The sequence below is a fragment of the Schistocerca gregaria genome, unplaced genomic scaffold, assembly GCF_023897955.1.
Source record: "Schistocerca gregaria isolate iqSchGreg1 unplaced genomic scaffold, iqSchGreg1.2 ptg000387l, whole genome shotgun sequence".
NCBI lineage: Eukaryota > Metazoa > Arthropoda > Insecta > Orthoptera > Acrididae > Schistocerca > Schistocerca gregaria.
The window spans coordinates 1,082,353-1,154,441 of record NW_026061829.1 but is presented as its reverse complement, the minus strand read 5'-3'; positions in this window follow the sequence as shown (position 1 = coordinate 1,154,441).

The following is a 72,089-nucleotide window of genomic DNA, read 5'->3' as shown; positions in this document are numbered from 1 at the left end:
CATTTGTTATCGAACCGACTTAAAGCAAGATCGTCACATTGGCCGCTCTTCTCTCTGAAACGGTTGTACTTATCCTCTGCAAAGCTATGTCGCGTGCTGCGGTATGCGGAGACACTAAAATCACCATAGTAGAACACAGATGAAGCTTCTAAGTTGATGTAATAGCCAGTAAGATGTAGTACAATTCACGTTTTAGGTATCGATTATTGACTTTTTAGCTGGCTTTGGTGCCTTGGACATGAGCTAGGACCTTTAGATTCTGCATGAAAGGAGGCCTAGCAGCCGAGTTGCACGGGAGAATGTGAAAAGTGTTCTATGTAGTAAAAACCTTAGAAATCCGTCCGTTTTCGTCATTTGTTATCGAATCGACTTAAAGCCAGATTGTCACATTTGCCGCTCTTCTCTCTGAAACGCTTGTACCTATCGTCTGCAAAGCTATGTCGCGTGCTGCGGTATGCGGAGACACTAAAATTACCATAGTAGAACACAGATGAAGCATCTAAGTTGATGTTATAGCCAGTAAGAAGTAATCCAATTCAAGTTTTAGGTATCGATTATTGACTTTTTAGCTGGCTTTGGTGCCTTGGACATGAGCTAGGACCTTAAGATTCTGCATGACAGGAGGACTAGCAGCTGATTTGCAAGGGAGAATGTGAAAAGTGTTCATATGTAGTAAAAACCTGAGAAATCCGTCCGTTTTCGTCATTTGTTATTGAATCTACTTAAAGCCAGATCGTCACAGTGGCCGCTCTTTTCTCTGAAACGCTTGTACTTATCGTCTGCAAAGCTATGTCGAATGCAGCGGTATGCGGAGACACTAAAAGCACCATAGTAGAACACAGATGAAGCTTCTAAGTTGATGTAATAGCCAGTAAGAAGTAGTACAATTCAAGTTTTAGGTATTGAATATTGACTTTTTAACTGGCTTGGTGCCTTGGACATGAGCTATCACCTTAAGATTCAGCATAAAAGGAGGACTAGCAGCCGAGTTGCACGGGAGAATGTGAAAAGTGTTCATATGTAGTAAAAACCTGAGAAATCGGTCCGTTTTCGTCATTTGTTATCGAACCGACTTAAAGCAAGATCGTCACATTGGCCGCTCTTCTCTCTGAAACGGTTGTACTTATCGTCTGCAAAGCTATGTCGCGTGCTGCGGTATGCGGAGACACTAAAATCACCATAGTAGAACACAGATGAAGCTTCTAAGTTGATGTAATAGCCAGTAAGAAGTAGTACAATTCAAGTTTTAGGTATCGATTATTGACTTTTTAGCTGGCTTTGGTGCCTTGGACATGAGCTAGGACCTTAAGATTCTGCATGAAAGGAGGACTAGCAGCCGAGTTGCACGGGAGAATGTGAAAAGTGTTCATATGTAGTAAAAACCTGAGAAATCCGTCCGTTTTGGTCATTTGTTATCGAATCGACTTCAAGCCAGATCGTCTCATTAAACACTCTTCTCTCTGCAAAAGTTGTACTTATCGTCTGCAAAGCTATGTCGCGTGCTGCGGTATGCGGACACACTAAAAGCACCATAGTAGAACACAGATGAAGCTTCTAAGTTGATGTAATAGCCAGCAAGAAGTACTACAATTAAAGTTTTAGGTATCGGTTATTGACTTTTTACCCTTCTTTGGTGCCTTGGACATGAGCTAGGAAATTAAGATTTTGCATGAAGGAGGACTAGCAGCCGAGTTGCACGGGAGAATGTGAAAAGTGTTCATATGTAGTAAAAACCTGAGAAATCCGTCCGTTTTCGTCATTTGTTATCGAATCGACTTAAAGCCAGATCGTCACATTGGCCGCTCTTCTCTCTGAAACGGTTGTACTTATCGTCTGCAAAGCTATGTCGCGTGCTGCGGTATGCTGAGACACTAAAAGCACCATAGTAGAACACAGATGAAGCTTCTAAGTTGATGTAATAGCCAGTAAGAAGTAGTACAATTCAAGTTTTAAGTATCGATTATTGACTTTTTAGCTGGCTTTGGTGCCTTGGACTTGAGCTAGGACCTTAAGATTCTGCATGAAAGGAGGACTAGCAGCCGAGTTGCACGGGAGAATGTGAAAAGTGTTCATATGTATTAAAAACCTGAGAAATCGGTCCGTTTTCGTTATTTGGTATCGAACCGACTTAAAGCCAGATCGTCACATTGGCCGCTCTTCTCTCTGAAACGGTTGTACTTATCGTCTGCAAAGCTATGTCGCGTGCTGCGGTATGCGGAGACACTAAAATCACCATAGTAGAACACAGATGAGGCTTCTAAGTTGATGTAATAGCCAGTAAGAAGTAATCCAATTAAGTTTTAGGTATCGATTATTGACTTTTTAGCTGGCTTTGGTGCCTTGGACATGAGCTAGGACCTTAAGATTCTGCATGAAAGGAGGACTAGCAGCCGATTTGCACGGGAGAATGTGAAAAGTGTTCATATGTAGTAAAAACCTGAGAAATCCGTCCGTTTTCGTGATTTGTTTTCGAATCGACTTAAAGCCAGATCGTCACAGTGGCCGCTCTTTTCTCTGAAACGCTTGTACTTATCGTCTGCAAAGCTATGTCGAATGCTGCGGTATGCGGAGACACTAAAAGCACCATAGTAGAACACATATGAAGCTTCTAAGTTGATGTAATAGCCAGTAAGAAGTAGTACAATTCAAGTTTTAGGTATTGAATATTGACTTTTTAGCTGGCTTTGGTGCCTTGGACATGAGCTATCACCTTAAGATTCTGCATAAAAGGAGGACTAGCAGCCGAGTTGCACGGGAGAATGTGAAAAGTGTTCATATGTAGTAAAAACCTGAGAAATCGGTCCGTTTTCGTCATTTGTTATCGAACCGACTTAAAGCAAGATCGTCACATTGGCCGCTCTTCTCTCTGAAACGGTTGTACTTATCGACTGCAAAGCTATGTCGCGTGCTGCGGTATGCGGAGACACTAAAATCACCATAGTAGAACACAGATGAAGCTTCTAAGTTGATGTAATAGCCAGTAAGAAGTAGTACAATTCAAGTTTTAGGTATCGATTATTGACTTTTTAGCTGGCTTTGGTGCCTTGGACATGAGCTAGGACCTTAAGATTCTGCATGAAAGGAGGACTAGCCGCCGAGTTGCACGGGAGAATGTGAAAAGTGTTCATATGTAGTAAAAACCTGAGAAATCCGTCCGTTTTGGTCATTTGTTATCGAATCGACTTCAAGCCAGATCGTCTCATTGGCCACTCTTCTCTCTGCAAAAGTTGTACTTATCGTCTGCAAAGCTATGTCGCGTGCTGCGGTATGCGGACACACTAAAAGCACCATAGTAGAACACAGATGAAGCTTCTAAGTTGATGTAATAGCCAGTAAGAAGTAGTACAATTCAAGTTTTAGGTATTGAATATTGACTTTTTAGCTGGCTTTGGTGCCTTGGACATGAGCTATCACCTTAAGATTCTGCATAAAAGGAGGACTAGCAGCCGAGTTGCACGGGAGAATGTGAAAAGTGTTCATATGTAGTAAAAACCTGAGAAATCGGTCCGTTTTCGTCATTTGTTATCGAACCGACTTAAAGCAAGATCGTCACATTGGCCGCTCTTCTCTCTGAAACGGTTGTACTTATCCTCTGCAAAGCTATGTCGCGTGCTGCGGTATGCGGAGACACTAAAATCACCATAGTAGAACACAGATGAAGCTTCTAAGTTGATGTAATAGCCAGTAAGATGTAGTACAATTCACGTTTTAGGTATCGATTATTGACTTTTTAGCTGGCTTTGGTGCCTTGGACATGAGCTAGGACCTTTAGATTCTGCATGAAAGGAGGCCTAGCAGCCGAGTTGCACGGGAGAATGTGAAAAGTGTTCTATGTAGTAAAAACCTTAGAAATCCGTCCGTTTTCGTCATTTGTTATCGAATCGACTTAAAGCCAGATTGTCACATTTGCCGCTCTTCTCTCTGAAACGCTTGTACCTATCGTCTGCAAAGCTATGTCGCGTGCTGCGGTATGCGGAGACACTAAAATTACCATAGTAGAACACAGATGAAGCATCTAAGTTGATGTTATAGCCAGTAAGAAGTAATCCAATTCAAGTTTTAGGTATCGATTATTGACTTTTTAGCTGGCTTTGGTGCCTTGGACATGAGCTAGGACCTTAAGATTCTGCATGACAGGAGGACTAGCAGCTGATTTGCAAGGGAGAATGTGAAAAGTGTTCATATGTAGTAAAAACCTGAGAAATCCGTCCGTTTTCGTCATTTGTTATTGAATCTACTTAAAGCCAGATCGTCACAGTGGCCGCTCTTTTCTCTGAAACGCTTGTACTTATCGTCTGCAAAGCTATGTCGAATGCAGCGGTATGCGGAGACACTAAAAGCACCATAGTAGAACACAGATGAAGCTTCTAAGTTGATGTAATAGCCAGTAAGAAGTAGTACAATTCAAGTTTTAGGTATCGATTATTGACTTTTTAGCTGGCTTTGGTGCCTTGGACATGAGCTAGGACCTTAAGATTCTGAATGAAAGGAGGACTAGCAGCCGAGTTGCACGGGAGAATGTGAAAAGTGTTCATATGTAGTAAAAACCTGAGAAATCCGTCCGTTTTGGTCATTTGTTATCGAATCGACTTCAAGCCAGATCGTCTCATTGGCCACTCTTCTCTCTGCAAAAGTTGTACTTATCGTCTGCAAAGCTATGTCGCGTGCTGCGGTATGCGGACACACTAAAAGCACCATAGTAGAACACAGATGAAGCTTCTAAGTTGATGTAATAGCCAGTAAGAAGTAGTACAATTCAAGTTTTAGGTATTGAATATTGACTTTTTAGCTGGCTTTGGTGCCTTGGACATGAGCTATCACCTTAAGATTCTGCATAAAAGGAGGACTAGCAGCCGAGTTGCACGGGAGAATGTGAAAAGTGTTCATATGTAGTAAAAACCTGAGAAATCGGTCCGTTTTCGTCATTTGTTATCGAACCGACTTAAAGCAAGATCGTCACATTGGCCGCTCTTCTCTCTGAAACGGTTGTACTTATCCTCTGCAAAGCTATGTCGCGTGCTGCGGTATGCGGAGACACTAAAATCACCATAGTAGAACACAGATGAAGCTTCTAAGTTGATGTAATAGCCAGTAAGATGTAGTACAATTCACGTTTTAGGTATCGATTATTGACTTTTTAGCTGGCTTTGGTGCCTTGGACATGAGCTAGGACCTTTAGATTCTGCATGAAAGGAGGCCTAGCAGCCGAGTTGCACGGGAGAATGTGAAAAGTGTTCTATGTAGTAAAAACCTTAGAAATCCGTCCGTTTTCGTCATTTGTTATCGAATCGACTTAAAGCCAGATTGTCACATTTGCCGCTCTTCTCTCTGAAACGCTTGTACCTATCGTCTGCAAAGCTATGTCGCGTGCTGCGGTATGCGGAGACACTAAAATTACCATAGTAGAACACAGATGAAGCATCTAAGTTGATGTTATAGCCAGTAAGAAGTAATCCAATTCAAGTTTTAGGTATCGATTATTGACTTTTTAGCTGGCTTTGGTGCCTTGGACATGAGCTAGGACCTTAAGATTCTGCATGACAGGAGGACTAGCAGCTGATTTGCAAGGGAGAATGTGAAAAGTGTTCATATGTAGTAAAAACCTGAGAAATCCGTCCGTTTTCGTCATTTGTTATTGAATCTACTTAAAGCCAGATCGTCACAGTGGCCGCTCTTTTCTCTGAAACGCTTGTACTTATCGTCTGCAAAGCTATGTCGAATGCAGCGGTATGCGGAGACACTAAAAGCACCATAGTAGAACACAGATGAAGCTTCTAAGTTGATGTAATAGCCAGTAAGAAGTAGTACAATTCAAGTTTTAGGTATTGAATATTGACTTTTTAACTGGCTTGGTGCCTTGGACATGAGCTATCACCTTAAGATTCAGCATAAAAGGAGGACTAGCAGCCGAGTTGCACGGGAGAATGTGAAAAGTGTTCATATGTAGTAAAAACCTGAGAAATCGGTCCGTTTTCGTCATTTGTTATCGAACCGACTTAAAGCAAGATCGTCACATTGGCCGCTCTTCTCTCTGAAACGGTTGTACTTATCGTCTGCAAAGCTATGTCGCGTGCTGCGGTATGCGGAGACACTAAAATCACCATAGTAGAACACAGATGAAGCTTCTAAGTTGATGTAATAGCCAGTAAGAAGTAGTACAATTCAAGTTTTAGGTATCGATTATTGACTTTTTAGCTGGCTTTGGTGCCTTGGACATGAGCTAGGACCTTAAGATTCTGCATGAAAGGAGGACTAGCAGCCGAGTTGCACGGGAGAATGTGAAAAGTGTTCATATGTAGTAAAAACCTGAGAAATCCGTCCGTTTTGGTCATTTGTTATCGAATCGACTTCAAGCCAGATCGTCTCATTAAACACTCTTCTCTCTGCAAAAGTTGTACTTATCGTCTGCAAAGCTATGTCGCGTGCTGCGGTATGCGGACACACTAAAAGCACCATAGTAGAACACAGATGAAGCTTCTAAGTTGATGTAATAGCCAGCAAGAAGTACTACAATTAAAGTTTTAGGTATCGGTTATTGACTTTTTACCCTTCTTTGGTGCCTTGGACATGAGCTAGGAAATTAAGATTTTGCATGAAGGAGGACTAGCAGCCGAGTTGCACGGGAGAATGTGAAAAGTGTTCATATGTAGTAAAAACCTGAGAAATCCGTCCGTTTTCGTCATTTGTTATCGAATCGACTTAAAGCCAGATCGTCACATTGGCCGCTCTTCTCTCTGAAACGGTTGTACTTATCGTCTGCAAAGCTATGTCGCGTGCTGCGGTATGCTGAGACACTAAAAGCACCATAGTAGAACACAGATGAAGCTTCTAAGTTGATGTAATAGCCAGTAAGAAGTAGTACAATTCAAGTTTTAAGTATCGATTATTGACTTTTTAGCTGGCTTTGGTGCCTTGGACTTGAGCTAGGACCTTAAGATTCTGCATGAAAGGAGGACTAGCAGCCGAGTTGCACGGGAGAATGTGAAAAGTGTTCATATGTATTAAAAACCTGAGAAATCGGTCCGTTTTCGTTATTTGGTATCGAACCGACTTAAAGCCAGATCGTCACATTGGCCGCTCTTCTCTCTGAAACGGTTGTACTTATCGTCTGCAAAGCTATGTCGCGTGCTGCGGTATGCGGAGACACTAAAATCACCATAGTAGAACACAGATGAGGCTTCTAAGTTGATGTAATAGCCAGTAAGAAGTAATCCAATTAAGTTTTAGGTATCGATTATTGACTTTTTAGCTGGCTTTGGTGCCTTGGACATGAGCTAGGACCTTAAGATTCTGCATGAAAGGAGGACTAGCAGCCGATTTGCACGGGAGAATGTGAAAAGTGTTCATATGTAGTAAAAACCTGAGAAATCCGTCCGTTTTCGTGATTTGTTTTCGAATCGACTTAAAGCCAGATCGTCACAGTGGCCGCTCTTTTCTCTGAAACGCTTGTACTTATCGTCTGCAAAGCTATGTCGAATGCTGCGGTATGCGGAGACACTAAAAGCACCATAGTAGAACACATATGAAGCTTCTAAGTTGATGTAATAGCCAGTAAGAAGTAGTACAATTCAAGTTTTAGGTATTGAATATTGACTTTTTAGCTGGCTTTGGTGCCTTGGACATGAGCTATCACCTTAAGATTCTGCATAAAAGGAGGACTAGCAGCCGAGTTGCACGGGAGTATGTGAAAAGTGTTCATATGTAGTAAAAACCTGAGAAATCGGTCCGTTTTCGTCATTTGTTATCGAACCGACTTAAAGCAAGATCGTCACATTGGCCGCTCTTCTCTCTGAAACGGTTGTACTTATCGACTGCAAAGCTATGTCGCGTGCTGCGGTATGCGGAGACACTAAAATCACCATAGTAGAACACAGATGAAGCTTCTAAGTTGATGTAATAGCCAGTAAGAAGTAGTACAATTCAAGTTTTAGGTATCGATTATTGACTTTTTAGCTGGCTTTGGTGCCTTGGACATGAGCTAGGACCTTAAGATTCTGCATGAAAGGAGGACTAGCAGCCGAGTTGCACGGGAGAATGTGAAAAGTGTTCATATGTAGTAAAAACCTGAGAAATCCGTCCGTTTTGGTCATTTGTTATCGAATCGACTTCAAGCCAGATCGTCTCATTGGCCACTCTTCTCTCTGCAAAAGTTGTACTTATCGTCTGCAAAGCTATGTCGCGTGCTGCGGTATGCGGACACACTAAAAGCACCATAGTAGAACACAGATGAAGCTTCTAAGTTGATGTAATAGCCAGTAAGAAGTAGTACAATTAAAGTTTTAGGTATCGGTTATTGACTTTTTACCCTTCTTTGGTGCCTTGGACATGAGCTAGGAAATTGAGATTTTGCATGATGTAGGACTAGCAGCCGAGTTGCACGGGAGAATGTGAAAAGTGTTCATATGTAGTAAAAACCTGAGAAATCCGTCCGGTTTCGTCATTTGTTATCGAATCGACTTAAAGCCAGATCGTCACATTGGCCGCTCTTCTCTCTGAAACGGTTGTACTTATCGTCTGCAAAGCTATGTCGCGTGCTGCGGTATGCTGAGACACTAAAAGCACCATAGTAGAACACAGATGAAGCTTCTAAGTTGATGTAATAGCCAGTAAGAACTATTACAATTCAAGTTTTAAGTATTTAATATTGACTTTTTAGCTGGCTTTGGTACATTGGACATGAGCTAGGACCTTAAGATTCTCCATGAAAGGAAGACTAGCAGCCGAGTTGCACGGGAGAATGTGAATAGTGTTCATATGTTGTAAAAAAATGAGACATCCGTCCGTTTTCGTCATTTGTTGTCGAATCGACTTAAAGCAAGATCGTCACATTGGCCGCTCTTCTCTCTGAAACGGTTGTACTTATCGTCTGCAAAGCTATGTGGCGTGCTGCGGTATTCGGAGACAGTAAAAGCACCATAGTAGAACACAGATGGAGCTTCTAAGTTGATGTAATAGCCAGGAAGATATAGTACAATTCATGTTTTAGGTATCGATTATTTACTTTTGAGCTGGCTTTCGTGCCTTGGACATGAGCTAGGACCCTAAATTCTGCATGAAAGGAGGATTAGCAGCGGAGTTACACGGGAGAATATGAAAAGTGTTCATATGTAGTGAAAACCTGAGACATCCGTCCGTTTTCGTCATTTGTTATCGAATCGACGTAAAACCAAATCGTCACATTGGCCGCTCTTCTCTCTGAAACGGTTGTACTTATCGTCTGCAAAGCTATGTCGCGTGCTGCGGTATGCGGAGACAGTAAAAGCACCACAGTAGGACACAGATGAAGCTTCTAAGTTGATGTAATAGCCAGTAAGAAGTAGTACAATTCAAGTTTTAGAATTGATTATTGACTTTTTATCTGGCTTTGGTGCTTTGAACATGAGCTAGGACCTTATGATTCTGCATGAAAGGAGGACTAGCAGCCGAGTTGCACGGGAAAATGTGAAAAGTGTTCAAATGTAGTAAAAACCTAAGAAATCCGTCCGTTTTCGTCATTTGTTATCGAATCGACTTAAAGCCAGATCGTCACATTGGCCGCTCTTCTCTCTGAAACGGTTGTACTTCTCGTCTGCAAAGCTATGTCGCGCTCTGCGATATGCGGAGACCGTAAAAGCACCATTGTAGAACACAGATGAAGCTTCTAAGTTGATGTAATAGCCAGTAAGATATAGTACAATTCAAGTTTTAGGTATCGATTATAGACTTTTTAGATGGCTTTGGTGCGTTGGACATGAGCTAGGACCTTAAGATTGTGCATGAAAGATGGATTAGCAGCGGAGTTGCACGGGAGAATATGAAAAGAGTTCATATGTAGTAAAAACCTAGAAATCCGTCCGTTTTCGTCAATTGTGATCGAACCGACTTAAAGCCAGATCGTCACATTGGCCGCTCTCCTCTCTGAAACGGTTGTACTTATCGTCTGCAAAGCTATGTCGCGTGCTGCGGTATGCGGATACACTAAAATCACCATAGTAGAAAACAGATGAGGCTTCTAAGTTGATGTAATAGCCAGTAAGAAGTAATCCAATTCAAGTTTTAGGTATCGATTATTGACTTTTTAACTGTCTTTGGTACCTTGGACATGAGCTAGGACCTTAAGATTCTGCATGAAAGGAGGACTAGCAGCCGAGTTGCACGGGAGAATGTGAATAGTGTTCATATGTGGTAAAAACCTGAGACATCCGTCCGTTTTTGTCATTTGTTATCAAATCGACGTAAAGCCAGATCGTCACATTGGCCGCTCTTCTCTCTGAAACGGTTGTACTTATCGTCTGCAAAGCTATGTCGCGTGCTGCGGTATGCGGAGACAGTAAACGCACCACAGTAGAACACAGATGAAGCTTCTAAGTTGATGTAATAGCCAGGAAGAAGTAGTACAATTCAAGTTTTAGGTATCGATTATTGACTTTTTAGCTGGCTTTGGTGCCTTGGACATAAGCTAGGACCTTAAGATTCTGCATGAAAGGAGGACTAGCAGCCGAGTAGCACGGGAGATTGTGAAAAGTGTTCATATGTAGTAAAAACCTGAGAAATAGGTCCGTTTTCGTCATTTGTTATCGAACCGACTTAAAGCCAGATCGTCACATTGGCCGCTATCCTCTCTGAAAAGCTTGTACTTATCGTCTGCAAAGCTATGTCGCGTGCTGCGGTATGCGGAGACACTAAAATCACCATAGTAGAACACAGATGAGGCTTCTAAGTTAATGTAATAGACAGTAAGAAGTAATACAATTCAAGTTTATCTATCGATTATTGACTTTTAGCTGGCTTTGGTACCTTGGACATGAGATAGCACCTTAAGATTCTGCATGTAAGGAGGACTAGCAGCCGAGTTGCACGGGAGAATGTGAATAGTGTTCATATGTAGTAAAAACCTGAGACATCCGTCCGTTTTCGTCATTTGTTATCGAATCGACATAAAGCCAGGTCGTCACATTGGCCGCTCTTCTCTCTGAAACGGTTGTACTTATCGATTGCAAAGCTATGTCGCGTGCTGCGGTATGCTGAGACACTAAAAGCACCATAGTAGAACACAGACGAAGCTTCTAAGTTGATGTAATAGCCAGGAAGAAGTAGTACAATTCAAGTTTTAGGTATCGATTATTGACTTTTTAGCTGGCTTTGGTGCCTTGGACATGAGCTAGGACCTTATGATTCTGCATGAAAGGAGGACTAGCAGCCGATTTGCACGGGAGAATGTGAAAAGTGTTCATATGTAGTATTAACCTGAGAAATCCGTCCGTTTTCGTCATTTCTTATCGAATCGACTTAAAGCCAGATCGTCACATTGGCCGCTCTTCTCTCTGAAGCGGTTGTACTTATCGTCTGCAAAGCTATGTCGCGTGCTGCGGTATGCGGAGACACTAAAATCACCATAGTAGAACACAGATGAAGCTTCTAAGTTGATGTAATAGCCAGTAAGAAGTAGTACAATTCAAGTTTTAGGTATTGATTATTGACTTTTTAGCTTTCTTTGGTGCCTTGGACATGAGCTAGGACCTTAAGATTCTTCATGAAAGGAGGACTAGCAGCCGATTTGCACGGGAGAATGTGAAAAGTGTTCGTATGTAGTAAAAACCTGAGAAATCCGTCCGTTTTCGTCATTTGTTATCGAATCGACGTAATGCCAGATCGTCACATTGGCCGCTCTTCTCTCTGAAACGCTTGTACTTATCGTCTGCAAAGCTATGTCGCGTGCTGCGGTAGGCAAAGACAGTAAAAGCACCATAGTAGAACACAGATGTAGCTTCTAAGTTGATGTAATAGCCAGTAAGAAGTAGTAAAATTCAAGTTTTAGGTATCGATTATTGACTTTTTAGCTGGCTTTGGTGCCTTGGACATGAGCTAGGAACTTAAGATTCTGCATGAAAGGAAATTAGCAGCGGAGTTGCACGGGAGAATATGAAAAGTGCTCATATGTAGTAAAAACCTAGAAATCCGTTCGTTTTCGTCATTTGTTATCGAATCGACTTAAAGCCAGATCGTCACATTGGCCGCTCATCTCTCTGAAACGGTTGTACTTATCGTCTGCAAAGCTATGTCGCGTGCTGCGGTATTCTGAGACACTAAAAGCACCATAGTAGAACACAGATGAAGCTTCTAAGTTGATGTAATAGCCAGGAAGAAGTAGTACAATTCAAGTTTTAGGAATCGATTATTGACTTTTTAGCTGGCTTTGGTGCCTTGGACATGAGCTAGGACCTTAAGATTCTGCATGAAAGGAGGATTAGCAGCGGAGTTGCACGGGAGAATATGAAAAGTGTTCATATGTAGTAAAAACCTAGAAATCCGTCCGTTTTCGTGATTTGTTTTCGAATCGACTTAAAGCCAGATCGTCACATTGGCCGCTCTTCTCTCTGAAACGGTTGTACTTATCGTCTGCAAAGCTATGTCGCGTGCTGCGGTATGCTGAGACACTAAAAGCACCATAGTAGAACACAGATGAAGCTTCTAAGTTGATGTAATAGCCAGGAAGAAGTAGTACAATTCACGTTTTAGGTATCGATTATTGACTTTTTAGCTGGCTTTGGTGCCTTCGACATGAGCTAGGACCTTAAGATTCTGCATGAAAGGAGGACTAGCAGCCGATTTGCACGGGAGAATGCGAAAAGTGTTCATATGCAGTAAAATCCTGAGAAATCCGTCCGTTTTCGTCATTTGTTATCGAATCTACTTAAAGCCAGATCGTCACATTGGCCGCTCTTCTCTCTGAAACGGTTGTACTTATCGTCTGCAAAGCTATGTCACGTGCTGCGGTATGCGGAGACACTAAAATCACCATAGTAGAACACAGATGAAGCATCTAAGTTGATGTAATGGCCAGTAAGAAGGAATCCAATTCAAGTTTTAGGTATCGATTATTGACTTTTTAGCTGGCTTTGGTGCCTTGGACATGAGCTAGGACCTTAACATTCTGCATGAAAGGAGGACTAGCAGCCGAGTTGCACGAGAGAATGTGAAAAGTGTTCATATGTAGTAAAAACCTGAGAAATACGTCCGTTTTCGTCATTTGTTATCGAATCTACTTAAAGCCAGATCGTCACAGTGGCCGCTCTTTTCTCTGAAACGCTTGAACTTATCGTCTGCAAAGCTATGTCGAATGCTGCGGTATGCGGAGACACTAAAAGCACTATAGTAGAACACATATGAAACTTCTAAGTTGATGTAATAGCCAGTAAGAAGTAGTACAATTCAAGTTTTAGGTTTTGAATATTGACTTTTTAGCTGGCTTTGGTGCCTTGGACATGAGCATAAAGGGAGGACTAGCAGCCGAGTTGCACGGGAGAATGTGAAAAGTGTTCATATGTAGTAAAAACCTGAGAAATCGGTCCGTTTTCGTCATTTGTTATCGAACCGACTTAAAGCAAGATCGTCACATTGGCCGCTCTTCTCTCTGAAACGGTTGTACTTATCGACTGCAAAGCTATGTCGCGTGCTGCGGTATGCGGAGACACTAAAATCACCATAGTAGAACACAGATGAAGCTTCTAAGTTGATGTAATAGCCAGTAAGAAGTAGTACAATTCAAGTTTTAGGTATCGATTATTGACTTTTTAGCTGGCTTTGGTGCCTTGGACATGAGCTAGGACCTTAAGATTCTGCATGAAAGGAGGACTAGCAGCCGAGTTGCACGGGAGAATGTGAAAAGTGTTCATATGTAGTAAAAACCTGAGAAATCCGTCCGTTTTGATCATTTGTTATCGAATCGACTTCAAGCCAGATCGTCTCATTGGCCACTCTTCTCTCTCCAAAAGTTGTACTTATCGTCTGCAAAGCTATGTCGCGTGCTGCGGTATGCGGACACACTAAAAGCACCATAGTAGAACACAGATGAAGCTTCTAAGTTGATGTAATAGCCAGCAAGAAGTAGTACAATTAAAGTTTTAGGTATCGGTTATTGACTATATACCCTTCTTTGGTGCCTTGGACATGAGCTAGGAAATTAAGATTTTGCATGAAGGAGGACTAGCAGCCGAGTTGCACCTGAGAAATCCGTCCGTTTTGGTCATTTGTTATCGAATCGACTTCAAGCCAGATCGTCTCATTGGCCACTCTTCTCTCTGCAAAAGTTGTACTTATCGTCTGCAAAGCTATGTCGCGTGCTGCGGTATGCGGACTCACTAAAAGCACCATAGTAGAACACAGATGAAGCTTCTAAGTTGATGTAATAGCCAGTAAGAAGTAGTACAATTAAAGTTTTAGGTATCGGTTATTGACTTTTTACCCTTCTTTGGTGCCTTGGACATGAGCTAGGAAATTGAGATTTTGCATGATGTAGGACTAGCAGCCGAGTTGCACGGGAGAATGTGAATAGTGTTCATATGTAGTAAAAACCTGAGACATCCGTCCGTTTTCGTCATTTGTTATCGAATCGACGTAAAACCAAATCGTCACATTGGCCGCTCTTCTCTCTGAAACGGTTGTACTTATCGACTGCAAAGCTATGTCGCGTGCTGCGGTATGCGGAGACAGCAAAAGCACCACAGTAGAACACAGATGAAGCTTCTAAGTTGATGTAATAGCCAGTAAGAAGTAGTACAATTCAAGTTTTAGGTATTGATTATTGACTTTTTATCTGGTTTTGGTGCTTTGAACATGAGCTAGGACCTTATGATTCTGCATGAAAGGAGGACTAGCAGCCGAGTTGCACGGGAAAATGTGAAAAGTGTTCAAATGTAGTAAAAACCTAAGAAATCCGTCCGTTTTCGTCATTTGTTATCGAATCGACTTAAAGCCAGATCGTCACATTGGCCGCTCTCCTCTCTGAAACGGTTGTACTTATCGTCTGCAAAGATATGTCGCGTGCTGCGGTATGCGCAGACACTAAAATCACCATAGTAGAAAACAGATGAGGCTTCTAAGTTGATGTAATAGCCAGTAAGAAGTAATCCAATTCAAGTTTTAGGTATCGATTATTGACTTTTTAACTGTCTTTGGTACCTTGGACATGAGCTAGGACCTTAAGATTCTGCATGAAAGGAGGACTAGCAGAAGAGTTGCACGGGAGAATGTGAATAGTGTTCATATGTAGTAAAAACCTGAGACATCCGTCCGTTTTTGTCATTTGTTATCAAATCGACGTAAAGCCAGATCGTCACATTGGCCGCTCTTCTCTCTGAAACGGTTGTACTTATCGTCTGCAAAGCTATGTCGCGTGCTGCGGTATGCGGAGACAGTAAACGCACCACAGTAGAACACAGATGAAGCTTCTAAGTTGATGTAATAGCCAGGAAGAAGTAGTACAATTCAAGTTTTAGGTATCGATTATTGACTTTTTATCTGGCTTTGGTGCCTTGGACATAAGCTAGGACCTTAAGATTCTGCATGAAAGGAGGACTAGCAGCCGAGTTGCACGGGAGAATGTGAAAAGTGTTCATATGTAGTAAAAACCTGAGAAATAGGTCCGTTTTCGTCATTTGTTATCGAACCGACTTAAAGCCAGATCGTCACATTGGCCGCTATCCTCTCTGAAACGCTTGTACTTATCGTCTGCAAAGCTATGTCGCGTGCTGCGGTATGCGCAGACACTAAAATCACCATAGTAGAAAACAGATGAGGCTTCTAAGTTGATGTAATAGCCAGTAAGAAGTAATCCAATTCAAGTTTTAGGTATCGATTATTGACTTTTTAACTGTCTTTGGTACCTTGGACATGAGCTAGGACCTTAAGATTCTGCATGAAAGGAGGACTAGCAGAAGAGTTGCACGGGAGAATGTGAATAGTGTTCATATGTAGTAAAAACCTGAGACATCCGTCCGTTTTTGTCATTTGTTATCAAATCGACGTAAAGCCAGATCGTCACATTGGCCGCTCTTCTCTCTGAAACGGTTGTACTTATCGTCTGCAAAGCTATGTCGCGTGCTGCGGTATGCGGAGACAGTAAACGCACCACAGTAGAACACAGATGAAGCTTCTAAGTTGATGTAATAGCCAGGAAGAAGTAGTACAATTCAAGTTTTAGGTATCGATTATTGACTTTTTATCTGGCTTTGGTGCCTTGGACATAAGCTAGGACCTTAAGATTCTGCATGAAAGGAGGACTAGCAGCCGAGTTGCACGGGAGAATGTGAAAAGTGTTCATATGTAGTAAAAACCTGAGAAATAGGTCCGTTTTCGTCATTTGTTATCGAACCGACTTAAAGCCAGATCGTCACATTGGCCGCTATCCTCTCTGAAACGCTTGTACTTATCGTCTGCAAAGCTATGTCGCGTGCTGCGGTATGCGGAGACACTAAAATCACCATAGTAGAACACAGATGAGGCTTCTAAGTTGATGTAATAGCCAGTAAGAAGTAATACAATTCAAGTTTTAGGTATCGATTATTGACTTTTAGCTGGCTTTGGTACCTTGGACATGAGATAGCACCTTAAGATTCTGCATGAAAGGAGGACTAGCAGCCGAGTTCCACGGGAGAATGTGAATAGTGTTCATATGTAGTAAAAACCTGAGACATCCGTCCGTTTTCGTCATTTGTTATCGAATCGACTTAAAGCCAGGTCGTGACATTGGCCGCTCTTCTCTCTGAAACGGTTGTACTTATCGATTGCAAAGCTATGTCGCGTGCTGCGGTATGCTGAGACACTAAAAGCACCATAGTAGAACACAGACGAAGCTTCTAAGTTGATGTAATAGCCAGGAAGAAGTAGTACAATTCAAGTTTTAGGTATCGATTATTGACTTTTTAGCTGGCTTTGGTGCCTTGGACATGAGCTAGGACCTTATGATTCTGCATGAAAGGAGGACTAGCAGCCGATTTGCACGGGAGAATGTGAAAAGTGTTCATATGTAGTATTAACCTGAGAAATCCGTCCGTTTTCGTCATTTCTTATCGAATCGACTTAAAGCCAGATCGTCACATTGGCCGCTCTTCTCTCTGAAACGGTTGTACTTATCGTCTGCAAAGCTATGTCGCGTGCTGCGGTATGCGGAGACACTAAAATCGCCATAGTAGAACACAGATGAAGCTTCTAAGTTGATGTAATAGCCAGTAAGAAGTAGTACAATTCAAGTTTTAGGTATTGATTATAGACTTTTTAGCTTTCTTTGGTGCCTTGGACATGAGCTAGGACCTTAAGATTCTGCATGAAAGGAGGATTAGCAGCGGAGTTGCACGGGAGAATATGAAAAGTGTTCATATGTAGTAAAAACCTAGAAATCCGTCCGTTTTCGTGATTTGTTTTCGAATCGACTTAAAGCCAGATCGTCACATTGGCCGCTCTTCTCTCTGAAACGGTTGTACTTATCGTCTGCAAAGCTATGTCGCGTGCTGCGGTATGCTGAGACACTAAAAGCACCATAGTAGAACACAGATGAAGCTTCTAAGTTGATGTAATAGCCAGGAAGAAGTAGTACAATTTAAGTTTTAGGTATCGATTATTGACTTTTTAGCTGGCTTTGGTGCCTTGGACATGAGCTAGGACCTTAAGATTCTGCATGAAAGGAGGACTAGCAGCCGATTTGCACGGGAGAATGCGAAAAGTGTTCATATGCAGTAAAATCCTGAGAAATCCGTCCGTTTTCGTCGTTTGTTATCGAATCTACTTAAAGCCAGATCGTCACATTGGCCGCTCTTCTCTCTGAAACGGTTGTACTTATCGTCTGCAAAGCTATGTCACGTGCTGCGGTATGCGGAGACACTAAATGCACTATAGTAGAACACAGATGAAGCTTCTAAGTTAATGTAATAGCCAGTAAGAAGTAGTACAATTCAAGTTTTAGGTATCGATTATTGACGTTTTAGCTGGCTTTGGTGAATTGGACATGAGCTAGGACCTTTAGATTCAGCATGAAAGGAGGACTAGCAGCCGAATTGCATGGGAGAATGTGAAAAGTGTTCATATGTAGTAAAAACCTGAGAAATCCGTCCGATTTCGTCATTTGTTATCGAATCAACTTGAAGCCAGATCGTCACATTCCCCGCTCTTCTCTCTTAATCGGTTGTACTTATCGTCTGCAAAGCTATGTCGCGTGATGAGGTATGCGCAGACACTAAAAGCACCATAGTAGAACACAGATGAAGCTTCTAAGTTGATGGAATAGCCAGTAAGGAGTAGTACAATTCAAGTTTTAGGTATCGATTATTGACTTTTTAGCTGGCTTTGGTGCCTTCGACATGAGCTAGGACCTTAAAATTCTGCATGAAAGGAGGATTAGCAGCGGAGTTGCACGGGAGAATATGAAAAGTGTTCATATGTAGTAAAAACCTAGAAATCCGTCCGTTTTCGTCATTTGTTATCGAATCGACTTAAAGCCAGATCGTCACATTGGCCGCTCTTCTCTCTGAAACGGTTGTACTTACCGTCTGCAAAGCTATGTCGCGTGCTGCGGTATATTGAGACACTGAAAGCACCATAGTAGAACACAGATGAAGCTTCTAAGTTGATGTAGTAGCCAGGAAGAAGTAGTACAATTCAAGATTTAGGTATCGATTAATGACTTTTTAGCTGGCTTTGGTGCCTTGGACATGAGCTAGGACCTTATGATTCTGCATGAAAGGAGGACTAGCAGCCGATTTGCACGGGAGAATGTGAAAAGTGTTCATATGTAGTAAAAACCTGAGAAATCCGTCCGTTTTCGTCATTTGTTATCGAATCGACTTAAAGCTAGATCGTCAAATTGGCCGCTCTTCTCTCTGAAACGGTTGTACTTATCGATTGCAAAGCTATGTCGCGTGCTGCGGTATGCGGAGACACTAAAAGCACCATAGTAGAACACAGATGAAGCTTCTAAGTTGATGTAATAGCCAGTAAGAAGTAGTACAATTAAAGTTTTAGGTATCGATTATTGACTTTTTAGCTGGCTTTGGTATCTTGGACATGAGCTAGGACCTTAAGATTCTGCATGAAAGGAGGACTAGCAGCCGAGTTGCACGGGAGAATGTGAAAAATGTTAGTATGTAGTAAAAACCTGAGACATCCGTCCGTTTACGTCATTTGTTATCGAATCTACTTAAAGCCAGATCGTCACATTGGCCGCTCTTCTCTCTGAAACGGTTGTACTTATCGTCTGCAAAGCTATGTCGCGTGCTGCGGTATGCGGAGACAGTAAAAACACCATAGTAGAACACAGATGAAGCTTCTAAGTTGATCTAATATCCAGTAAGAAGTAGTACAATTCAAGTTTTAGGTATCGATTATTGACTTTTAGCTGGCTTTGGTGCCTTGGACATGAGATAGGACCTTAAGATTCTGCATGAAAGGAGGATTAGCAGCGGAGTTGCACGGGAGAATATGAAAAGTGTTCATATGTAGTAAAAACCTAGAAATCCGTCCGTTTTCGTCATTTGTTAAAGAATCGACTTAAAGCCAGATCGTCACATTGTCCGCTCTTCTCTCTGAAACGGTAGTACTTATCGATTGCAAAGCTATGTCGCGTGCTGCCGTATGCGGAGACACTAAAAGCAACATAGTAGAACACAGATGAAGCTTCTAAGTTGATGTAATAGCCAGTAAGAAATAGTACAATTCAAGTTTTAGGTATCGATTATTGACTTTTTAGCTGGCTTTGGTGCCTTGGACATGAGCTAGGACCTTATGATTCTGCATGAAAGGAGGGCTAGCAGCTGATTTGCACGACAGAATGTGAAAAGTGTTCATATGTAGTAAAAAACTGAGAAATCGGTCCGTTTTCGTCATTTGTTATCGAATCGACTTCAAGCCAGATCGTCACATTGGCCGCTCTTCTCTCTGAAACGGTTGTACTAATTGTCTGCAAAGCTATGTCGCGTGCTGCGGTATGCGGAGACACTAAAAGCACCATAGTAGAACACAGACGAAGCTTCTAAGTTAATGTAATAGCCAGTAAGAAGTAGTACAATTCAAGTTTTAGGTATCGATTATTGACTTTTTAGCTGGCTTTGTTGCCTTGGACATGAGCTAGGACCTTAAGATTCTGCATGAAAGGAGGACTAGCAGCCGAGGTGCACGGGAAAATGTGAAAAGTGTTCATATGTAGTAAAAACCTGAGAAATCCGTCCGTTTTGGTCATTTGTTATCGAATCGACTTAAAGCCAGATCGTAACATTGGCCGCTCTTCTCTCTGAAACACTTGTACTTATCGTCTGCTAAGCTATGTCGCGTGCTGCGGTATGCTGAGACACTAAAAGCACCATAGTAGAACACAGATGAAGCTTCTAAGTTGATGTAATAGCCCGTAAGAAGTAGTACAAATCAAGTTTTAGGTATCGATTATTGACTTTTCAGCTGGCTTTGGTACCTTGGACATGAGCTAGGACCTTAAGATTCTGCATGAAAGGAGGACTAGCAGCCGAGTTTCACGGGAGAATGTGAAAAATGTTCATATGTAGTAAAAGCCTGAGACATCCGTCCGTTTACGTCATTTGTTATCGAATCTACTTAAACCAGATTGTCACATTGGCCGCTCTTCACTCTGAAACGGTTGTACTTATCGTCTGCAAATCTATGTCGCGTGCTGCGGTATGCGGAGACAGTAAAAACACCATAGTAGAACACAGATAAAGCTTTTAAGTTGATGTAATAGCCAGTAAGAAGTAGTACAATTCAAGTTTTAGGTATCGATTATTGACTTTTTAGCTGGCTTTGGTGCCTTGGACATGAGCTAGGACCTTAAGCTTCTGCATGAAAGGAGGATTAGCAGCGGAGTTGCACGGGAGAATATGAAAAGTGTTCATATGTAGTAAAAACCTAGAAATCCGTCCGTTTTCGTCATTTGTTATCGAATCTTCTTCAAGCCAGATCGTCACATTGGCCGCTCTTCTCTCTGAAACGGTTGTACTTATCGTCTGCAAAGCTATGTCGCGTGCTGCGGTATGCGGAGACACTAAAAGCACCATAGTAGAACACAGATAAAGCTTTTAAGTTGATGTAATAGCCAGTAAGAAGTAGTACAATTCAAGTTTTAGGTATCGATTATTGACTTTTTAGCTGGCTTTGGTGCCTTGGACATGAGCTAGGAACTTAAGATTCTGCATGTAAGGAGGAGTAGCAGCCGAGTTGCACGGGAGAATGTGAAAAGTGTTTATATGTAGTAAAAACCTGAGAAATCTGTCCGTTTTCGTCATTTGTTATCGAATCGACTTAAAGCCAGATCGTCTCATTGGCCGCTCTTCTCTCTGAAACGGTTGTACTTATCGTCTGCGAAGCTATGTCGCGTGCTGCGGTATGCGGAGACACTAAAATCACCATTGTACAACACAGATGGAGCTTCTAAGTTGATGTAATAGCCAGTAAGATGTAGTACAATTCAAGTTTTAGGTATCGATTATTGACTTTTCAGCTGGCTTTGGTACCTTGGACATGAGCTAGGACCTTAAGATTCTGCATGAAAGGAGGACTAGCAGCCGCGTTGCACGGGAGAATGTGAAAAATGTTCATATGTAGTAAAAACCTGAGACATCCGTTCGTGTACGTCATTTGTTATCGAATGTACTTAAAGCTAGATCGTCACATTGGCCGCTCTTCTTCTCTGAAACGGTTGTACTTATCGTGTGCAAACCTATGTCGCGTATTGCGGTATGCGGAGACAGTAAAAGCACCATAGTAGAACACAGATGAAGCTTCTAAGTTGATGTAATAGCCAGTAAGAAGTAGTACAATTCAAGTTTTAGGTATCGATTATTGACTTTTTAGCTGGCTTTGGTGCCTTGGACATGAGCTAGGACCTTAAGCTTCTGCATGAAAGGAGGATTAGCAGCGGAGTTGCACGGGAGAATATGAAAAGTGTTCATATGTAGTAAAAACCTAGAAATCCGTCCGTTTTCGTCATTTGATATCGAATCTTCTTCAAGCCAGATCGTCACATTGGCCGCTCTTCTCTCTGAAACGGTTGTACTTATCGTCTGCAAAGCTATGTCGCGTGCTGCGGTATTCTGAGACACTAAAAGCACCATAGTAGAACACAGATAAAGCTTCTACGTTGATGTAATAGCCAGTAAGAAGTAGTACAGTTCAAGTTTTAGGTATCGATTATTGACTCTTTAGCTGGCTTTGGTGCCTTGGACATGAGCTAGGACCTTAACATTCTGCATGAAAGGAGGACTAGCAGCCGAGTTGCACGGGAGAATGTGAAAAGTGTTCATTTGTAGTAAAAACCTGAGAAATCCGTACGTTTTCGTCATTTGTTATCGAATCGACTTAAAGCCAGATCGTCACATTGGCCGCTCTTCTCTCTGAAACACTTGTACTTATCGTCTGCAAAGCTATGTCGCGTGCTGCGGTATGCTGAGACACTAAAAGCACCATAGTAGAACACAGATGAAGCTTCTAAGTAGATGTAATAGCCAGTAAGAAGTAGTACAATTAAAGTTTTAGGTATTGAATATTGACTTTTTAGCTGGCTTTGGTGCCTTGGACATGAGCTAGGACCTTAAGATTCTGCATGAAAGGAGGACGAGGAGCCAAGTTGCACGGGAGAATGTGAGAAGTGTTCATATGTAGTAAAAACCTGAGAAATCGGTCCGTTTTCGTCATTTGTTATCGAACCGACTTAAAGCCAGATCGTCACATTGGCCGCTCTTCTCTCTGAAACTTTTGTACTTATCGATTGCAAAGCTATGTCGCGTGCTGCAGTATGCGGAGACACTAAAAGCACCATAGTAGAACACAGATGAAGCTTCTAAGTTGATGTAATAGCCAGTAAGAAGTAGTACAATTTAAGTTTTAAGTATCGATAATTGACTTTTTAGCTGGCTTTGATGCCTTGGACTCGAGCTAGGACCTTAACATTCTGCATGAAAGGAGGATTAGCAGCGGAGTTGCACGGGAGAATATGAAAAGTGTTCATATGTAGTAAAAACCTAGAAATCCGTCCGTTTTCGTCATTTGTTAAAGAATCGACTTAAAGCCAGATCGTCACACTGTCCGCTCTTCTCTCTGAAACGGTAGTACTTATCGATTGCAAAGCTATGTCGCGTGCTGCCGTATGCGGAGACACTAAAAGCAACATAGTAGAACACAGATGAAGCTTCTAAGTTGATGTAATAGCCAGTAAGAAATAGTACAATTCAAGTTTTAGGTATCGATTATTGACTTTTTAGCTGGCTTTGGTGCCTTGGACATGAGCTAGGACCTTATGATTCTGCATGAAAGGAGGGCTAGCAGCTGATTTGCACGACAGAATGTGAAAAGTGTTCATATGTAGTAAAAAACTGAGAAATCGGTCCGTTTTCGTCATTTGTTATCGAATCGACTTCAAGCCAGATCGTCACATTGGCCGCTCTTCTCTCTGAAACGGTTGTACTAATTGTCTGCAAAGCTATGTCGCGTGCTGCGGTATGCGGAGACACTAAAAGCACCATAGTAGAACACAGATGAAGCTTCTAAGTTAATGTAATAGCCAGTAAGAAGTAGTACAATTCAAGTTTTAGGTATCGATTATTGACTTTTTAGCTGGCTTTGTTGCCTTGGACATGAGCTAGGACCTTAAGATTCTGCATGAAAGGAGGACTAGCAGCCGAGGTGCACGGGAAAATGTGAAAAGTGTTCATATGTAGTAAAAACCTGAGAAATCCGTCCGTTTTGGTCATTTGTTATCGAATCGACTTAAAGCCAGATCGTAACATTGGCCGCTCTTCTCTCTGAAACACTTGTACTTATCGTCTGCTAAGCTATGTCGCGTGCTGCGGTATGCTGAGACACTAAAAGCACCATAGTAGAACACAGATGAAGCTTCTAAGTTGATGTAATAGCCCGTAAGAAGTAGTACAAATCAAGTTTTAGGTATCGATTATTGACTTTTCAGCTGGCTTTGGTACCTTGGACATGAGCTAGGACCTTAAGATTCTGCATGAAAGGAGGACTAGCAGCCGAGTTTCACGGGAGAATGTGAAAAATGTTCATATGTAGTAAAAGCCTGAGACATCCGTCCGTTTACGTCATTTGTTATCGAATCTACTTAAACCAGATTGTCACATTGGCCGCTCTTCACTCTGAAACGGTTGTACTTATCGTGTGCAAACCTATGTCGCGTATTGCGGTATGCGGAGACAGTAAAAGCACCATAGTAGAACACAGATGAAGCTTCTAAGTTGATGTAATAGCCAGTAAGAAGTAGTACAATTCAAGTTTTAGGTATCGATTATTGACTTTTTAGCTGGCTTTGGTGCCTTGGACATGAGCTAGGACCTTAAGCTTCTGCATGAAAGGAGGATTAGCAGCGGAGTTGCACGGGAGAATATGAAAAGTGTTCATATGTAGTAAAAACCTAGAAATCCGTCCGTTTTCGTCATTTGATATCGAATCTTCTTCAAGCCAGATCGTCACATTGGCCGCTCTTCTCTCTGAAACGGTTGTACTTATCGTCTGCAAAGCTATGTCGCGTGCTGCGGTATTCTGAGACACTAAAAGCACCATAGTAGAACACAGATAAAGCTTCTACGTTGATGTAATAGCCAGTAAGAAGTAGTACAGTTCAAGTTTTAGGTATCGATTATTGACTTTTTAGCTGGCTTTGGTGCCTTGGACATGAGCTAGGACCTTAACATTCTGCATGAAAGGAGGACTAGCAGCCGAGTTGCACGGGAGAATGTGAAAAGTGTTCATTTGTAGTAAAAACCTGAGAAATCCGTACGTTTTCGTCATTTGTTATCGAATCGACTTAAAGCCAGATCGTCACATTGGCCGCTCTTCTCTCTGAAACACTTGTACTTATCGTCTGCAAAGCTATGTCGCGTGCTGCGGTATGCTGAGACACTAAAAGCACCATAGTAGAACACAGATGAAGCTTCTAAGTAGATGTAATAGCCAGTAAGAAGTAGTACAATTAAAGTTTTAGGTATTGAATATTGACTTTTTAGCTGGCTTTGGTGCCTTGGACATGAGCTAGGACCTTAAGATTCTGCATGAAAGGAGGACGAGGAGCCAAGTTGCACGGGAGAATGTGAGAAGTGTTCATATGTAGTAAAAACCTGAGAAATCGGTCCGTTTTCGTCATTTGTTATCGAACCGACTTAAAGCCAGATCGTCACATTGGCCGCTCTTCTCTCTGAAACTTTTGTACTTATCGATTGCAAAGCTATGTCGCGTGCTGCAGTATGCGGAGACACTAAAAGCACCATAGTAGAACACAGATGAAGCTTCTAAGTTGATGTAATAGCCAGTAAGAAGTAGTACAATTTAAGTTTTAAGTATCGATAATTGACTTTTTAGCTGGCTTTGATGCCTTGGACTCGAGCTAGGACCTTAACATTCTGCATGAAAGGAGGATTAGCAGCGGAGTTGCACGGGAGAATATGAAAAGTGTTCATATGTAGTAAAAACCTAGAAATCCGTCCGTTTTCGTCATTTGTTAAAGAATCGACTTAAAGCCAGATCGTCACATTGTCCGCTCTTCTCTCTGAAACGGTAGTACTTATCGATTGCAAAGCTATGTCGCGTGCTGCCGTATGCGGAGACACTAAAAGCAACATAGTAGAACACAGATGAAGCTTCTAAGTTGATGTAATAGCCAGTAAGAAATAGTACAATTCAAGTTTTAGGTATCGATTATTGACTTTTTAGCTGGCTTTGGTGCCTTGGACATGAGCTAGGACCTTATGATTCTGCATGAAAGGAGGGCTAGCAGCTGATTTGCACGACAGAATGTGAAAAGTGTTCATATGTAGTAAAAAACTGAGAAATCGGTCCGTTTTCGTCATTTGTTATCGAATCGACTTCAAGCCAGATCGTCACGTTGGCCGCTCTTCTCTCTGAAACGGTTGTACTAATTGTCTGCAAAGCTATGTCGCGTGCTGCGGTATGCGGAGACACTAAAAGCACCATAGTACAACACAGATGAAGCTTCTAAGTTAATGTAATAGCCAGTAAGAAGTAGTACAATTCAAGTTTTAGGTATCGATTATTGACTTTTTAGCTGGCTTTGTTGCCTTGGACATGAGCTAGGACCTTAAGATTCTGCATGAAAGGAGGACTAGCAGCCGAGGTGCACGGGAAAATGTGAAAAGTGTTCATATGTAGTAAAAACCTGAGAAATCCGTCCGTTTTGGTCATTTGTTATCGAATCGACTTAAAGCCAGATCGTAACATTGGCCGCTCTTCTCTCTGAAACACTTGTACTTATCGTCTGCTAAGCTATGTCGCGTGCTGCGGTATGCTGAGACACTAAAAGCACCATAGTAGAACACAGATGAAGCTTCTAAGTTGATGTAATAGCCCGTAAGAAGTAGTACAAATCAAGTTTTAGGTATCGATTATTGACTTTTCAGCTGGCTTTGGTACCTTGGACATGAGCTAGGACCTTAAGATTCTGCATGAAAGGAGGACTAGCAGCCGAGTTTCACGGGAGAATGTGAAAAATGTTCATATGTAGTAAAAGCCTGAGACATCCGTCCGTTTACGTCATTTGTTATCGAATCTACTTAAACCAGATTGTCACATTGGCCGCTCTTCACTCTGAAACGGTTGTACTTATCGTCTGCAAATCTATGTCGCGTGCTGCGGTATGCGGAGACAGTAAAAACACCATAGTAGAACACAGATAAAGCTTTTAAGTTGATGTAATAGCCAGTAAGAAGTAGTACAATTCAAGTTTTAGGTATCGATTATTGACTTTTTAGCTGGCTTTGGTGCCTTGGACATGAGCTAGGACCTTAAGCTTCTGCATGAAAGGAGGATTAGCAGCGGAGTTGCACGGGAGAATATGAAAAGTGTTCATATGTAGTAAAAACCTAGAAATCCGTCCGTTTTCGTCATTTGTTATCGAATCTTCTTCAAGCCAGATCGTCACATTGGCCGCTCTTCTCTCTGAAACGGTTGTACTTATCGTCTGCAAAGCTATGTCGCGTGCTGCGGTATGCGGAGACACTAAAAGCACCATAGTAGAACACAGATAAAGCTTTTAAGTTGATGTAATAGCCAGTAAGAAGTAGTACAATTCAAGTTTTAGGTATCGATTATTGACTTTTTAGCTGGCTTTGGTGCCTTGGACATGAGCTAGGAACTTAAGATTCTGCATGTAAGGAGGAGTAGCAGCCGAGTTGCACGGGAGAATGTGAAAAGTGTTCATATGTAGTAAAAACCTGAGAAATCTGTCCGTTTTCGTCATTTGTTATCGAATCGACTTAAAGCCAGATCGTCTCATTGGCCGCTCTTCTCTCTGAAACGGTTGTACTTATCGTCTGCGAAGCTATGTCGCGTGCTGCGGTATGCGGAGACACTAAAATCACCATTGTACAACACAGATGGAGCTTCTAAGTTGATGTAATAGCCAGTAAGATGTAGTACAATTCAAGTTTTAGGTATCGATTATTGACTTTTCAGCTGGCTTTGGTACCTTGGACATGAGCTAGGACCTTAAGATTCTGCATGAAAGGAGGACTAGCAGCCGCGTTGCACGGGAGAATGTGAAAAATGTTCATATGTAGTAAAAACCTGAGACATCCGTTCGTTTACGTCATTTGTTATCGAATGTACTTAAAGCTAGATCGTCACATTGGCCGCTCTTCTTCTCTGAAACGGTTGTACTTATCGTGTGCAAACCTATGTCGCGTATTGCGGTATGCGGAGACAGTAAAAGCACCATAGTAGAACACAGATGAAGCTTCTAAGTTGATGTAATAGCCAGTAAGAAGTAGTACAATTCAAGTTTTAGGTATCGATTATTGACTTTTTAGCTGGCTTTGGTGCCTTGGACATGAGCTAGGACCTTAAGCTTCTGCATGAAAGGAGGATTAGCAGCGGAGTTGCACGGGAGAATATGAAAAGTGTTCATATGTAGTAAAAACCTAGAAATCCGTCCGTTTTCGTCATTTGATATCGAATCTTCTTCAAGCCAGATCGTCACATTGGCCGCTCTTCTCTCTGAAACGGTTGTACTTATCGTCTGCAAAGCTATGTCGCGTGCTGCGGTATTCTGAGACACTAAAAGCACCATAGTAGAACACAGATAAAGCTTCTACGTTGATGTAATAGCCAGTAAGAAGTAGTACAGTTCAAGTTTTAGGTATCGATTATTGACTTTTTAGCTGGCTTTGGTGCCTTGGACATGAGCTAGGACCTTAACATTCTGCATGAAAGGAGGACTAGCAGCCGAGTTGCACGGGAGAATGTGAAAAGTGTTCATTTGTAGTAAAAACCTGAGAAATCCGTACGTTTTCGTCATTTGTTATCGAATCGACTTAAAGCCAGATCGTCACATTGGCCGCTCTTCTCTCTGAAACACTTGTACTTATCGTCTGCAAAGCTATGTCGCGTGCTGCGGTATGCTGAGACACTAAAAGCACCATAGTAGAACACAGATGAAGCTTCTAAGTAGATGTAATAGCCAGTAAGAAGTAGTACAATTAAAGTTTTAGGTATTGAATATTGACTTTTTAGCTGGCTTTGGTGCCTTGGACATGAGCTAGGACCTTAAGATTCTGCATGAAAGGAGGACGAGGAGCCAAGTTGCACGGGAGAATGTGAGAAGTGTTCATATGTAGTAAAAACCTGAGAAATCGGTCCGTTTTCGTCATTTGTTATCGAACCGACTTAAAGCCAGATCGTCACATTGGCCGCTCTTCTCTCTGAAACTTTTGTACTTATCGATTGCAAAGCTATGTCGCGTGCTGCAGTATGCGGAGACACTAAAAGCACCATAGTAGAACACAGATGAAGCTTCTAAGTTGATGTAATAGCCAGTAAGAAGTAGTACAATTTAAGTTTTAAGTATCGATAATTGACTTTTTAGCTGGCTTTGATGCCTTGGACTCGAGCTAGGACCTTAACATTCTGCATGAAAGGAGGACTAGCAGCCGAGTTGCACGGGAGAATGTGAAAAGTGTTCATATGTAGTAAAAACCTGAGAAATCCGTCCATTTTCCTCATTTGTTATCGAATCGACTTAAAGCCAGATCGCCACATTGGTCGCTCTTCTCTCTGAAACGGTTGTACTTATCGTCTGCAAAGCTATGTCGCGTGCTGCGGTATGCTGAGACACTAAAGGCACCATAGTAGAACACAGATGAAGCTTCTAAGTTGATGTAATAGCCAGTAAGAAGTAGTACAATTCCAGTTTTAGGTATTGAATATTGACTTTTTAGCTGGCTTTGGTGCCTTGGACATGAGCTAGGACCTTAAGATTCTGCATGAAAGGAGGACGAGGAGCCAAGTTGCACGGGAGAATGTGAGAAGTGTTCATATGTAGTAAAAACCCGAGAAATCGGTCCGTTTTCGTCATTTGTTATCGAATCGACTTAAAGCCAGATCGTCTCATTGGTCGCTCTTCTCTCTGAAACGGTTGTACTTATCGTCTGCAAAGCTATGTCGCGTGCTGCCGTATGCGGAGACACTAAAATCACCATAGTAGAACACAGATGAAGCTTCTAAGTTGATGTAATAGCCAGTAAGTAGTAGTACAATTCAAGTTTTAGGTATCGATTATTGACTTTTTAGCTGGCTTTGGTGCCTTGGACATGAGGTAGGACCTCAACATTCTGCATGAAAGGAGGACTAGCAGCCGAGTTGCACAGGAGAATGTGAAAAATGTTCATATGTAGTAAAAATCTGAGACATCCGTCCGTTTACGTCATTTGTTATCGAATCTACTTAAAGCCAGATCGTCACATTGGCCGCTCTTCTCTCTGAAACGGTTGTACATACCGTCTGCAAAGCTATGTCGCGTGCTTCGGTATGCGGAGACACTAAAAGCACCATAGTAGAACACAGATGAAGCTTCTAAGTTGATGTAATAGCCAGTAAGAAGTAGTACAATTCAAGTTTTAGGTATCGGTTATTGACTTTTTACCCCTCTTTGGTGGCTTGGACATCAGCTAGGAAATTAAGATTTTGCATGAAGTAGGACTAGCAGCCTAGTTGCACGGGAGAATGTGAATAGTGTTCATATGTAGTAAAAACCTGAGACATCCGTCCGTTTTCGTCATTTGTTATCGAATCGACTTAAATCCAGATCGTCACATTGGCCGCTCTTCTCTCTGAAACGGTTGTACTTATCGTCTACAAAGCTATGTGGCGTTCTGCGGTATGCGGAGACAGTAAAAGCACCATAGTAGAACACAGATGATGCTTCTAAGTTGATGTAATAGCCAGTAAGAAGTAGTACAATTCAAGTTTTAGGTATCGATTATTGACTTTTTAGCTGGCTTTGGTGCCTTGGACATGAGCTAGGACCTTAAGATTCTGCATGTAAGGAGGACTAGCAGCCGAGTTGCACGGGAGAATGTGAAAAGTGTTCATACGTAGTAAAAACCTGAGAAATCCGTCCGTTTTCGTCATTTGTTATCGAATCGACTTAAAGCCAGATCGTCAAATTAGCTGCTCTTCTCTCTGAAACGGTTGTACTTATCGATTGCAAAGCTATGTCGCGTGCTGCGGTATGCGGAGACACTAAAAGCACCACAGTAGAACACAGATGAAGCTTCTACGTTGATGTAATAGCCAGTAAGAAGTAGTACAGTTCAAGTTTTAGGTACCGATTATTGACTTTTTAGCTGGCTTTTGTGCCTTGGACATGAGCTAGAACCTTAACATTCTGCATGAAAGGAGGACTAGCAGCCGAGTTGCACGGGAGAATGTGAAAAGTGTTCATATGTAGTAAAAACCTGAGAAATCCGTACGTTTTCGTCATTTGTTATCGAATCGACTTAAAGCCAGATCGTCACATTGGCCGCTCTTCTCTCTGAAACACTTGTATTTATCGTCTGCAAAGCTATGTCGCATGCTGCGGTATGCTGAGACACTAAAAGCACCATAGTAGAACACAGATGAAGCTTCTAAGTTGATGTAATAACCAGTAAGAAGTAGTACAATTCAAGTTTTAGGTATTGAATATTGACTTTTTAGCTGGCTTTGGTGCCTTGGACATGAGCTAGGACCTTAAGATTCTGCATGAAAGGAGGACGAGGAGCCAAGTTGCACGGGAGAATGTGAAAAGTGTTCATATGTAGTAAAAACCTGAGAAATCGGTCCGTTTTCGTCACTTGTTATCGAATCGACTTAAAGCCAGATCGTCTCATTGTCCGCTCTTCTCTCTAAAACGGTTGTACTTATCGTCTGCAAAGCTATGTCGCGTGCTGCGGTATGCGGAGACACTAAAATCACCATAGTAGAACACAGATGAAGCTTACAAGTTAATGTAATAGCCAGTAAGAAGTAGCACAATTCAAGTTTTAGGTATCGATTATTGACATTTCAGCTGGCTTTGGTACCTTGGACATGAGCTAGAACCTTAAGATTCTGCATGAAAGGAGGACTAGCAGCCGAGTTTCACGGGAGAATGTGAAAAGTCTTCACATGTAGTAAAAACCCGAGAAATCCGTCCGTATTCGTCATCTGTTATCGAATCGACTTAAAGCCAGATCGTCACATTGGCCGCTCTTCTCTCTAAAACGGTTGTACTTATCGATTGCAAAAGTATGTCGCGTGCTGCGGTATGCGGAGACAGTAAAAGCACCATAGTAGAACACAGATGAAGCTTCTAAGTTGATGTAATAGCCAGTAAGAAGTAGTACAATTCAAGTTTTAGGTATCGGTTATTGACTTTTTAACCCTTCTTTGGTGCCTTGGACATCAGCTAGGAAATTAAGATTTTGCATGAAGGAGGACTAGCAGCCGAGTTGCACGGGAGAATGTGAATAGTGTTCATATGTAGTAAAAACCTGAGACATCCGTCCGTTTTCGTCATTTGTTATCGAATCGACTTAAAGCCAGATCGTCACATTGGCCGCTCTTCTCTCTGAAACGGTTGTACTTATCGTCTGCAAAGCTATGTGGCGTTCTGCGGTATGCGGAGACAGTAGAAGCACCAAAGTAGAACACAGATGATGCTTCTAAGTTGATGTAATAGCCAGTAAGATATAGTACAATTCAAGTTTTAGGTATCGATTATTGACATTTCAGCTGGCTTTGGTACCTTGGACATGAGCTAGAACCTTAAGATTCTGCATGAAAGGAGGACTAGCAGCCGAGTTTCACGGGAGAATGTGAAAAGTCTTCACATGTAGTAAAAACCTGAGAAATCCGTCCGTTTTCGTCATTAGTTATCGAACTGACTTCAAGCCAGATCGTCACATTGGCCGCTCTTCTCTCTGAAAAAGTTGTACTTATCGTCTGCAAAGCTATGTCGCGTGCTGCGGTATGCGGACACACTAAAAGCACCATAGTAGAACACAGATGAAGCTTCTAAGTTGATGTAATAGCCAGTAAGAAGTAGTACAATTCAAGTTTTAGGTATCGGTTATTGACTTTTAACCCTTCTTTGGTGCCTTGGACATCAGCTAGGAAATTAAGATTTTGCATGAAGGAGGACTAGCAGCCGAGTTGCACGGGAGAATGTGAATAGTGTTCATATGTAGTAAAAACCTGAGACATCCGTCCGTTTTCGTCATTTGTTATCGAATCGACTTAAAGCCAGATCGTCACATTGGCCGCTCTTCTCTCTGAAACGGTTGTACTTATCGTCTGCAAAGCTATGTGGCATTCTGCGGTATGCGGAGACAGGAAAAGCACCATAGTAGAACACAGATGATGCTTCTAAGTTGATGTAATAGCCAGTAAGATATAGTTCAATTCAAGTTTTAGGTATCGATTATTGACTCTTTAGCTGGCTTTGGTGCCTTGGACATGAGCTAGGACCTTAAGATTCTGCATGAAAGGAGGACTGGCAGCCGATTTGCACGGGAGAATGTGAAAAGTGTTCATATGTAGTAAAAACCTGAGAAATCCGTCCGTTTTCGTCATTTGTTAGCGAATCGACTTAAAGCCAGATCGTCACATTGGCCGCTCTTCTCTCTGAAACGGTTGTACTTATCGATTGCAAAGCTATGTCGCGTGCTGCGGTATGTGGACACACTAAAAGCACCATAGTAGAACACAGATGAAGCTTCTAAGTTGATGTAATAGCCAGTAAGAAGTAGTACAATTCAAGTTTTAGGTATCGATTATTGACTTTTTAGCTGGCTTTGGTGCCTTGGACATGGGCTAGGACCTGACGATTCTGCATGAAAGGAGGACTCGCAGCCAATTTGCACGGGAGAATGTGAAAAGTGTTCATATGTAGTAAAAACCTGAGAAATCCGTCCGTTTTCGTCATTTGTTATCGAATCGACTTAAAGCCATATCGTCACATTGGCCACTCTTCTCTCTGAAAAAGTTGTACTTATCGTCTGCAAAGCTATGTCGCGTGCTGCGGTATGCGGACACACTAAAAGCACCATAGTAGAACACAGATGAAGCTTCTAAGTTGATGTAATAGCCAGTAAGAAGTAGTACAGTTCAAGTTTTAGGTATCGGTTATTGACTTTTTACCCTTCTTTGGTGCCTTGGACATGAGTTAGGAAATTAAGATTTTGCATGAAGGAGGACTAGCAGCCGAGTTGCACGGGAGAATGTGAATAGTGTTCATATGTAGTAAAAACCTGAGACATCCGTCCGTTTTCATCATTTGTTATCGAATCGACTTAAAGCCAGATCGTCACATTGGCCGCTCTTCTCTCTGAAACGGTTGTACTTATCGTCTGCAAAGCTATGTGGCGTTCTGCGGTATGCGGAGACAGTAAAAGCACCATAGTAGAACAAAGATGATGCTTCTAAGTTGATGTAATAGCCAGTAAGAAGTAGTACAATTAAAGTTTTAGGTATTGAATATTGACTTTTTAGCTGGCTTTGGTGCCTTGGACATGAGCTAGGACCTTAAGATTCTGCATGAAAGGAGGACGAGGAGCCAAGTTGCACGGGAGAATGTGAGAAGTGTTCATATGTAGTAAAAACCTGAGAAATCGGTCCGTTTTCGTCATTTGTTATCGAACCGACTTAAAGCCAGATCGTCACATTGGCCGCTCTTCTCTCTGAAACTTTTGTACTTATCGATTGCAAAGCTATGTCGCGTGCTGCAGTATGCGGAGACACTAAAAGCACCATGGTAGAACACAGATGAAGCTTCTAAGTTGATGTAATAGCCAGTAAGAAGTAGTACAATTTAAGTTTTAAGTATCGATAATTGACTTTTTAGCTGGCTTTGATGCCTTGGACTCGAGCTAGGACCTTAACATTCTGCATGAAAGGAGGATTAGCAGCGGAGTTGCACGGGAGAATATGAAAAGTGTTCATATGTAGTAAAAACCTAGAAATCCGTCCGTTTTCGTCATTTGTTAAAGAATCGACTTAAAGCCAGATCGTCACATTGTCCGCTCTTCTCTCTGAAACGGTAGTACTTATCGATTGCAAAGCTATGTCGCGTGCTGCCGTATGCGGAGACACTAAAAGCAACATAGTAGAACACAGATGAAGCTTCTAAGTTGATGTAATAGCCAGTAAGAAATAGTACAATTCAAGTTTTAGGTATCGATTATTGACTTTTTAGCTGGCTTTGGTGCCTTGGACATGAGCTAGGACCTTATGATTCTGCATGAAAGGAGGGCTAGCAGCTGATTTGCACGACAGAATGTGAAAAGTGTTCATATGTAGTAAAAAACTGAGAAATCGGTCCGTTTTCGTCATTTGTTATCGAATCGACTTCAAGCCAGATCGTCACGTTGGCCGCTCTTCTCTCTGAAACGGTTGTACTAATTGTCTGCAAAGCTATGTCGCGTGCTGCGGTATGCGGAGACACTAAAAGCACCATAGTAGAACACAGATGAAGCTTCTAAGTTAATGTAATAGCCAGTAAGAAGTAGTACAATTCAAGTTTTAGGTATCGATTATTGACTTTTTAGCTGGCTTTGTTGCCTTGGACATGAGCTAGGACCTTAAGATTCTGCATGAAAGGAGGACTAGCAGCCGAGGTGCACGGGAAAATGTGAAAAGTGTTCATATGTAGTAAAAACCTGAGAAATCCGTCCGTTTTGGTCATTTGTTATCGAATCGACTTAAAGCCAGATCGTAACATTGGCCGCTCTTCTCTCTGAAACACTTGTACTTATCGTCTGCTAAGCTATGTCGCGTGCTGCGGTATGCTGAGACACTAAAAGCACCATAGTAGAACACAGATGAAGCTTCTAAGTTGATGTAATAGCCCGTAAGAAGTAGTACAAATCAAGTTTTAGGTATCGATTATTGACTTTTCAGCTGGCTTTGGTACCTTGGACATGAGCTAGGACCTTAAGATTCTGCATGAAAGGAGGACTAGCAGCCGAGTTTCACGGGAGAATGTGAAAAATGTTCATATGTAGTAAAAGCCTGAGACATCCGTCCGTTTACGTCATTTGTTATCGAATCTACTTAAACCAGATTGTCACATTGGCCGCTCTTCACTCTGAAACGGTTGTACTTATCGTCTGCAAATCTATGTCGCGTGCTGCGGTATGCGGAGACAGTAAAAACACCATAGTAGAACACAGATAAAGCTTTTAAGTTGATGTAATAGCCAGTAAGAAGTAGTACAATTCAAGTTTTAGGTATCGATTATTGACTTTTTAGCTGGCTTTGGTGCCTTGGACATGAGCTAGGACCTTAAGCTTCTGCATGAAAGGAGGATTAGCAGCGGAGTTGCACGGGAGAATATGAAAAGTGTTCATATGTAGTAAAAACCTAGAAATCCGTCCGTTTTCGTCATTTGTTATCGAATCTTCTTCAAGCCAGATCGTCACATTGGCCGCTCTTCTCTCTGAAACGGTTGTACTTATCGTCTGCAAAGCTATGTCGCGTGCTGCGGTATGCGGAGACACTAAAAGCACCATAGTAGAACACAGATAAAGCTTTTAAGTTGATGTAATAGCCAGTAAGAAGTAGTACAATTCAAGTTTTAGGTATCGATTATTGACTTTTTAGCTGGCTTTGGTGCCTTGGACATGAGCTAGGAACTTAAGATTCTGCATGTAAGGAGGAGTAGCAGCCGAGTTGCACGGGAGAATGTGAAAAGTGTTCATATGTAGTAAAAACCTGAGAAATCTGTCCGTTTTCGTCATTTGTTATCGAATCGACTTAAAGCCAGATCGTCTCATTGGCCGCTCTTCTCTCTGAAACGGTTGTACTTATCGTCTGCGAAGCTATGTCGCGTGCTGCGGTATGCGGAGACACTAAAATCACCATTGTACAACACAGATGGAGCTTCTAAGTTGATGTAATAGCCAGTAAGATGTAGTACAATTCAAGTTTTAGGTATCGATTATTGACTTTTCAGCTGGCTTTGGTACCTTGGACATGAGCTAGGACCTTAAGATTCTGCATGAAAGGAGGACTAGCAGCCGCGTTGCACGGGAGAATGTGAAAAATGTTCATATGTAGTAAAAACCTGAGACATCCGTTCGTTTACGTCATTTGTTATCGAATGTACTTAAAGCTAGATCGTCACATTGGCCGCTCTTCTTCTCTGAAACGGTTGTACTTATCGTGTGCAAACCTATGTCGCGTATTGCGGTATGCGGAGACAGTAAAAGCACCATAGTAGAACACAGATGAAGCTTCTAAGTTGATGTAATAGCCAGTAAGAAGTAGTACAATTCAAGTTTTAGGTATCGATTATTGACTTTTTAGCTGGCTTTGGTGCCTTGGACATGAGCTAGGACCTTAAGCTTCTGCATGAAAGGAGGATTAGCAGCGGAGTTGCACGGGAGAATATGAAAAGTGTTCATATGTAGTAAAAACCTAGAAATCCGTCCGTTTTCGTCATTTGATATCGAATCTTCTTCAAGCCAGATCGTCACATTGGCCGCTCTTCTCTCTGAAACGGTTGTACTTATCGTCTGCAAAGCTATGTCGCGTGCTGCGGTATTCTGAGACACTAAAAGCACCATAGTAGAACACAGATAAAGCTTCTACGTTGATGTAATAGCCAGTAAGAAGTAGTACAGTTCAAGTTTTAGGTATCGATTATTGACTTTTTAGCTGGCTTTGGTGCCTTGGACATGAGCTAGGACCTTAACATTCTGCATGAAAGGAGGACTAGCAGCCGAGTTGCACGGGAGAATGTGAAAAGTGTTCATTTGTAGTAAAAACCTGAGAAATCCGTACGTTTTCGTCATTTGTTATCGAATCGACTTAAAGCCAGATCGTCACATTGGCCGCTCTTCTCTCTGAAACACTTGTACTTATCGTCTGCAAAGCTATGTCGCGTGCTGCGGTATGCTGAGACACTAAAAGCACCATAGTAGAACACAGATGAAGCTTCTAAGTAGATGTAATAGCCAGTAAGAAGTAGTACAATTAAAGTTTTAGGTATTGAATATTGACTTTTTAGCTGGCTTTGGTGCCTTGGACATGAGCTAGGACCTTAAGATTCTGCATGAAAGGAGGACGAGGAGCCAAGTTGCACGGGAGAATGTGAGAAGTGTTCATATGTAGTAAAAACCTGAGAAATCGGTCCGTTTTCGTCATTTGTTATCGAACCGACTTAAAGCCAGATCGTCACATTGGCCGCTCTTCTCTCTGAAACTTTTGTACTTATCGATTGCAAAGCTATGTCGCGTGCTGCAGTATGCGGAGACACTAAAAGCACCATAGTAGAACACAGATGAAGCTTCTAAGTTGATGTAATAGCCAGTAAGAAGTAGTACAATTTAAGTTTTAAGTATCGATAATTGACTTTTTAGCTGGCTTTGATGCCTTGGACTCGAGCTAGGACCTTAACATTCTGCATGAAAGGAGGACTAGCAGCCGAGTTGCACGGGAGAATGTGAAAAGTGTTCATATGTAGTAAAAACCTGAGAAATCCGTCCATTTTCCTCATTTGTTATCGAATCGACTTAAAGCCAGATCGCCACATTGGTCGCTCTTCTCTCTGAAACGGTTGTACTTATCGTCTGCAAAGCTATGTCGCGTGCTGCGGTATGCTGAGACACTAAACGCACCATAGTAGAACACAGATGAAGCTTCTAAGTTGATGTAATAGCCAGTAAGAAGTAGTACAATTCCAGTTTTAGGTATTGAATATTGACTTTTTAGCTGGCTTTGGTGCCTTGGACATGAGCTAGGACCTTAAGATTCTGCATGAAAGGAGGACGAGGAGCCAAGTTGCACGGGAGAATGTGAGAAGTGTTCATATGTAGTAAAAACCCGAGAAATCGGTCCGTTTTCGTCATTTGTTATCGAATCGACTTAAAGCCAGATCGTCTCATTGGTCGCTCTTCTCTCTGAAACGGTTGTACTTATCGTCTGCAAAGCTATGTCGCGTGCTGCCGTATGCGGAGACACTAAAATCACCATAGTAGAACACAGATGAAGCTTCTAAGTTGATGTAATAGCCAGTAAGTAGTAGTACAATTCAAGTTTTAGGTATCGATTATTGACTTTTTAGCTGGCTTTGGTGCCTTGGACATGAGGTAGGACCTCAACATTCTGCATGAAAGGAGGACTAGCAGCCGAGTTGCACAGGAGAATGTGAAAAATGTTCATATGTAGTAAAAATCTGAGACATCCGTCCGTTTACGTCATTTGTTATCGAATCTACTTAAAGCCAGATCGTCACATTGGCCGCTCTTCTCTCTGAAACGGTTGTACATACCGTCTGCAAAGCTATGTCGCGTGCTTCGGTATGCGGAGACACTAAAAGCACCATAGTAGAACACAGATGAAGCTTCTAAGTTGATGTAATAGCCAGTAAGAAGTAGTACAATTCAAGTTTTAGGTATCGGTTATTGACTTTTTACCCCTCTTTGGTGGCTTGGACATCAGCTAGGAAATTAAGATTTTGCATGAAGTAGGACTAGCAGCCGAGTTGCACGGGAGAATGTGAATAGTGTTCATATGTAGTAAAAACCTGAGACATCCGTCCGTTTTCGTCATTTGTTATCGAATCGACTTAAATCCAGATCGTCACATTGGCCGCTCTTCTCTCTGAAACGGTTGTACTTATCGTCTACAAAGCTATGTGGCGTTCTGCGGTATGCGGAGACAGTAAAAGCACCATAGTAGAACACAGATGATGCTTCTAAGTTGATGTAATAGCCAGTAAGAAGTAGTACAATTCAAGTTTTAGGTATCGATTATTGACTTTTTAGCTGGCTTTGGTGCCTTGGACATGAGCTAGGACCTTAAGATTCTGCATGTAAGGAGGACTAGCAGCCGAGTTGCACGGGAGAATGTGAAAAGTGTTCATACGTAGTAAAAACCTGAGAAATCCGTCCGTTTTCGTCATTTGTTATCGAATCGACTTAAAGCCAGATCGTCAAATTAGCTGCTCTTCTCTCTGAAACGGTTGTACTTATCGATTGCAAAGCTATGTCGCGTGCTGCGGTATGCGGAGACACTAAAAGCACCACAGTAGAACACAGATGAAGCTTCTACGTTGATGTAATAGCCAGTAAGAAGTAGTACAGTTCAAGTTTTAGGTACCGATTATTGACTTTTTAGCTGGCTTTTGTGCCTTGGACATGAGCTAGAACCTTAACATTCTGCATGAAAGGAGGACTAGCAGCCGAGTTGCACGGGAGAATGTGAAAAGTGTTCATATGTAGTAAAAACCTGAGAAATCCGTACGTTTTCGTCATTTGTTATCGAATCGACTTAAAGCCAGATCGTCACATTGGCCGCTCTTCTCTCTGAAACACTTGTATTTATCGTCTGCAAAGCTATGTCGCATGCTGCGGTATGCTGAGACACTAAAAGCACCATAGTAGAACACAGATGAAGCTTCTAAGTTGATGTAATAACCAGTAAGAAGTAGTACAATTCAAGTTTTAGGTATTGAATATTGACTTTTTAGCTGGCTTTGGTGCCTTGGACATGAGCTAGGACCTTAAGATTCTGCATGAAAGGAGGACGAGGAGCCAAGTTGCACGGGAGAATGTGAAAAGTGTTCATATGTAGTAAAAACCTGAGAAATCGGTCCGTTTTCGTCACTTGTTATCGAATCGACTTAAAGCCAGATCGTCTCATTGTCCGCTCTTCTCTCTAAAACGGTTGTACTTATCGTCTGCAAAGCTATGTCGCGTGCTGCGGTATGCGGAGACACTAAAATCACCATAGTAGAACACAGATGAAGCTTACAAGTTAATGTAATAGCCAGTAAGAAGTAGCACAATTCAAGTTTTAGGTATCGATTATTGACATTTCAGCTGGCTTTGGTACCTTGGACATGAGCTAGAACCTTAAGATTCTGCATGAAAGGAGGACTAGCAGCCGAGTTTCACGGGAGAATGTGAAAAGTCTTCACATGTAGTAAAAACCCGAGAAATCCGTCCGTATTCGTCATCTGTTATCGAATCGACTTAAAGCCAGATCGTCACATTGGCCGCTCTTCTCTCTGAAACGGTTGTACTTATCGATTGCAAAGCTATGTCGCGTGCTGCGGTATGTGGACACACTAAAAGCACCATAGTAGAACACAGATGAAGCTTCTAAGTTGATGTAATAGCCAGTAAGAAGTAGTACAATTCAAGTTTTAGGTATCGATTATTGACTTTTTAGCTGGCTTTGGTGCCTTGGACATGGGCTAGGACCTGACGATTCTGCATGAAAGGAGGACTCGCAGCCAATTTGCACGGGAGAATGTGAAAAGTGTTCATATGTAGTAAAAACCTGAGAAATCCGTCCGTTTTCGTCATTTGTTATCGAATCGACTTAAAGCCAGATCGTCACATTGGCCGCTCTTCTCTCTGAAACGGTTGTACTTATCGTCTGCAAAGCTATGTCGCGTGCTACGGTATGCTGTTACACTAAAAGCACCATAGTAGAACACAGATGAAGCTTCTAAGTTGATGTAATAGCCAGTAAGAAGTAGTACAATTCAAGTTTTAGGTATCGGTTATTGACTTTTTAACCCTTCTTTGGTGCCTTGGACATCAGCTAGGAAATTAAGATTTTGCATGAAGGAGGACTAGCAGCCGAGTTGCACGGGAGAATGTGAATAGTGTTCATATGTAGTAAAAACCTGAGACATCCGTCCGTTTTCGTCATTTGTTATCGAATCGACTTAAAGCCAGATCGTCACATTGGCCGCTCTTCTCTCTGAAACGGTTGTACTTATCGTCTGCAAAGCTATGTGGCGTTCTGCGGTATGCGGAGACAGTAGAAGCACCAAAGTAGAACACAGATGATGCTTCTAAGTTGATGTAATAGCCAGTAAGATATAGTACAATTCAAGTTTAAGTATCGATTATTGACATTTCAGCTGGCTTTGGTACCTTGGACATGAGCTAGAACCTTAAGATTCTGCATGAAAGGAGGACTAGCAGCCGAGTTTCACGGGAGAATGTGAAAAGTCTTCACATGTAGTAAAAACCTGAGAAATCCGTCCGTTTTCGTCATTAGTTATCGAACTGACTTCAAGCCAGATCGTCACATTGGCCGCTCTTCTCTCTGAAAAAGTTGTACTTATCGTCTGCAAAGCTATGTCGCGTGCTGCAGTATGCGGACACACTAAAAGCACCATAGTAGAACACAGATGAAGCTTCTAAGTTGATGTAATAGCCAGTAAGAAGTAGTACAATTCAAGTTTTAGGTATCGGTTATTGACTTTTAACCCTTCTTTGGTGCCTTGGACATCAGCTAGGAAATTAAGATTTTGCATGAAGGAGGACTAGCAGCCGAGTTGCACGGGAGAATGTGAATAGTGTTCATATGTAGTAAAAACCTGAGACATCCGTCCGTTTTCGTCATTTGTTATCGAATCGACTTAAAGCCAGATCGTCACATTGGCCGCTCTTCTCTCTGAAACGGTTGTACTTATCGTCTGCAAAGCTATGTGGCATTCTGCGGTATGCGGAGACAGGAAAAGCACCATAGTAGAACACAGATGATGCTTCTAAGTTGATGTAATAGCCAGTAAGATATAGTTCAATTCAAGTTTTAGGTATCGATTATTGACTCTTTAGCTGGCTTTGGTGCCTTGGACATGAGCTAGGACCTTAAGATTCTGCATGAAAGGAGGACTGGCAGCCGATTTGCACGGGAGAATGTGAAAAGTGTTCATATGTAGTAAAAACCTGAGAAATCCGTCCGTTTTCGTCATTTGTTAGCGAATCGACTTAAAGCCAGATCGTCACATTGGCCGCTCTTCTCTCTGAAACGGTTGTACTTATCGATTGCAAAGCTATGTCGCGTGCTGCGGTATGTGGACACACTAAAAGCACCATAGTAGAACACAGATGAAGCTTCTAAGTTGATGTAATAGCCAGTAAGAAGTAGTACAATTCAAGTTTTAGGTATCGATTATTGACTTTTTAGCTGGCTTTGGTGCCTTGGACATGGGCTAGGACCTGACGATTCTGCATGAAAGGAGGACTCGCAGCCAATTTGCACGGGAGAATGTGAAAAGTGTTCATATGTAGTAAAAACCTGAGAAATCCGTCCGTTTTCGTCATTTGTTATCGAATCGACTTAAAGCCATATCGTCACATTGGCCACTCTTCTCTCTGAAAAAGTTGTACTTATCGTCTGCAAAGCTATGTCGCGTGCTGCGGTATGCGGACACACTAAAAGCACCATAGTAGAACACAGATGAAGCTTCTAAGTTGATGTAATAGCCAGTAAGAAGTAGTACAGTTCAAGTTTTAGGTATCGGTTATTGACTTTTTACCCTTCTTTGGTGCCTTGGACATGAGTTAGGAAATTAAGATTTTGCATGAAGGAGGACTAGCAGCCGAGTTGCACGGGAGAATGTGAATAGTGTTCATATGTAGTAAAAACCTGAGACATCCGTCCGTTTTCATCATTTGTTATCGAATCGACTTAAAGCCAGATCGTCACATTGGCCGCTCTTCTCTCTGAAACGGTTGTACTTATCGTCTGCAAAGCTATGTGGCGTTCTGCGGTATGCGGAGACAGTAAAAGCACCATAGTAGAACAAAGATGATGCTTCTAAGTTGATGTAATAGCCAGTAAGATATAGTTCAATTCAAGTTTTAGGTATCGATTATTGACTTTTTAGCTGGCTTTGGTGCCTTGGACATGAGCTAGGACCTTAAGATTCTGCATGAAAGGAGGACTGGCAGCCGATTTGCACGGGAGAAATGAAAAGTGTTCATATGTAGTAAAAACCTGAGAAATCCGTCCGTTTTCGTCATTTGTTAGCGAATCGACTTAAAGCCAGATCGTCACATTGGCCGCTCTTCTCTCTGAAACGGTTGTACTTATCGATTGAAAAGCTATGTCGCGTGCTGCGGTATGTGGACACACTAAAAGCACAATAGTAGAACACAGATGAAGCTTCTAAGTTGATGTAATAGCCAGTAAGAAGTAGTACAATTCAAGTTTTAGGTATCGATTATTGACTTTTTAGCTGGCTTTGGTGCCTTGGACATGAGCTAGGACCTTAAGATTCTGCATGAAAGGAGGACTGGCAGCCGATTTTCACGGGAGAATGTGAAAAGTGTTCATATGTAGTAAAAACCTGAGAAATCCGTCCGTTTTCGTCATTTGTTATCGAATCGACTTAAAGCCAGATCGTCACATTGGCCGCTCTTCTCTCTGAAACGGTTGTACTTATCGATTGCAAAGCTATGTCGCGTGCTGCGGTATGCGGAGACACTAAAAGCACCATAGTAGAACACAGATGAAGCTTCTAAGTTGATGTAATAGCCAGTAAGAAGTAGTACAATTCAAGTTTTAGGTATCGATTATTGACTTTTTAGCTGGCTTTGGTGCCTTGGACATCAGCTAGGACCTTAACATTCTGCATGAAAGGAGGACTAGCAGCCGAGTTTCACGGGAGAATGTGAAAAGTGTTCATACGTAGTAAAAACCTGAGAAATCCGTCCGTTTTCGTCATTAGTTATCGAATCGACTTCAAGCCAGATCGTCACATTGGCCGCTCTTCTCTCTGAAAAAGTTGTACTTATCATCTGCAAAGCTATGTCGCGTGCTGCGGTATGCGGGCACACTAAAAGCACCACAGTAGAACACAGATGAAGCTTCTAAGTTGATGTAATAGCCAGTAAGAAGTAGTACAATTCAAGTTTTAGGTATCGGTTATTGACTTTTTACCCTTCTTTGGTGCCTTGGACATGAGCTAGGAAATTAAGATTCTGCATGAAAGGAGGACTGGCAGCCGATTTGCACGGGAGAATGTGAAAAGTGTTCATATGTAGTAAAAACCTGAGAAATCCGTCCGTTTTCGTCATTTGTTATCGAATCGACTTAAAGCCAGATCGTCACATTGGCCGCTCTTCTCTCTGAAACGGTTGTACTTATCGTCTGCAAAGCTATGTCACGTGCTGCGGCATGCTGAAACACTAAAAGCACCATAGCAGAACATAGATGAAGCTTCTAAGTTGATGTAATAGCCAGTAAGCAGTAGTACAATTCAAGTTTTAGGTATTGAATATTGGCTTTTTAGCTGGCTTTGGTGCCTTGGACTTGAGCTAGGACCTTAAGATTCTGCATGAAAGGAGGACTAGCAGCCGAGTTGCTCAGGAGAATGTGAAACGTGTTCATATGTAGTAAAAACCTGAGAATTCCGTCCGTTTTCGTCATTTGTTATCGAATCGACTTAAAGCCAGATCGTCACATTGGCCGCTCTTCTCTCTGAAACGGTTGTACTTATCGTCTGCAAAGCTATGTCGCGTGCTGCGGTAAGCGGAGACACTAAAAGCACCATAGTAGAACACAGATGAAGCTTCTATGTTGATGTAATAGCCAGGAAGAAGTAGTACAATTCAAGATTTAGGTATCGATTATTGAACTTTTAGCTGGCTTTGGTGCCTTGGACATGAGCTAGGACCTTAACATTCTGCATGAAAATAGGAATAGCAGCCGATTTGCACGGGAGAATGTGAAAAGTGTTCATATGTAGTAAAAACCTTAGAAATCCGTCCGTTTTCGTCATTTGTTATCGAATCGACTTAAAGCCAGATCGTCACATTGGCCGCTCTTCTCTCTGAAACGGTTGTACTTATCGATTGCAAAGCTATGTCGCGTGCTGCGGTATGTGGAGACACTAAAAGCACCATAGTAGAACACAGATGAAACTTCTAAGTTGATGTAATAGCCAGTAAGAAGTAGTACAATACAAGTTTTAGTTATCGATTATTGACGTTTTAGCTGGCTTTGGTGCCTTGGACATGAGCTAGGACCTTAAGATTCTGCATGAAAGGGGGACTAGCAGCCGAGTTGCACGGGAAAATGTGAAAAGTGTTCAAATGTAGTAAAAACCTGAGAAATCCGTCCGTTTTCGTCATTTGTTATCGAATCGACTTAAAGCCAGATCGTCACATTGGCCGCTCTTCTCTCTGAAACGGTTGTACTTATCGATTGCAAAGCTATGTCGCGTGCTGCGGTATGCGGAGACACTAAAAGCACCATCGTAGAACACAGATAAAGCTTCTAAGTTGATGTAATACAAAGGAAGAAGTAGTACAATTCAAGTTTTAGCTATTGAATATTGAATTTTTAGCTGGCTTTGGTGCTTGGACATGAGCTAGGACCTTAATATTCTGCATGAAAGGGGGACTAGCAGCCGAGTTGCACGGGAGAATGTGAAAAGTCTTCAAATGTAGTAAAAACCCGAGAAATACGTCCGTTTTCGTCATTTGTTATCGAATCGACTTAAAGCCAGATCGTCACATTGCCCGCTCTTCTCTCTGAAACGGTTGTACTTATCGATTGCAAAGCTATGTCGCGTGCTGCGGTATGCGGAGACACTAAAAGCACCATAGTAGAACACAGATGAAGCTTCTAAGTTGATGTAATAGCCAGTAAGAAGTAGTACAATTCAAGTTTTAGGTATCGATTATTGACTTTTTAGCTGGCTTTGGTGCCTTGGACATCAGCTAGGACCTTAACATTCTGCATGAAAGGAGGACTAGCAGCCGAGTTTCACGGGAGAATGTGAAAAGTGTTCATACGTAGTAAAAACCTGAGAAATCCGTCCGTTTTCGTCATTAGTTATCGAATCGACTTCAAGCCAGATCGTCACATTGGCCGCTCTTCTCTCTGAAAAAGTTGTACTTATCATCTGCAAAGCTATTTCGCGTGCTGCGGTATGCGGACACACTAAAAGCACTATAGTAGAACACAGATGAAGCTTCTAAGTTGATGTAATAGCCAGTAAGAAGTAGTACAATTCAAGTTTTAGGTATCGATTATTGAATTTTACCTGGCTTTGGTGCTTTGGACATGAGCTAGGACCTTATGATTCCGCATGAAAGGAGGACTAGCAGCCGAGTTGCATGGGAGAATGAGAAAAGTGTTCATATGTAGTAAAAACCTGACAAATCCGTCCGCTTTCGTCATTTGTTATCGAATCTACTTAAAGCCAGATCGTCACATTGGCCGCTCTTCTTTTTGAAACGGTTGTACTTATCGTCTGCAAAGCTATGTCGCGTGCTGCGATTTGCGGAGACACTAAAAGCACCATAGTAGAACACAGATGAAGCTTCTAAGTTGATGGAATAGCCAGTAAGAAGTAGTACAATTCAAGTTTTAGGTACGATTATTGACTTTTTAGCTGGCTTTGGTGCCTTGGACATGAGCTAGGACCTTAAGATTCTGCATGAAAGGAGGACTAGCAGCCGAGTTGCACGGGAGAATGTGAAAAGTGTTCATATGTAGTAAAAACCTGAGAAATCCGTCCGTTTTCGTCATTTGTTATCGAATCGACTTAAAGCCAGATCGTCACATTGCCCGCTCTTCTCTCTGAAACGGTTGTACTTATCGATTGCAAAGCTATGTCGCGTGCTGCGGTATGCGGAGACACTAAAAGCACCATCGTAGAACACAGATAAAGCTTCTAAGTTGATGTAATACAAAGGAAAAAGTAGTACAATTCAAGTTTTAGGTATTGAATATTGAATTTTTAGCTGGCTTTGGTGCTTGGACATGAGCTAGGACCTTAATATTCTGCATGAAAGGGGGACTAGCAGCCGAGTTGCACGGGAGAATGTGAAAAGTCTTCAAATGTAGTAAAAACCCGAGAAATACGTCCGTTTTCGTCATTTGTTATCGAATCGACTTAAAGCCAGATCGTCACATTGCCCGCTCTTCTCTCTGAAACGGTTGTACTTATCGATTGCAAAGCTATGTCGCGTGCTGCGGTATGCGGAGACACTAAAAGCACCATAGTAGAACACAGATGAAGCTTCTAAGTTGATGTAATAGCCAGTAAGAAGTAGTAGAATTCAAGTTTTAGGTATCGGTTATTGACTTTTTACCCTTCTTTGGTGCCTTGGACATGAGCTAGGAAATAAAGATTCTGCATGAACGGAGGACTGGCAGCCGATTTGCACGGGAGAATGTGAAAAGTGTTCATATGTAGTAAAAACCTGAGAAATCCGTCCGTTTTCGTCATTTGTTATCGAATCGACTTAAAGCCAGATCGTCACATTGGCCGCTCTCCTCTCTGAATCGGTTGTACTTATCGTCTGCAAAGCTATGTCACGTGCTGCGGGATCTGGAGACACTAAAATCACCACAGTAGAACGCAGATGAAGCTTCTAAGTTGATGTAATAACCAGTAAGAAGTAGTCCAATTCAAGTTTTAGGTATCGATTATTGCATTTTTAGCTGGCTTTGGTGCCTTGGACATGAGCTAGGACCTTAAGATTCTGCATGAAAGGAGGACTGGCAGCCGATTTGCACGGGAGAATGTGAAAAGTGTTCATATGTAGTAAAAACCTGAGAAATCCGTCCGTTTTCGTCATTTGTTAGCGAATCGACTTAAAGCCAGATCGTCACATTGGCCACTCTTCTCTCTGAAACGGTTGTACTTATCGTCTGCAAAGCTATGTCGCGTGCTGCGGCATGCTGAGACACTAAAAGCACCATAGCAGAACATAGATGAAACTTCTAAGTTGATGTAATAGCCAGTAAGAAGTAGTACAATTCAAGTTTTAGGTATTGAATATTGACTTTTTGCTGGCTTTGGTGCCTTGGACTTGAGCTAGGACCTTAAGATTCTGCATGAAAGGAGGACTGGCAGCCGAGTTGCTCAGGAGAATGTGAAAAGTGTTCATATGTAGTAAAAACCTGAGAATTCCGTCCGTTTTCGTCATTTGTTATCGAATCGACTTAAAGCCAGATCGTCACATTGGCCGCTCTTCTCTCTGAAACGGTTGTACTTATCGTCTGCAAAGCTATGTCGCGTGCTACGGTATGCTGTTACACTAAAAGCACCATAGTAGAACACAGATGAAGCTTCTATGTTGATGTAATAGCCAGGAAGAAGTAGTACAATTCAAGATTTAGGTATCGATTATTGACCTTTTAGCTGGCTTTGGTGCCTTGGACATGAGCTAGGACCTTAACATTCTGCATGAAAATAGGAATAGCAGCCGATTTGCACGGGAGAATGTGAAAAGTGTTCATATGTAGTAAAAACCTTAGAAATCCGTCCCTTTTCGTCATTTGTTATCGAATCGACTTAAAGCCAGATCGTCACATTGGCCGCTCTTCTTTCTGAAACGGTTGTACTTATCGATTGCAAAACTATGTGGCGTGCTGCGGAATGCGGAGACACTAAAAGCACCATAGTAGAAGACAGATCAAGTTTCTAAGTTGTTGTAATAGCCAGTAAGAAGTAGTACAATTCAAGTTTTAGGTATTGAATATTGAATTTTTAGCTGGCTTTGGTGCTTGGACATGAGCTAGGACCTTAATATTCTGCATGAAAGGAGGACTAGCATCCGAGTTGCACGGGAGAATGTGAAAAGTGTTCAAAAGTAGTAAAAACCTGAGAGATCCGTCCGTTTTCGTCATTTGTTATCGAATCGACTTAAAGCCAGATCGTCACATTGGCCGCTCTTCTCTCTGAAACGCTTGTACTTATCGTCTGCAAAGCTATGTCGCGTGGTGCGGTATGCTGAGGCACTAAAATCACCATAGTAGAACACAGATGAAGCTTCTAAGTTGATGTAATAGAAAGGAAGAAGTAGTAAGATTCAAGTTTTAGGTATCAATTACTGACTTTTTAGCTGACTTTGGTGCCTTGGACATGAGCTACGACCTTAACATTCTCCATGAAAGGAGGACTAGCAGCCGATTTGCACGGGAGAATGTGAAAAGTCTTCACATGTAGTAAAAACCCGAGATATCCGTCCGTTTTCGTCATTTGTTATCGAATCGCCTTAAAGCCAGATCGTCACATTGGCCGCTCTTCTCTCTGAAACGGTTGTACTTATCGTCTGCAAAGGTATGTCGCGTGCTGCGGTATGCGGAGACACTAAAATCACCATAGTAGAACACAGATGAAGCTTCTAAGTTGATGTAATAGCCAGTAAGAAGTAGTACAATTCAAGTTTTAGTTATCGATTATTGACTTTTTAGCTATCTTTGGTGCCTTGGACATGAGCTAGGCCCTTAAGATTCTGCATGAAAGGAGGATTAGCAGCGAAGTTGCACGGGAGAATATGAAAAGTGTTCATATGTAGTAAAAACCTGAGAAATCCGTCCTTTTTCATAATTTGTTATCGAATCAACTTAAAGCTAGATCGTCACATTGGCCGCTCTTCTCTCTGAAACGGTTGTACATATCGTCTGCAAAGCTATGTCGCGTGCTGCGGTATGCTGAGACACTATGAGCACCATAGTAGAACACAGATGAAGCTTCTAAGTTGATGTAATTTCCAGTAAGAAGTAGTACAATTCAAGTTTTAGGTATTCAATATTGAATTTTTAGCTGGCTTTGGTGCCTTGGACATGAGCTAGGACCTTAAGATTCTGCATGAAAGGAGGACTAGCAGCCCTGTTGCATGGGAGAATGTGAAAAGTGTTCATATGTAGTAAAAACCTGAGAAATCCGTCTGTTTTCGTCATTTGTTATCTAATCGACTTAAAGCCAGATCGTCACATTGGCCGCTCTTCTCTCTGAAACGGTTGTACTTATCGATTGCAAAGCTATTTCGCGTGCTGCGGTATGCGGAGACACTAAAAGCACCATAGTAGAACACAGATGAAGCTTCTAAGTTGATGTAATAGCCAGAAAGAAGTAGTACAATTCAAGTTTTAGGTATTCAATATTGAATTTTTAGCTGGCTTTGGTGCCTTGGACATGAGCTAGGACCTTAAGATTCTGCATGACTGGAGGACTAGCAGCCCTGTTGCACGGGAGAAAGTGAAAAGTGTTCATATGTAGTAAAAACCTGAGAAATCGGTCCGTTTTCGTCATTTGTTATCGAATCGACTTAAAGCCAGATCGTCACATTGGCCGCTTTTCTCTCTGAAACGGTTGTACTTATCGTCTGCAAAGCTATGTCGCGTGCTGCGGTATGCGGAGACACTAAAAGCACCATAGTAGAACACAGATGAAGCTTCTAAGTTGATGTAATAGCCAGTGAGAAGTAGTACAATTCATGTTTTAGGTATCGATGATTGACTTTTTAGCTGGCTTTGGTGCCTTGGACGTGAGCTAGGACCTTAACGTTCTGCATGAAAGGAGGACTAGCAGCCGATTTGCACGGGAGAATGTGAAAAGTCTTCACATGTAGTAAAAACCCGAGAAATCCGTCCGTTTTCGTCATTTGTTATCGAATCGACTTAAAGCCAGATCGTCACATTGGCCGCTCTTCTCTCTGAAACGGTGGTACTTATCGTCTGCAAAGCTATGTCGCGTGCTGCGGTATGCGGAGACACTAAAAGCACCATAGTAGAACACAGATGAAGCTGTTAAGTTGATGTAATAGCCAGTAAGAAGTAGTACAATTCAGGTTTTAGGTATCGATTATTGAATTTTTAGCTGGCTTTGGTGCCTTGGACAAGAGCTACGACCTTAAGATTCTGCATGAAAGGAGGACTAGCAGCCGAGGTGAACGGGAGAATGTGAAAAGTGTTCGTATGTAGTAAAAACCTGAGAAATCCGTCCGTTTTCGTCATTTGTTATCGAATCGATTTCAAGCTAGATCGTCACATTGGCCGCTCTTCTCTCTGAAAAATTTGTACATATCGTCAGCAAAGCTATGTCGCGTGCTGCGGTATGCGGAAACACTAAAAGCACCATAGTTGAACACAGATGAAGCTTCTAAGTTGATGTAATAGCCAGTAGGAAGTAGTACAATTCAAGTTTTGGGTATCGATTATTGACTTTTTAGCTGGCTTTGGTGCCTTGGACATGAGCTAGGACCTTAAGATTCTGCATGAAAGGAGGAGTAGCAGCGGAGTTGCACGGGAGAATGTGAAAAGTGTTCATATGTAGTAAAAACCTGAGACATCCGTCCGTTTTCGTCATTTGTTATCGAATCGACTTAAAGCCAGATCGTCACATTGGCCGCTCTTCTCTCTGAAACGGTTGTACTTATCGTCTGCAAAGCTATGTCGCGTGCTGCGGTATGCGGAGACACTACAATCACCATAGTAGAACACAGATGAAGCTTCTAAGTTGATGTAATAGCCAGTAAGAAGTAGTACAATTCAAGTTTTAGGTATCAATTATTGACTTTTTAGCTGACTTTGGTGCCTTGGACATGAGCTACGACCTTAACATTCTGCATGAAAGGAGGACTAGCAGCCGATTTGCACGGGAGAATGTGAAAAGTCTTCACATGTAGTAAAAACCCGAGAAATCCGTCCGTTTTCGTCATTTGCTATCGAATCGACTTAAAGCCAGATCGTCACATTGGCCGCTCTTCTCTCTGAAACGGTTGTACTTATTGTCTGCAAAGCTAAGTCGCGTGCTGCGGTATGCGGAGGCACTAAAATCACCATAGTAGAACACAGATGAAGCTTCTAAGTTGATGTAATAGCCAGTAAGAAGTAGTACAATTCAAGTTTTAGGTATCGATTATTGACTTTTTAGCTATCTTTGGTGCCTTGGACATGAGCTAGGACCTTAATATTCTGCATGAAAGGAGGACTAGCAGCCGAGTTGCACGGGAGAATGTGAAAAGTCTTCAAATGTAGTAAAAACCTGAGAAATACGTCCGTTTTCGTCATTTGTTATCGAATCGACTTAAAGCCAGATCGTCACATTGGCCGCTCTTCTCTCTGAAACGGTTGTACTTATCGATTGCAAAGCTATGTCGCGTGCTGCGGTATGCGGAGACACTAAAAGCACCATAGTAGAACACAGATGAAGCTTCTAAGTTGATGTAATAGCCAGTAAGAAGTAGTACAATTCAAGTTTTAGGTATTCAATATTGAATTTTTAGCTGGCTTTGGTGCCTTGGACATGAGCTAGGACCTTAAGATTCTGCATGAAAGGAGGACTAGCAGCCGAGTTGCACGCGAGAATGTGAAAAGTGTTCATATGTAGTAAAAACCTGAGAAATCCGTTCGTTTTCGTCATTTGTTATCGAATCGACTTAAAGCCAGATCGTCACATTGGCCGCTCTTCTCTCTGAAACGGTTGTACTTATCGTCTGCAAAGCTATGTCGCGTGCTGCGGTATGCGGAGACACTAAAATCACCATAGTAGAACACAGATGAAGCTTCTAAGTTGATGTAATACCCAGTAAGACGTAGTACAATTCAAGTTTTAGGTATCGATTATTGACTTTATAGCTGGCTTTGGTGCCTTGGACATGACCTAGGACCTTAACATTCTGCATGAAAGGAGGACTAGCAGCCGATTTGCACGGGAGAATGTGAAAAGTGTTCATATGTAGTAAAAACCTGAGAAATCCGTCCGTTTTCGTCATTTGTTATCGAATCGACTTAAAGCCAGATCGTCACATTGGCCGCTCTTCTCTCTGAAACGGTTGTACTTATCGTCTGCAAAGCTATGTCACGTGCTGCGGAATGCTGAAACACTAAAAGCACCATAGCAGAACATAGATGAAGCTTCTAAGTTGATGTAATAGCCAGTAAGAAGTAGTACAATTCAAGTTTTAGGTATTGAATATTGACTTTTTAGCTGGCTTTGGTGCCTTGGACTTGAGCTAGGACCTTAAGATTCTGCATGAAAGGAGGACTAGCAGCCGAGTTGCTCAGGAGAATGTGAAAAGTGTTCATATGTAGTAAAAACCTGAGAATTCCGTCCGTTTTCGTCATTTGTTATCGAATCGACTTAAAGCCAGATCGTCACATTGGCCGCTCTTCTCTCTGAAACGGTTGTACTTATCGTCTGCAAAGCTATGTCGCGTGCTGCGGTAAGCGGAGACACTAAAAGCACCATAGTAGAACACAGATGAAGCTTCTATGTTGATGTAATAGCCAGGAAGAAGTAGTACAATTCAAGATTTAGGTATCGATTATTGAACTTTTAGCTGGCTTTGGTGCCTTGGACATGAGCTAGGACCTTAACATTCTGCATGAAAATAGGAATAGCAGCCGATTTGCACGGGAGAATGTGAAAAGTGTTCATATGTAGTAAAAACCTTAGAAATCCGTCCGTTTTCGTCATTTGTTATCGAATCGACTTAAAGCCAGATCGTCACATTGGCCGCTCTTCTCTCTGAAACGGTTGTACTTATCGATTGCAAAGCTATGTCGCGTGCTGCGGTATGTGGAGACACTAAAAGCACCATAGTAGAACACAGATGAAACTTCTAAGTTGATGTAATAGCCAGTAAGAAGTAGTACAATACAAGTTTTAGTTATCGGTTATTGACGTTTTAGCTGGCTTTGGTGCCTTGGACATGAGCTAGGACCTTAAGATTCTGCATGAAAGGAGGACTAGCAGCCGAGTTGCACGGGAAAATGTGAAAAGTGTTCAAATGTAGTAAAAACCTGAGAAATCCGTCCGTTTTCGTCATTTGTTATCGAATCGACTTAAAGTCAGATCGTCACATTGGCCGCTCTTCTCTCTGAAACGCTCGTAGTTATCGTCTGCAGACCTATGTCGCGTGCTGCGGTATGCGGAGACACTAAAAGCACCATCGTAGAACACAGATAAAGCTTCTAAGTTGATGTAATACAAAGGAAGAAGTAGTACAATTCAAGTTTTAGGTATTGAATATTGAATTTTTAGCTGGCTTTGGTGCTTGGACATGAGCTAGGACCTTAATATTCTGCATGAAAGGGGGACTAGCAGCCGAGTTGCACGGGAGATTGTGAAAAGTCTTCAAATGTAGTAAAAACCCGAGAAATACGTCCGTTTTCGTCATTTGTTATCGAATCGACTTAAAGCCAGATCGTCACATTGGCCGCTCTTCTCTCTGAAACGGTTGTACTTATCGATTGCAAAGCTATGTCGCGTGCTGCGGTATGCGGAGACACTAAAAGCACCATAGTAGAACACAGATGAAGCTTCTAAGTTGATGTAATAGCCAGTAAGAAGTAGTACAATTCAAGTTTTAGGTATCGATTATTGACTTTTTAGCTGGCTTTGGTGCCTTGGACATCAGCTAGGACCTTAACATTCTGCATGAAAGGAGGACTAGCAGCCGAGTTTCACGGGAGAATGTGAAAAGTGTTCATACGTAGTAAAAACCTGAGAAATCCGTCCGTTTTCGTCATTAGTTATCGAATCGACTTCAAGCCAGATCGTCACATTGGCCGCTCTTCTCTCTGAAAAAGTTGTACTTATCATCTGCAAAGCTATTTCGCATGCTGCGGTATGCGGACACACTAAAAGCACTATAGTAGAACACAGATGAAGCTTCTAAGTTGATGTAATAGCCAGTAAGAAGTAGTACAATTCAAGTTTTAGGTATCGATTATTGAATTTTACCTGGCTTTGGTGCTTTGGACATGAGCTAGGACCTTATGATTCCGCATGAAAGGAGGACTAGCAGCCGAGTTGCATGGGAGAATGAGAAAAGTGTTCATATGTAGTAAAAACCTGACAAATCCGTCCGCTTTCGTCATTTGTTATCGAATCTACTTAAAGCCAGATCGTCACATTGGCCGCTCTTCTTTTTGAAACGGTTGTACTTATCGTCTGCAAAGCTATGTCGCGTGCTGCGATTTGCGGAGACACTAAAAGCACCATAGTAGAACACAGATGAAGCTTCTAAGTTGATGGAATAGCCAGTAAGAAGTAGTACAATTCAAGTTTTAGGTACGATTATTGACTTTTTAGCTGGCTTTGGTGCCTTGGACATGAGCTAGGACCTTAAGATTCTGCATGAAAGGAGGACTAGCAGCCGAGTTGCACGGGAGAATGTGAAAAGTGTTCATATGTAGTAAAAACCTGAGAAATCCGTCCGTTTTCGTCATTTGTTATCGAATCGACTTAAAGCCAGATCGTCACATTGGCCGCTCTCCTCTCTGAATCGGTTGTACTTATCGTCTGCAAAGCTATGTCGCGTGCTGCGGTATGTGGAGACACTAAAAGCACCATAGTAGAACACAGATGAAACTTCTAAGTTTGTGTAATAGCCAGTAAGAAGTAGTACAATACAAGTTTTAGTTATCGATTATTGACGTTTTAGCTGGCTTTGGTGCCTTGGACATGAGCTAGGACCTTAAGATTCTGCATGAAAGGAGGACTAGCAGCCGAGTTGCACGGGAAAATGTGAAAAGTGTTCAAATGTAGTAAAAACCTGAGAAATCCGTCCGTTTTCATCATTTGTTATCGAATTGACTTAAAGTCAGATCGTCACATTGGCCGCTCTTCTCTCTGAAACGCTCGTAGTTATCGTCTGCCAACCTATGTCGCGTGCTGCGGTATGCGGAGACACTAAAAGCACCATCGTAGAACACAGATAAAGCTTCTAAGTTGATGTAATACAAAGGAAAAAGTAGTACAATTCAAGTTTTAGGTATTGAATATTGAATTTTTAGCTGGCTTTGGTGCTTGGACATGAGCTAGGACCTTAATATTCTGCATGAAAGGGGGACTAGCAGCCGAGTTGCACGGGAGAATGTGAAAAGTCTTCAAATGTAGTAAAAACCCGAGAAATACGTCCGTTTTCGTCATTTGTTATCGAATCGACTTAAAGCCAGATCGTCACATTGCCCGCTCTTCTCTCTGAAACGGTTGTACTTATCGATTGCAAAGCTATGTCGCGTGCTGCGGTATGCGGAGACACTAAAAGCACCATAGTAGAACACAGATGAAGCTTCTAAGTTGATGTAATAGCCAGTAAGATGTAGTACAATTCAAGTTTTGGGTATTCAATATTGAATTTTTAGCTGGCTTTGGTGCCTTGGACATGAGCTAGGACCTTAAGATTCTGCATGAAAGGAGGACTGGCAGCCGATTTTCACGGGAGAATGTGAAAAGTGTTCATATGTAGTAAAAACCTGAGAAATCCGTCCGTTTTCGTCATTTGTTATCGAATCGACTTAAAGCCAGATCGTCACATTGGCCGCTCTTCTCTCTGAAACGGTTGTACTTATCGATTGCAAAGCTATGTCGCGTGCAGCGGTATGCGGAGACACTAAAAGCACCATAGTAGAACACAGATGAAGCTTCTAAGTTGATGTAATAGCCAGTAAGTAGTAGTACAATTCAAGTTTTAGGTATCGATTATTGACTTTTTAGCTGGCTTTGGTGCCTTGGACATCAGCTAGGACCTTAACATTCTGCATGAAAGGATGTCTAGCAGCCGAGTTTCACGGGAGAATGTGAAAAGTGTTCATACGTAGTAAAAACCTGAGAAATCCATCCGTTTTCGTCATTAGTTATCGAATCGACTTCAAGCCAGATCGTCACATTGGCCGCTCTTCTCTCTGAAAAAGTTGTACTTATCATCTGCAAAGCTATGTCGCGTGCTGCGGTATGCGGACACACTAAAAGCACCATAGTAGAACACAGATGAAGCTTCTAAGTTGATGTAATAGCCAGTAAGAAGTAGTACAATTCAAGTTTTAGGTATCGGTTATTGACTTTTTACCCTTCTTTGGTGCCTTGGAGATGAGCTAGGAAATTAAGATTCTGCATGAACGGAGGACTGGCAGCCGATTTGCACGGGAGAATGTGAAAAGTGTTCATATGTAGTAAAAACCTGAGAAATCCGTCCGTTTTCGTCATTTGTTATCGAATCGACTTAAAGCCAGATCGTCACATTGGCCGCTCTCCTCTCTGAATCGGTTGTACTTATCGTCTGCAAAGCTATGTCACGTGCTGCGGGATCTGGAGACACTAAAATCACCACAGTAGAACGCAGATGAAGCTTCTAAGTTGATGTAATAACCAGTAAGAAGTAGTCCAATTCAAGTTTTAGGTATCGATTATTGCATTTTTAGCTGGCTTTGGTGCCTTGGACATGAGCTAGGACCTTAAGATTCTGCATGAAAGGAGGACTGGCAGCCGAGTTGCTCAGGAGAATGTGAAAAGTGTTCATATGTAGTAAAAACCTGAGAATTCCGTCCGTTTTCGTCATTTGTTATCGAATCGACTTAAAGCCAGATCGTCACATTGGCCGCTCTTCTCTCTGAAACGGTTGTACTTATCGTCTGCAAAGCTATGTCGCGTGCTGCGGTAAGCGGAGACACTAAAAGCACCATAGTAGAACACAGATGAAGCTTCTAAGTTGATGTAATAGCCAGTAAGAAGTAGTACAATTCAAGTTTTAGGTATCGTTTATTGACTTTTTAGCTGGCTTTGGTGCCTTGGACATGAGCTAGGACCTTAAGATTCTGCATGAAAGGAGGACTAGCAGCCGAGTTGCACGGAAGAATGTGAAAAGTGTTCATATTTAGTAAAAACCTGAGAAATCCGTCCGTTTTCGTCATTTGTTATCGAATCGACTTAAAGCCAGATCGTCACATTGGCCGCTCTTCTCTCCAAAACACTTGTACTTATCGTCTGCAAAGCTATGTCGCGTGCTACGGTATGCTGTTACACTAAAAGCACCATAGTAGAACACAGATGAAGCTTCTATGTTGATGTAATAGCCAGGAAGAAGTAGTACAATTCAAGATTTAGGTATCGATTATTGACCTTTTAGCTGGCTTTGGTGCCTTGGACATGAGCTAGGACCTTAACATTCTGCATGAAAATAGGAATAGCAGCCGATTTGCACGGGAGAATGTGAAAAGTGTTCATATGTAGTAAAAACCTTAGAAATCCGTCCCTTTTCGTCATTTGTTATCGAATCGACTTAAAGCCAGATCGTCACATTGGCCGCTCTTCTCTCTGAAACGGTTGTACTTATCGAGTGCAAAGTTATGTCGCGTGCTGCGGTATGTGGAGACACTAAAAGCACCATAGTAGAACACAGATGAAACTTCTAAGTTGATGTAATAGCCAGTAAGAAGTAGTACAATACAAGTTTTAGTTATCGATTATTGACGTTTTAGCTGGCTTTGGTGCCTTGGACATGAGCTAGGACCTTAAGATTCTGCATGAAAGGAGGACTAGCAGCCGAGTTGCACGGGAAAATGTGAAAAGTGTTCAAATGTAGTAAAAACCTGAGAAATCCGTCCGTTTTCGTCATTTGTTATCGAATCGACTTAAAGTCAGATCGTCACATTGGCCGCTCTTCTCTCTGAAACGCTCGTAGTTATCGTCTGCAAACCTATGTCGCGTGCTGCGGTATGCGGAGACACTAAAAGCACCATCGTAGAACACAGATAAAGCTTCTAAGTTGATGTAATACAAAGGAAGAAGTAGTACAATTCAAGTTTTAGGTATTGAATATTGAATTTTTAGCTGGCTTTGGTGCTTGGACATGAGCTAGGACCTTAATATTCTGCATGAAAGGGGGACTAGCAGCCGAGTTGCACGGGAGATTGTGAAAAGTCTTCAAATGTAGTAAAAACCCGAGAAATACGTCCGTTTTCGTCATTTGTTATCGAATCGACTTAAAGCCAGATCGTCACATTGGCCGCTCTTCTCTCTGAAACGGTTGTACTTCTCGTCTGCAAAGCTATGTCGCGTGCTGCGGTATGCGGAGACACTAAAATCACCATAGTAGAACACAGATGAAGCTTCTAAGTTGATGTAATAGCCAGTAAGAAGTAGTACAATTCAAGTTTTAGGTATCGATTATTGACTTTTTAGCTGGCTTTGGTGCCTTGGACATGAGCTAGGACCTTAACGTTCTGCATGAAAGGAGGACTAGCAGCCGATTTGCACGGGAGAATGTGAAAAGTCTTCACATGTAGTAAAAACACGAGAAATCCGTCCGTTTTCGTCATTTGTTATCGAATCGACTTAAAGCCAGATCGTCACATTGGCCGCTTTTCTCTCTGAAACGGTTGTACTTATCGATTGCAAAACTCTGTCGCGTGCTGCGGTATGCGGAGACACTAAAAGCACCATAGTAGAACACAGATGAAGCTTCTAAGTTGATGTAATAGCCAGTAAGAAGTAGTACAATTCAAGTTTTAGGTATCGATTATTGACTTTTTAGCTGGCTTTGGTGCCTTGGACATGAGCTAGGACCTTAACGTTCTGCATGAAAGGAGGACTAGCAGCCGATTTGCACGGGAGAATGTGAAAAGTCTTCACATCTAGTAAAAACACGAGAACTCCGTCCGTTTTCGTCATTTGTTATCGAATCGACTTAAAGCCAGATCGTCACATTGGCCGCTTTTCTCTCTGAAACGGTTGTACTTATCGATTGCAAAACTATGTGGCGTGCTGCGGAATGCGGAGACACTAAAAGCACCATAGTAGAAGACAGATCAAGTTTCTAAGTTGTTGTAATAGCCAGTAAGAAGTAGTACAATTCAAGTTTTAGGTATTGAATATTGAATTTTTAGCTGGCTTTGGTGCCTTGGACATGAGCTAGGACCTTAAGATTCTGCATAAAAGGAGGACTAGCATCCGAGTTGCACGGGAGAATGTGAAAAGTGTTCAAATGTAGTAAAAACCTGAGAGATCCGTCCGTTTTCGTCATTTGTTATCGAATCGACTTAAAGCCAGATCGTCACATTGGCCGCTCTTCTCTCTGAAACGCTTGTACTTATCGTCTGCAAAGCTATGTCGCGTGGTGCGGTATGCTGAGACACTAAAATCACCATAGTAGAACACAGATGAAGCTTATAAGTTGATGTAATAGAAAGGAAGATGTAGTACGATTCAAGTTTTAGGTATCAATTACTGACTTTTTAGCTGACTTTGGTGCCTTGGACATGAGCTAGGACCTTAAGATTCTGCATGAAAGGAGGACTAGCAGCCCTGTTGCATGGGAGAATGTGAAAAGTGTTCATATGTAGTAAAAACCTGAGAAATCCGTCTGTTTTCGTCATTTGTTATCTAATCGACTTAAAGCCAGATCGTCACATTGGCCGCTCTTCTCTCTGAAACGGTTGTACTTATCGATTGCAAAGCTATTTCGCGTGCTGCGGTATGCGGAGACACTAAAAGCACCATAGTAGAACACAGATGAAGCTTCTAAGTTGATGTAATAGCCAGAAAGAAGTAGTACAATTCAAGTTTTAGGTATTCAATATTGAATTTTTAGCTGGCTTTGGTGCCTTGGACATGAGCTAGGACCTTAAGATTCTGCATGACAGGAGGACTAGCAGCCCTGTTGCACGGGAGAATGTGAAAAGTGTTCATATGTAGTAAAAACCTGAGAAATCGGTCCGTTTTCGTCATTTGTTATCGAATCGACTTAAAACCAGATCGTCACATTGGCCGCTTTTCTCTCTGAAACGGTTGTACTTATCGTCTGCAAAGCTATGTCGCGTGCTGCGGTATGCGGAGACACTAAAAGCACCATAGTAGAACACAGATGAAACTTCTAAGTTGATGTAATAGCCAGTAAGAAGTAGTACAATTCATGTTTTAGGTATCGATTATTGACTTTTTAGCTGGCTTTGGTGCCTTGGACATGAGCTAGGACCTTAACGTTCTGCATGAAAGGAGGACTAGCAGCCGATTTGCACGGGAGAGTGTGAAAAGTCTTCACATGTAGTAAAAACCCGAGAAATCCGTCCGTTTTCGTCATTTGTTATCGAATCGACTTAAAGCCAGATCGTCACATTGGCCGCTCTTCTCTCTGAAACGGTGGTACTTATCGTCTGCAAAGCTATGTCGCGTGCTGCGGTATGCGGAGACACTAAAAGCACCATAGTAGAACACAGATGAAGCTGCTAAGTTGATGTAATAGCCAGTAAGAAGTAGTACAATTCAAGTTTTAGGTATCGATTATTGAATTTTTAGCTGGCTTTGGTGCCTTGGACAAGAGCTACGACCTTAAGATTCTGCATGAAAGGAGGACTAGCAGCCGAGGTGAACGGGAGAATGTGAAAAGTGTTCGTATGTAGTAAAAACCTGAGAAATCCGTCCGTTTTCGTCATTTGTTATCGAATCGATTTCAAGCTAGATCGTCACATTGGCCGCTCTTCTCTCTGAAAAATTTGTACATATCGTCAGCAAAGCTATGTCGCGTGCTGCGGTATGCGGAAACACTAAAAGCACCATAGTTGAACACAGATGAAGCTTCTAAGTTGATGTAATAGCCAGTAGGAAGTAGTACAATTCAAGTTTTGGGTATCGATTATTGACTTTTTAGCTGGCTTTGGTGCCTTGGACATGAGCTAGGACCTTAACATTCTGCATGAAAGGAGGAGTAGCAGCGGAGTTGCACGGGAGAATGTGAAAAGTGTTCATATGTAGTAAAAACCTGAGACATCCGTCCGTTTTCGTCATTTGTTATCGAATCGACTTAAAGCCAGATCGTCACATTGGCCGCTCTTCTCTCTGAAACGGTTGTACTTATCGTCTGCAAAGCTATGTCGCGTGCTGCGGTATGCGGAGACACTACAATCACCATAGTAGAACACAGATGAAGCTTCTAAGTTGATGTAATAGCCAGTAAGAAGTAGTACAATTCAAGTTTTAGGTATCAATTATTGACTTTTTAGCTGACTTTGGTGCCTTGGACATGAGCTACGACCTTAACATTCTGCATGAAAGGAGGACTAGCAGCCGATTTGCACGGGAGAATGTGAAAAGTCTTCACATGTAGTAAAAACCCGAGAAATCCGTCCGTTTTCGTCATTTGTTATCGAATCGACTTAAAGCCAGATCGTCACATTGGCCGCTCTTCTCTCTGAAACGGTTGTACTTATTGTCTGCAAAGCTAAGTCGCGTGCTGCGGTATGCGGAGGCACTAAAATCACCATAGTAGAACACAGATGAAGCTTCTAAGTTGATGTAATAGCCAGTAAGAAGTAGTACAATTCAAGTTTTAGGTATCGATTATTGACTTTTTAGCTATCTTTGGTGCCTTGGACATGAGCTAGGACCTTAATATTCTGCATGAAAGGAGGACTAGCAGCCGAGTTGCACGGGAGAATGTGAAAAGTCTTCAAATGTAGTAAAAACCTGAGAAATACGTCCGTTTTCGTCATTTGTTATCGAATCGACTTAAAGCCAGATCGTCACATTGGCCGCTCTTCTCTCTGAAACGGTTGTACTTATCGATTGCAAAGCTATGTCGCGTGCTGCGGTATGCGGACACACTAAAAGCACCATAGTAGAACACAGATGAAGCTTCTAAGTTGATGTAATAGCCAGTAAGAAGTAGTACAATTCAAGTTTTAGGTATTCAATATTGAATTTTTAGCTGGCTTTGGTGCCTTGGACATGAGCTAGGACCTTAAGATTCTGCATGAAAGGAGGACTAGCAGCCGAGTTGCACGCGAGAATGTGAAAAGTGTTCATATGTAGTAAAAACCTGAGAAATCCCTCCGTTTTCGTCATTTGTTATCGAATCGACTTAAAGCCAGATCGTCACATTGGCCGCTCTTCTCTCTGAAACGGTTGTACTTATCGTCTGCAAAGCTATGTCGCGTGCTGCGGTATGCGGAGACACTAAAAGCACCATAGTAGAACACAGATGAAGCTTCTAAGTTGATGTAATACCCAGTAAGACGTAGTACAATTCAAGTTTTAGGTATCGATTATTGACTTTATAGCTGGCTTTGGTGCCTTGGACATGTCCTAGGACCTTAACATTCTGCATGAAAGGAGGACTAGCAGCCGAGTTGCACGGGAGAATGTGAAAAGTGTTCATATGTAGTAAAAACCTGAGAAATACGTCCGTTTTCGTCATTTGTTATCGAATCGCCTTAAAGCCAGATCGTCACATTGGCCGCTCTCCTCTCTGATTCGGTTGTACTTATCGTCTGCAAAACTATGTCGCGTGCTGCGGTATGCGGAGACACTAAAAGCACCATAGTAGAACACAGATGAAGCTTCTAAGTTGATGTAATAGCCAGAAAGAAGTAGTACAATTCAAGTTTTAGGTATTCAATATTGAATTTTTAGCTGGCTTTGGTGCCTTGGACATGAGCTAGGACCTTAAGATTCTGCATGATAGGAGGACTAGCAGCCCTGTTGCACGGGAGAATGTGAAAAGTGTTTATATGTAGTAAAAACCTGAGAAATCGGTCCGTTTTCGTTATTTGTTATCGAATCGACTTAAAGCCAGATCGTCACATTGGCCGCTTTTCTCTCTGAAACGGTTGTACTTATCGTCTGCAAAGCTATGTCGCGTGCTGCGGTATGCGGAGACACTAAAAGCACCATAGTAGAACACAGATGAAGCTTCTAAGTTGATGTAATAGCCAGTAAGAAGTAGTACAATTCAAGTTTTAGGTATCGATTATTGACTTTTTAGCTGGCTTTGGTGCCTTGGACATGAGCTAGGACCTTAACGTTCTGCATGAAAGGAGGACTAGCAGCCGATTTGCACGGGAGAATGTGAAAAGTCTTCACATGTAGTAAAAACCCGAGAAATCCGTCCGTTTTCGTCATTTGTTATCGAATCGACTTAAAGCCAGATCGTCACATTGGCCGCTCTTCTCTCTGAAACGGTGGTACTTATCGTCTGCAAAGCTATGTCGCGTGCTGCGGTATGCGGAGACACTAAAAGCACCATAGTAGAACACAGATGAAGCTGCTAAGTTGATGTAATAGCCAGTAAGACGTAGTACAATTCAAGTTTTAGGTATCGATTATTGAATTTTTTGCTGGCTTTGGTGCCTTGGACAAGAGCTACGACCTTAAGATTCTGCATGAAAGGAGGACTAGCAGCCGAGGTGAACGGGAGAATGTGAAAAGTGTTCGTATGTAGTAAAAACCTGAGAAATCCGTCCGTTTTCGTCATTTGTTATCGAATCGATTTCAAGCTAGATCGTCACATTGGCCGCTCTTCTCTCTTAAAAATTTGTACATATCGTCAGCAAAGCTATGTCGCGTGCTGCGGTATGCGGAAACACTAAAAGCACCATAGTTGAACACAGATGAAGCTTCTAAGTTGATGTAATAGCCAGTAAGAAGTAGTACAATTCAAGTTTTTGGTATCGATTATTGACTTTTTAGCTGGCTTTGGTGCCTTGGACATGAGCTAGGACCTTAAGATTCTGCATGAAAGGAGGATTAGCAGCGGAGTTGCACGGGAGAATGTGAAAAGTGTTCATATGTAGTAAAAACCTGAGACATCCGTCCGTTTTCGTCATTTGTTATCGAATCGACTTAAAGCCAGATCGTCACATTGGCCGCTCTTCTCTCTGAAACGGTTGTACTTATCGTCTGCAAAGCTATGTCGCGTGCTGCGGTATGCGGAGACACTAAAATCACCATAGTAGAACACAGATGAAGCTTCTAAGTTGATGTAATAGCCAGTAAGAAGTAGTACAATTCAAGTTTTAGGTATCAATTATTGACTTTTTAGCTGACTTTGGTGCCTTGGACATGAGCTACGACCTTAACATTCTGCATGAAAGGAGGACTAGCAGCCGATTTTCACGGGAGAATGTGAAAAGTCTTCACATGTAGTAAAAACCCGAGAAATCCGTCCGTTTTCGTCATTTGTTATCGAATCGACTTAAAGCCAGATCGTCACATTGGCCGCTCTTCTCTCTGAAACGGTTGTACTTATTGTCTGCAAAGCTAAGTCGCGTGCTGCGGTATGCGGAGGCACTAAAATCACCATAGTAGAACACAGATGAAGCTTCTAAGTTGATGTAATAGCCAGTAAGAAGTAGTACAATTCAAGTTTTAGGTATCGATTATTGACTTTTTAGCTATCTTTGGTGCCTTGGACATGAGCTAGGACCTTAATATTCTGCATGAAAGGAGGACTAGCAGCCGAGTTGCACGGGAGAATGTGAAAAGTCTTCAAATGTAGTAAAAACCTGAGAAATACGTCCGTTTTCGTCATTTGTTATCGAATCGACTTAAAGCCAGATCGTCACATTGGCCGCTCTTCTCTCTGAAACGGTTGTACTTATCGTCTGCAAAGCTATGTCGCGTGCTGCGGTATGCGGAGACACTAAAATCACCATAGTAGAACACAGATGAAGCTTCTAAGTTGATGTAATAGCCAGTAAGAAGTAGTACAATTCAAGTTTTAGGTATCAATTATTGACTTTTTAGCTGACTTTGGTGCCTTGGACATGAGCTACGACCTTAACATTCTGCATGAAAGGAGGACTAGCAGCCGATTTGCACGGGAGAATGTGAAAAGTCTTCACATGTAGTAAAAACCCGAGAAATCCGTCCGTTTTCGTCATTTGCTATCGAATCGACTTAAAGCCAGATCGTCACATTGGCCGCTCTTCTCTCTGAAACGGTTGTACTTATTGTCTGCAAAGCTAAGTCGCGTGCTGCGGTATGCGGAGGCACTAAAATCACCATAGTAGAACACAGATGAAGCTTCTAAGTTGATGTAATAGCCAGTAAGAAGTAGTACAATTCAAGTTTTAGGTATCGATTATTGACTTTTTAGCTATCTTTGGTGCCTTGGACATGAGCTAGGACCTTAATATTCTGCATGAAAGGAGGACTAGCAGCCGAGTTGCACGGGAGAATGTGAAAAGTCTTCAAATGTAGTAAAAACCTGAGAAATACGTCCGTTTTCGTCATTTGTTATCGAATCGACTTAAAGCCAGATCGTCACATTGGCCGCTCTTCTCTCTGAAACGGTTGTACTTATCGATTGCAAAGCTATGTCGCGTGCTGCGGTATGCGGAGACACTAAAAGCACCATAGTAGAACACAGATGAAGCTTCTAAGTTGATGTAATAGCCAGTAAGAAGTAGTACAATTCAAGTTTTAGGTATTCAATATTGAATTTTTAGCTGGCTTTGGTGCCTTGGACATGAGCTAGGACGTTAAGATTCTGCATGAAAGGAGGACTAGCAGCCGAGTTGCACGCGAGAATGTGAAAAGTGTTCATATGTAGTAAAAACCTGAGAAATCCGTTCGTTTTCGTCATTTGTTATCGAATCGACTTAAAGCCAGATCGTCACATTGGCCGCTCTTCTCTCTGAAACGGTTGTACTTATTGTCTGCAAAGCTAAGTCGCGTGCTGCGGTATGCGGAGGCACTAAAATCACCATAGTAGAACACAGATGAAGCTTCTAAGTTGATGTAATACCCAGTAAGACGTAGTACAATTCAAGTTTTAGGTATCGATTATTGACTTTATAGCTGGCTTTGGTGCCTTGGACATGAGCTAGGACCTTAACATTCTGCATGAAAGGAGGACTAGCAGCCGAGTTGCACGGGAGAATGTGAAAAGTGTTCATATGTAGTAAAAACCTGAGAAATACGTCCGTTTTCGTCATTTGTTATCGAATCGCCTTAAAGCCAGATCGTCACATTGGCCGCTCTCCTCTCTGATTCGGTTGTACTTATCGTCTGCAAAGCTATGTCGCGTGCTGCGGTATGCGGAGACACTAAAAGCACCATAGTAGAACACAGATGAAGCTTCTAAGTTGATGTAATAGCCAGAAAGAAGTAGTACAATTCAAGTTTTAGGTATTCAATATTGAATTTTTAGCTGGCTTTGGTGCCTTGGACATGAGCTAGGACCTTAAGATTCTGCATGACAGGAGGACTAGCAGCCCTGTTGCACGGGAGAATGTGAAAAGTCTTCAAATGTAGTAAAAACCTGAGAAATACGTCCGTTTTCGTCATTTGTTATCGAATCGACTTAAAGCCAGATCGTCACATTGGCCGCTCTTCTCTCTGAAACGGTTGTACTTATCGATTGCAAAGCTATGTCGCGTGCTGCGGTATGCGGAGACACTAAAAGCACCATAGTAGAACACAGATGAAGCTTCTAAGTTGATGTAATAGCCAGTAAGAAGTAGTACAATTCAAGTTTTAGGTATTCAATATTGAATTTTTAGCTGGCTTTGGTGCCTTGGACATGAGCTAGGACCTTAAGATTCTGCATGAAAGGAGGACTAGCAGCCGAGTTGCACGCGAGAATGTGAAAAGTGTTCATATGTAGTAAAAACCTGAGAAATCCGTTCGTTTTCGTCATTTGTTATCGAATCGACTTAAAGCCAGATCGTCACATTGGCCGCTCTTCTCTCTGAAACGGTTGTACTTATCGTCTGCAAAGCTATGTCGCGTGCTGCGGTATGCGGAGACACTAAAAGCACCATAGTAGAACACAGATGAAGCTTCTAAGTTGATGTAATACCCAGTAAGACGTAGTACAATTCAAGTTTTAGGTATCGATTATTGACTTTATAGCTGGCTTTGGTGCCTTGGACATGACCTAGGACCTTAACATTCTGCATGAAAGGAGGACTAGCAGCCGAGTTGCACGGGAGAATGTGAAAAGTGTTCATATGTAGTAAAAACCTGAGAAATACGTCCGTTTTCGTCATTTGTTATCGAATCGCCTTAAAGCCAGATCGTCACATTGGCCGCTCTCCTCTCTGATTCGGTTGTACTTATCGTCTGCAAAGCTATGTCGCGTGCTGCGGTATGCGGAGACACTAAAAGCACCATAGTAGAACACAGATGAAGCTTCTAAGTTGATGTAATAGCCAGAAAGAAGTAGTACAATTCAAGTTTTAGGTATTCAATATTGAATTTTTAGCTGGCTTTGGTGCCTTGGACATGAGCTAGGACGTTAAGATTCTGCATGATAGGAGGACTAGCAGCCCTGTTGCACGGGAGAATGTGAAAAGTGTTCATATGTAGTAAAAACCTGAGAAATCGGTCCGTTTTCGTTATTTGTTATCGAATCGACTTAAAGCCAGAACGTCACATTGGCCGCTTTTCTCTCTGAAACGGTTGTACTTATCGTCTGCAAAGCTATGTCGCGTGCTGCGGTATGCGGAGACACTAAAAGCACCATAGTAGAACACAGATGAAGCTTCTAAGTTGATGTAATAGCCAGTAAGAAGTAGTACAATTTAAGTTTTAGGTATCGATTATTGACTTTTTAGCTGGCTTTGGTGCCTTGGACATGAGCTAGGACCTTAACGTTCTGCATGAAAGGAGGACTAGCAGCCGATTTGCACGGGAGAATGTGAAAAGTCTTCACATGTAGTAAAAACCCGAGAAATCCGTCCGTTTTCGTCATTTGTTATCGAATCGACTTAAAGCCAGATCGTCACATTGGCCGCTCTTCTCTCTGAAACGGTGGTACTTATCGTCTGCAAAGCTATGTCGCGTGCTGCGGTATGCGGAGACACTAAAAGCACCATAGTAGAACACAGACGAAGCTGCTAAGTTGATGTAATAGCCAGTAGGTAGTAGTACAATTCAAGTTTTAGGTATCGATTATTGAATTTTTAGCTGGCTTTGGTGCCTTGGACAAGAGCTACGACCTTAAGATTCTGCATGAAAGGAGGACTAGCAGCCGAGGTGAACGGGAGAATGTGAAAAGTGTTCGTATGTAGTAAAAACCTGAGAAATCCGTCCGTTTTCGTCATTTGTTATCGAATCGATTTCAAGCTAGATCGTCACATTGGCCGCTCTTCTCTCTTAAAAATTTGTACATATCGTCAGCAAAGCTATGTCGCGTGCTGCGGTATGCGGAAACACTAAAAGCACCATAGTTGAACACAGATGAAGCTTCTAAGTTGATGTAATAGCCAGTAAGAAGTAGTACAATTCAAGTTTTGGGTATCGATTATTGACTTTTAGCTGGCTTTGGTGCCTTGGACATGAGCTAGGACCTTAAGATTCTGCATGAAAGGAGGATTAGCAGCGGAGTTGCACGGGAGAATGTGAAAAGTGTTCATATGTAGTAAAAACCTGAGACATCCGTCCGTTTTCGTCATTTGTTATCGAATCGACTTAAAGCCAGATCGTCACATTGGCCGCTCTACTCTCTGAAACGGTTGTACTTATCGTCTGCAAAGCTATGTCGCGTGCTGCGGTATGCGGAGACACTAAAATCACCATAGTAGAACACAGATGAAGCTTCTAAGTTGATGTAATAGCCAGTAAGAAGTAGTACAATTCAAGTTTTAGGTATCAATTATTGACTTTTTAGCTGACTTTGGTGCCTTGGACATGAGCTACGACCTTAACATTCTGCATGAAAGGAGGACTAGCAGCCGATTTGCACGGGAGAATGTGAAAAGTCTTCACATGTAGTAAAAACCCGAGAAATCCGTCCGTTTTCGTCATTTGTTATCGAATCGACTTAAAGCCAGATCGTCACATTGGCCGCTCTTCTCTCTGAAACGGTTGTACTTATTGTCTGCAAAGCTAAGTCGCGTGCTGCGGTATGCGGAGGCACTAAAATCACCATAGTAGAACACAGATGAAGCTTCTAAGTTGATGTAATAGCCAGTAAGAAGTAGTACAATTCAAGTTTTAGGTATCGATTATTGACTTTTTAGCTATCTTTGGTGCCTTGGACATGAGCTAGGACCTTAATATTCTGCATGAAAGGAGGACTAGCAGCCGAGTTGCACGGGAGAATGTGAAAAGTCTTCAAATGTAGTAAAAACCTGAGAAATACGTCCGTTTTCGTCATTTGTTATCGAATCGACTTAAAGCCAGATCGTCACATTGGCCGCTCTTCTCTCTGAAACGGTTGTACTTATCGATTGCAAAGCTATGTCGCGTGCTGCGGTATGCGGAGACACTAAAAGCACCATAGTAGAACACAGATGAAGCTTCTAAGTTGATGTAATAGCCAGTAAGAAGTAGTACAATTCAAGTTTTAGGTATTCAATATTGAATTTTTAGCTGGCTTTGGTGCCTTGGACATGAGCTAGGACGTTAAGATTCTGCATGATAGGAGGACTAGCAGCCCTGTTGCACGGGAGAATGTGAAAAGTGTTCATATGTAGTAAAAACCTGAGAAATCGGTCCGTTTTCGTTATTTGTTATCGAATCGACTTAAAGCCAGAACGTCACATTGGCCGCTTTTCTCTCTGAAACGGTTGTACTTATCGTCTGCAAAGCTATGTCGCGTGCTGCGGTATGCGGAGACACTAAAAGCACCATAGTAGAACACAGATGAAGCTTCTAAGTTGATGTAATAGCCAGTAAGAAGCAGTACAATTCAAGTTTTAGGTATCGATTATTGACTTTTTAGCTGGCTTTGGTGCCTTGGACATGAGCTAGGACCTTAACGTTCTGCATGAAAGGAGGACTAGCAGCCGATTTGCACGGGAGAATGTGAAAAGTCTTCACATGTAGTAAAAACCCGAGAAATCCGTCCGTTTTCGTCATTTGTTATCGAATCGACTTAAAGCCAGATCGTCACATTGGCCGCTCTTCTCTCTGAAACGGTGGTACTTATCGTCTGCAAAGCTATGTCGCGTGCTGCGGTATGCGGAGACACTAAAAGCACCATAGTAGAACACAGATGAAGCTGCTAAGTTGATGTAATAGCCAGTAGGTAGTAGTACAATTCAAGTTTTAGGTATCGATTATTGAATTTTTAGCTGGCTTTGGTGCCTTGGACAAGAGCTACGACCTTAAGATTCTGCATGAAAGGAGGACTAGCAGCCGAGGTGAACGGGAGAATGTGAAAAGTGTTCGTATGTAGTAAAAACCTGAGAAATCCGTCCGTTTTCGTCATTTGTTATCGAATCGATTTCAAGCTAGATCGTCACATTGGCCGCTCTTCTCTCTTAAAAATTTGTACATATCGTCAGCAAAGCTATGTCGCGTGCTGCGGTATGCGGAAACACTAAAAGCACCATAGTTGAACACAGATGAAGCTTCTAAGTTGATGTAATAGCCAGTAAGAAGTAGTACAATTCAAGTTTTGGGTATCGATTATTGACTTTTTAGCTGGCTTTGGTGCCTTGGACATGAGCTAGGACCTTAAGATTCTGCATGAAAGGAGGATTAGCAGCGGAGTTGCACGGGAGAATGTGAAAAGTGTTCATATGTAGTAAAAACCTGAGACATCCGTCCGTTTTCGTCATTTGTTATCGAATCGACTTAAAGCCAGATCGTCACATTGGCCGCTCTTCTCTCTGAAACGGTTGTACTTATCGTCTGCAAAGCTATGTCGCGTGCTGCGGTATGCGGAGACACTAAAATCACCATAGTAGAACACAGATGAAGCTTCTAAGTTGATGTAATAGCCAGTAAGAAGTAGTACAATTCAAGTTTTAGGTATCAATTATTGACTTTTTAGCTGACTTTGGTGCCTTGGACATGAGCTACGACCTTAACATTCTGCATGAAAGGAGGACTAGCAGCCGATTTGCACGGGAGAATGTGAAAAGTCTTCACATGTAGTAAAAACCCGAGAAATCCGTCCGTTTTCGTCATTTGTTATCGAATCGACTTAAAGCCAGATCGTCACATTGGCCGCTCTTCTCTCTGAAACGGTTGTACTTATTGTCTGCAAAGCTAAGTCGCGTGCTGCGGTATGCGGAGGCACTAAAATCACCATAGTAGAACACAGATGAAGCTTCTAAGTTGATGTAATAGCCAGTAAGAAGTAGTACAATTCAAGTTTTAGGTATCGATTATTGACTTTTTAGCTATCTTTGGTGCCTTGGACATGAGCTAGGACCTTAATATTCTGCATGAAAGGAGGACTAGCAGCCGAGTTGCACGGGAGAATGTGAAAAGTCTTCAAATGTAGTAAAAACCTGAGAAATACGTCCGTTTTCGTCATTTGTTATCGAATCGACTTAAAGCCAGATCGTCACATTGGCCGCTCTTCTCTCTGAAACGGTTGTACTTATCGATTGCAAAGCTATGTCGCGTGCTGCGGTATGCGGAGACACTAAAAGCACCATAGTAGAACACAGATGAAGCTTCTAAGTTGATGTAATAGCCAGTAAGAAGTAGTACAATTCAAGTTTTAGGTATTCAATATTGAATTTTTAGCTGGCTTTGGTGCCTTGGACATGAGCTAGGACCTTAAGATTCTGCATGAAAGGAGGACTAGCAGCCGAGTTGCACGCGAGAATGTGAAAAGTGTTCATATGTAGTAAAAACCTGAGAAATCCGTTCGTTTTCGTCATTTGTTATCGAATCGACTTAAAGCCAGATCGTCACATTGGCCGCTCTTCTCTCTGAAACGGTTGTACTTATCGTCTGCAAAGCTATGTCGCGTGCTGCGGTATGCGGAGACACTAAAAGCACCATAGTAGAACACAGATGAAGCTTCTAAGTTGATGTAATACCCAGTAAGACGTAGTACAATTCAAGTTTTAGGTATCGATTATTGACTTTATAGCTGGCTTTGGTGCCTTGGACATGACCTAGGACCTTAACATTCTGCATGAAAGGAGGACTAGCAGCCGAGTTGCACGGGAGAATGTGAAAAGTGTTCATATGTAGTAAAAACCTGAGAAATACGTCCGTTTTCGTCATTTGTTATCGAATCGCCTTAAAGCCAGATCGTCACATT